This window comes from Aegilops tauschii, chromosome 5 (assembly GCF_002575655.3).
Source record: "Aegilops tauschii subsp. strangulata cultivar AL8/78 chromosome 5, Aet v6.0, whole genome shotgun sequence".
NCBI classification, from domain to species: Eukaryota; Viridiplantae; Streptophyta; class Magnoliopsida; order Poales; family Poaceae; genus Aegilops; species Aegilops tauschii.
This window is the reverse complement of record NC_053039.3, coordinates 422,632,063-422,703,423: the sequence shown is the minus strand read 5'-3', so window position 1 is coordinate 422,703,423 and position 71,361 is coordinate 422,632,063. Positions and strand designations below refer to the sequence as shown.

General features: G+C 47.2%; 1 protein-coding gene and 1 long non-coding RNA gene across 2 annotated transcripts; one reads left to right on the top strand and one right to left on the bottom strand.

The window, feature by feature from the left end:
• Positions 1-32,962: 32,962 nt before the first annotated feature.
• On the bottom strand, positions 32,963-34,798 carry LOC109764291 (UDP-glucosyltransferase UGT13248). The gene is made up of 2 exons (XM_020323134.4): positions 33,950-34,798; positions 32,963-33,860 (listed from the first exon to the last, which is right to left on the bottom strand). Exons 1-2 carry the CDS (start codon positions 34,622-34,624, stop codon positions 33,114-33,116), a joined length of 1,422 nt encoding a protein of 473 aa, XP_020178723.1. The 5' UTR covers positions 34,625-34,798; the 3' UTR covers positions 32,963-33,113.
• LOC120965234 (uncharacterized) lies at positions 33,006-35,347 on the top strand. The gene is made up of 2 exons (XR_005757766.2): positions 33,006-33,254; positions 34,958-35,347. It is a non-coding gene; the product is annotated as an uncharacterized lncRNA (long non-coding RNA).
• Positions 35,348-71,361: the final 36,014 nt, after the last annotated feature.

Below are 71,361 nucleotides of genomic sequence, written 5' to 3'. Positions count from 1 at the left end.
TATAGCAAGCTATGGAGTGGGGGCAGGGAATGCCAGTTAATTGCCACCTTCTGCATGTGCGTGCCTTGAACTGCAACTCCACAATGTACTGCCTACCATGTGAAGAAACTTGGAAGATTCCCTCTCCAGCATTAGTAGGGTAACAACTATTAGACCATTCTATGTGCTTCAGAAGCCTTTTCTTGATCTTTGGGCAGATTCGACCATTAAATTTCTTAGCCTCTTGCTGCTTGTTATAATGTCTGCTTGAAAGTTGTGACTTGATTCTATCAATCATGCTGATGATTGGCAAGTCTCTAGCCTCCAAAATGTATCTACAAGTATTTGAAGAGATAACACATACTTAATTCATTATGAAGAGAGAACACATAGCAAGTACATGAACAATTGAAGAACACATAGCAAGTACATGAACACATAAATGTACCACTTACTTATTGAAAACCTCACAATTGTTGTTTAGTAAAATATCACATTTGGGCAAATCAGTCTGGAATGCCCTAACCCAAGTGTTAGGCCTCTTCTCTGCAAGCCAAGCATGAGCCTCACTATCAAGAAGTCTCATCTCTTCCATATATTCTTCATACTGATCAGTTGTGGTGCACCTAGCTATCTTCCAGAGCTGGTTTTTCAGAACATCTCCTTTGTATTTCTCTCTGAAATTCTGCCAAAGGTGCCTGACATAGAATCTGTGTTCTGAGTCATGAAAATGCTGCTCTACAGCATTTGTTAGGCCCTGCAAGTTTTGTAAGTCAGTCAGTAAGTAAGTGAATATCAGACATGACAGTATGAAGAAAAGTAATTATGTACATATCTTTACCTTTTGCTTATCAGACATGACAGTCCATGCTGAGGTGTTCTGAATCCCAAGATCTTGTTTCAGTGTTCTCATAAACCAGCTCCAAGTGTTAGTATCTTCAACATCTACAATGCAGTGTGCCATAGGATAGATACAATCATTAGGATCCATGCCAACTGCAGACAGAAGCACACCTCCATACTTAGTTTTCAAATGACATCCATCAAAACAAATTATGGGCCTACACCATGCAAGGAATCCTCTTTTACATGCATCAAAACTGAAGTAGCATCTGTTGAACCTTGATTCATTGTCCAATTGAATGAAAAATGTCCTGCCAGGGTTGGATCTTCTAACTTCATTTGCATAATCCCAAAGCATGTTGTACTGTGCCTCCTCATCTCCATGGATTATCTTCAATGCATATCTCCTTGCTCTGCTTAGTTTACTACAAGAAGCTGCCATATTCCAGTCCTTTTGCACTAACCTCTCAAAATTTCTCAAATTTATTCCTTGATCTGCCCTGAAGTACTCCAAGTACTTTTCTGCAAGATATCTAGCAGTAAATGCCTTTACTTTCCACTTCTTACAACATTTGTGTTCATCATTGTAACTCTTGATGACCATGCAGTTTGTTCTGCTATCATAACTACATCAAATGTTCCAGGGGCAGTGGGACTGACATTTTGCTGAAAGTCTTTTCCTGTCATTTACTGGCAATTTGATGTCAAATCTATTTTTGCAAGCATATTCTCTCACTGCTTTTCTAAACAATTCTGGTGACTGGAAAACTTGTCCAATTTTGAATTGTGGATCATGCAAATCTTCCTTCCTAAAGCTTTTAAATTTGTACTTTGCACCTGCTTCATCATCAGAATCTGGGAGCTCAAGGTCTTCTTCATCTGATCCTTGTACAGGGTCTGGCTTTGCTCTAATATGAACATCAGTAGGCTCCTCCACTGTCTCCTCTTTAAGATCATCATCTAAATCACTGACATTATAATCACTATCTACAATCTCATCAGCATAGTCTGATTCTTGTTCACTCCCATTTACTTAAGCATCAGAAACTGACCCTTGACTGTCATATGCAATAGAGCCATCCTCTTCACCCTGCTCCACATCTTCCTCCTCATTTGCAACTGCTTCTTCTGCTGCTTGCTCTGCAACTGCTTCTTCTGCTGCTTGCTCTGCAACTGCTTCTTCTACTGCTTGCTCTGCAACTGCTTCTTTTGCAGAATTTGTTCCTTCTGGTTCTTGCTCTGCAAGTGCTTCTTCTGCAGCTTGTTCTGCAGCTTCTTCTTCTGCTAGGTCTGCATCATCTTCAATGGTTACATGAGTGACAAACGTACACTGCATTTTTTCCACTACTTCCTCCTTAATTTTCCTGTCCAATAAATCCTGCTGAATCTTCTTCTTATGCTTCTCTAGTGCTTCCTCCTTAATGATCTGAATTGGTTTGATAGGACTAACAACAGTAGGCAGGTCTGCTACAGGAAACTCTATCACATCATCCCAGTCAAACTGCCTGAAACTCTCATCATGATCTAGATACATTTGCAAAAACTTGTGCCCAAATATTACATGTGCCCTCATGTTAAGACAGTTGTCATTGCAAGTTATCTTCACGAGACCACCTTCAGTCATTGGTTTACCAGGCATGCAGTAATACATTTGCAATCTCCCCTTCACTTCATAGCCCAATTCTTCTACCAGATCTTCTAACTTCTCGACAGTAAGTGTATCCCCCTCCACATAATCATACCACATGTTTTCTCCATTGACATATGCACGATTTTTACCAACTCCAAGGAAATAACCACCAAAATTGATGCAAAGACTGAAGTTTGATAAGTAGTCAATTTCATCTGCAGATTTACATAAAACCCTAGATTAACTGCCTAAAATCCATAGCAGAACGGAAACCCTAGCAGTAACATCAAAATCTGAAGACAAATAAGAGCGTGCAACCACCTAATCGACCTCAAATCGATTAGATTTAGAGAGAAAAGGGGGGGTTTACAGAGGTTCAGGGGGAAAACAGGGGCTTACCATACACAGGTGGTGGGTCTCCTTCTGCTCGGCGACGAGGCGCCATGGTTCAAGTCGTCGACGAACCCTCTGGCCGCTGTCGCTCCGTCGGTGGATGCCTCCGCCGGCGGCGGCGAAACCCTAGCCGATCAGCACCCCGATCGCTTCCCCTTTCCTTTCTCTTCTCCTCTGCCGCGGAGGCGTCGATGAAAAGGTGAAGCGTCTCGACCGAACAGGGGGAGAAATGCAATATAGCTCGGTCGGTGCTTGCTTCTTTAAGTTTTGTCGACGTGTCATGTCCAGCTGGCGAGTCAAAGCGGGTTTCTGGTCAAATCGGGCCGATACGAGCCGAAACGGTATGGGTTACCGTATAGTGACCCGGTTCAGTGAGCCCGGTGACCGTAACTTGCGATTTCGTGAATACAGTGACCAAAGTGAACCCTAGAGTTAAGTTCAGTTACTGTAGATGTAATTTTCTCCCTGTCCAGCTATCATGAGAACTTAAGAGTGGCCGATCGAGTTCCCAGCATGAGTCGCTGATCACTGAGAGCAACAGCGCGTTGTGCACTGATTGCAGGCAGCAGGCACACCGCGGATGGAGTTCGTACCACGTTGGATGGCCAAAAGGAGAGGAGGACATGAGTTGGTCCACCCAGATCTGGTGCTTTGCTGATGCTCCATGTCCAAATCCAAAGCTGATTCTTTATGCAGAAAGACAGGCATAAATGGAGCCGCTCCTTTTGCTTAAAGCCAAACCCCCAATCATGAGACACAGGCCCCGGACGTGGAATTGCACGATTACGGCCAGGCACCATGATCCTGCTACATCATCACGTACGTACTAATCGAGCGCATGCACACCGGACGCGTGTTCACATCGACCAGACACCACTAGCTGCAACTGAGAGCGATCTAGCCGCCGGTCAGTTCAGCTCGATCGGCTTAAGAGCTCCTAGCGTAGTGGAGTGCACTGATGGAGTGGGTGGCTCGCCGTTTTCTCGCTCCCACTTCCGTTTCCTTTTGCGTGTCACAAGCGAAACGGTAGACTGTACCGCCAGTTTCCCTGTCCGGTCACCGATCAATCAATCAGTCGGAGTTTCCACCAGATATTTCAGCTGCGTACGGTTCCACCTCTACTGTACATCCATGCACACGGGGCACAGCGGGGGTAGCGGCCGATCTCATTTAGAATAATGCAGATTTCCAAAGTTCACATCATCACTTTCTAAAATTTGGTTCATTTGGTTGGGTTACTAAGAAGACCTGAGGATACCCAGAAGGTTTGAGATTAGCATCCCTGATCCCGTTCAATCATCGTAACTTTCTATGCAGCGTACGGAAACTTTTCTCCTGCAGGGCCGCTGTATATCTATCCATTGCAATCTGGGCTTTCTACTTGACCACAAGAGCGGCGTTTTGCTGACTGCAGCGCGAGCAAGTCCAGTCAACTCAAGCATCCTTTACTTCTAGAAGCGGGGAGCTGACAAGGGAGTTTAGAGGTCTGTACTTGGGTCATCTCCAACGCTGACCTATAAAACGGAGACGGATGCGGGAGCCGGCCATCCAATGCGATCCGCATATGTCCGGTTACATTTCAAATGAATTTTAATAAAATTGATCAAATTTTATGTATATTTGAACGTACCAAACAATATTCATTCATAGTCGAATGATTTTTACATAAAACCGGATGCTTTTCATCTAAACCGGAGCAAATTCATCATATCTAGACATATTTCAACTAGATCGGACTTTAAACCTGGACTAAAATGACCGCCGGCCATGAGCCTCGGAAAATGAAGTCCCACCTCCTCCGCAACCATCCACAGCCATGAGCCCCGGGAAGTGAAGCTATCCGCCTCCACGTTGCCGCCAAGCGGCTAATTGGCCGATGATGTTGAGCCCACCAAACTTGGCTTCAACGGGGGAGGAGAGGTGGCCTTCCAAGGACCCGAGCACCGCTAACCTCCCATACTCTACTCTTACTCATTGCCGATGGCACTCGCGGACAAGTCGGCTTCCTGGTCATGCCGGCGGGACTTGGTCGTGGTGGACCTGGCGATTTCCTCCTCGTCGCTCTTCCAGAACACCTCATATGCTGCCTCGTCCATCTCCTTGTAGGCGGCATGTAAATCCGCCTGATACTGAATGTATCGCCAGCGGTCGTGGCAGATTTCACGAGCGGTAGGAGTCGACCAACGCCTCCTGCTCGGTCACGTCCATGTCCGGCATTATGGCTGTGTCGGCGGCGAGTTGCTCCTCCGCACGTCGGTGCTAGTCAAGGTGAGAGAGGTTTTAGGCATGGTCGTCCTGCGCATGCTGGAACCTGGCCTTCTACTCATCCAGCACCATGTCCATGTAGTGGGCATGGGCCTCACGCATGGTGATGCCGGCATGCATAGGCGAGGAGGGTGGCGCTGGCTCATCGTCAACCGCATCCTCCATTGGGACGTCCACAACACCGACCTTCGTATGCCTGCTAACTGGCTACAATGGCGGCGATCTCCTTTTTTTTGCTCGAATGAGAGGCTGTCCCGGGCGGCTTTGGAGCTCGAGGAGGCCATGGCGGGTGCGGTGCGGAGAAGAGGAAGGGAGCGAAGGATGATGGATGCGGCTATGGCCGGATCTGCGGTTTATATAGTAGGGGATGGTAGAGCGAACGGGCGACGTAATTCATTTCGGGTGGCAGATGGACGGAGGGCTGGCACCGACTCGCTGTTCCTCGGCACACATGTTTAAGGTAAGGCAGGTGGACGGGCGCGTTGGAGTTGCTTTGAGTTCGTCCACACGGATCTGGTGCTTTGCCGATGCTCCTCCATGTCCATCATCGATATTACTCTCCACAAGCCCATCATCTTAGAAACTGATTGTTCTTTCGTGGCCTCCTTTCTTGAAAACGATTATTTGGACATGTCTCCCCTAGTTGATCTTAAGATGGAAGCATTGAGCATTTCTAGGTTGATGACAAGCTTCAAGATATCCAAGATTAACAGAAGGGTCAATAGGGTGGCGCATGAGATTGCTAAGTTCAGTTTTGTTAATAGATCTGATGGTGTGCTTCTTAATAGTGTTCCGGCTTGCGTGGCTGAAGTGTAACAGACGATTGTACGAACGTTTTTAATTAATCAATATATGGGAGGGGTTTTCAAAAAAAAAAAAGAAGCTAGCATCTTGGCCGAACTCCAAAGCTGCTTCTTTTTTGCAGATCAAAAAGGACAGAACAAATGGATGGAGCCGCTCCTTTTGCTGAAAGCCAACCCACCAACGCACCGATCATCAGATGCGGCCCCGGCCCGGACGTAGAAAAATTGCACGATCACGGCTGGGCATGATGGTAAGCCTCCAAGTCAAGTCCACTCGTCCTGATGGAACCGAATGCATGCACACCGCACGCGTGTTCACATCGACCAGACTCCACTGGTACTACAAAGTGGCGGCAGTAGTACCACGCCGTGGACGCCGCTGATAGAGATCCAGCCGCCGGTCAGTTGAGCTCGATCGATCGGCTTTGCTCCTGCTCTAGTGAACTGGAGACGAGTGCAACTGCTCAAGTGGCCGAGTGGGTGGCTCGCTCGCCGTTTTCTCGCTCCCCCTTCCCTCTCCCTTTGCGTGTCAAGCGAAACAGCTGACTAGTTTCCCTGTCCGGGCACATCTCATTTAGGAATGCAGCTTTTCAAAAATTCACGTCGCCCTTTTAAAATTTTGCTCGTTTGGTTGGGCTACTAAGAAGATTCGAAGGGTGCCCAGAAGGTTTGAAATCAGCATCCCTAATCTCCTTCATTCATGGTCTTCCTTAATTTATACGGCGGACGAAAACCTTTCTCCTTCAGAGCTGCCTACCTATTCATATCCATCTCGGCTTTGTCCTTGTCCTTGACCACAAGAAGGACGTTTTGCTCACTGCGGTGCGAGCAAGTCCAGTCAACTCAAGCATCATTGACTTTCTAGAAGCGGGAGCTGACAAGGGTTTAGAGGTCTACTACTACTTAGTATACTATTTCTTTCTTGTCTCTGTCAGCAATGCTCGGGAAACACTTAAATCCATCCGGCTGATTCCTGGAAAGAAATCAGCCGCCTCGTCTTCGTGCCACGCGTTCACCCACGTTGTGCATGGCTTGGTGAACTGCTCAGCACCACGTACTGACGATGACATATATCTAGGATAGAGCAATAGACCTGATCTAAGTACCCTACCCAAGGATTCTACTGACTGAAATCATACCCACTCGACTGAGAGTTCCACTCGGACAACCCAATTTCATTCGACAAGAGTATGCTCACTCGACCATATCAGAAACCACTCTGAGTATAAGAAGACCTAAAGTCACTCTGAATGGCAACGACCAGGCGTTCACTCCGTAGTTTTAATGATCATTTATATGACTTTAATGCTGGCGTTACCGGTAACGTCCTATCTTTATGTACATTGAACCATGTGTAACTGAGGGCTGGAGGGGTCTGGCGAACTCTATATAAGCCACCCCCTCCTCAGGCACAAGGGTTCGCACCCCCTGTAACTTCACGCATAATCCAATCGACCGAGCTCCCGAGCACCGAGACGTAGCACTACTAGGGAAAAGCCTAGCAGTAGCGCTGGTTTTTGGCCTATCAGTAGCGCGGGTAAGCGCGCTACTGATAAGGCGCTATAGCTAATGCTTAGCAGTAGCGCCTACTGGCACTCGCTACTGCTATATCTACTTAGTAGTAGCACTTTCCAAGCCAATCGCTACTGCTAATTACTAGTAGCGCTTTCCAAAACAACCGCTACTACTATTATTCCCTATTCCATTTCTTTTGAATTTTAGGTCGTATTCATATACCTGTATACAATTTTTCATACAGTAGCAATTTAGAGATTGTTTTTACATCATAATGAGTTATTAAATCACTAGGTGAAAGAACCTTGGATTAGTTTCAAGTGCATGGATCCAAAGTAACCAATCACTTTGGATCCATCCATTTGAAACTAATCGGCGGTTCTTTCACCCAATGACATAATAACTTATCATCATCATCATAATATCATTAACAACTTATCATCAATAATATATCATTGTCATATAACTCTTCATAATCATCATTTTCGTCCATGATGGGACATCATATAACAACTTCGTCACTAGTTATAATAACAACTCCTCCTGATCATCATCATAGTACTCATAATCACTACTCCTACTCAGCATCACCATCAAGTCTAAGACATTGTAGTCATATATAATCAACACTAACTAATTGTTCTTAATACTTAGGACCTACTCCTCTCCTAGCTAAAATACCATAAAACAGATAAACCGGTCCTTCACCATAATGGAGAATGGACATAAACCTATCTCCAACTTGTGGCTTGCGCACATTCATTGTGTCTCCAATTATTTGCGTGTGCGCATCCATCACTTTGCTCCATTCTTTGATTTTGAGCCTTCCATCATTTGAAGAAATCGAGTATGCAGTATGGTAAGCCTCCGAAGGAGTTGGTCGTAAGCTAACCATATGCATATCACCTTCGGTAAATAGCATGTCAGGCACAACCTGCTTCGGGAGCCTCTGTTCAAAAACGAAATAGTAACATATATAGTTAGCAATGTAGTTTACTTAAGGATAATGTATGCAATGAAGTTACCATCATTAACAAAATCTTACCAAGTTTTTGGCAATCAAGTTATCATCAAGCAATTTATGGACTAGTGGCACGTATCTAGTATAATTTGGGCTGATATAGTGACTGATTTTGAAGGCCTCAACATCTTCTATGAATGAGACAAGATAACCTTTCTCCTCACAATTAAGCTTGGAGTCATAGCTGTAGTATGTGCTGTCTACTACCTTCCGAGTATTTCTTGAAGATAAGAAATAAGCTGAAAAGTATAAATAAATAAGTTTAGTACGGACGAACACCAAATATTTTTAAATTAACAACATAAATTACTGAACTTAACAAATTAGTTTGATAAACTCACATCTAGGCAAAACTGGAGGCATATCCACATCCACCCAGATGTCGATATTATCATCATCATCATAATATTCGGGGCGAATATCAAATCTTATTCGCATTCCCTCCTCAAATCCATATGCCTTGCAGAGAGCTTCCCAATTAGAGAAACCGAAATGGGAGCGATCGAACGCATTGTAGAACTTAACCAGAAACTCATAACCATGTTTAGTTCTCAAGTGAGCCCTCCTCGTCTCCACATTCTCAAAGTCATCTAAACCAAAACCAAGCTTCTCCAATACATATGGTCTAGCATGGCACGGGATGTACTAATCGAATTGAAAAAAATCCATAAATTACACGTTGAACAAAAGAAGCACAAGTGATGATATTAATTACGATGAAATGCTTGTCGTTGCGTACCGTACAACCATCGAAGGTCTCTTCCAGCTTCACGGTGAAAAACCTATCATTTTGCAGGTGAGGAAACATGTCGCACACACCCCGATCATCGTAGCAGTACCCGCACTCCGGGATCCCATCGTCATCAGACATCTCCTGTGTTCAAAATTCAAAGATTATAACTTGACGGCAAAACCCAAAAATCCGGCATGACCTTTGCTAAAAAAGGACATATCGAGCGCCTAAAATTTGCCGGAACGGAAATTAATCAACACTCCGGCAAAACATAGGCCACTTATCGATGGTCATTGCATTTCAATGGTTCAAAATATGAAAAAAAACATTTGAAAATATCTTATATATAATCCTAACACTAAATAAACTAGTTTTATTAACTACTTACTAAATAAACTAGTCTATTAAGCACTTACTATAAATAAACTAGTTCTATTAAGCACTTACTAAATAAACTAGTTCTATTAAGCACTTAATATAAATAAACTAGTTATATTAATCACTTACTAAATAAACTATTTCTATTAAACACTTGCTAAAAATTCTACTACCCTAGTTCTAGCCTAAATTTTCTTACTTCTATTTTATTCAAAACACCTAAAATAGTCAAAAAAATATTATATTAAAAAACCTACAGTCAACGATGTCTACATTCTAAAATCTACATTTATATTACCTACGATTTGCAAGAACAGAGACAAGGGAGGGAGGGAGGAGAGAGGAGGGGGAGGGGGCGGCCGGAGGAGGAGGAGGAGGGGCCGACCGGAGGAGGAGGAGGAGGGAGGGGCGGTGGGAGGAGGGCTACCGGCGGAGGAGGGAGGAGGGGGCGGCCGCAGGCGGAGGGAGGAGGGCGCGGTGGGAGGAGGAGGGAGGAGGGCGCGGTGGGAGGAGGAGGGACGGAAGGAGGGAGTACCTCGGTGGCGGACGGACGATGGCGGCGGCGGCGACGAACGACAACGGTTATCGGCGCGGGCGAGAGTGACTGAGAGGGAGAGTGAGTGAGAGAGAGGGTCGGCCGCGTGGGGATAAGGTAGGGTTAGTAGTAGCGCGGGTACGAAAAAGTGCTACAGCTAAGGAGAATAGCAGTAGCGCTAGGCGGAGATGAGCGCTACTGCTAAGTTGGACTAGCAGTAGCGCTTTACAATTAAAAGCGCTACTGCTAAGTGTAAGCACGAAAAAATACATTGTTTGTCAATGCAAAAATACGTTGGCCATCAATGATCTTTTTATGTACAATCTGAATTGTCAATATGAGCTCCGGTAGGAACCGAAGAAGACTCATATTGCGGCCACAAATTCTACACATAGAGTTCAGTGAAGACCAAGTGGTTGTGATAGTTTGAGAAGTAACATATTTAAGGTGGTAAACAGCCTGTTCGCGGAGCGAGGTGGGACTAAACTTGTTCGCTGAACTTAGCAGTAGCGAGTTTTATAGACGTGCGCTACTGCTACGGCGAGGTCATGGCACGCCCTGCTGCTAAATAGCAGTAGCGTCGTATTTTGAAGAGCGCTGCTGGTAATATTCTGTGTATAAGGTTTTCCCTAGTAGTGTAGGGCTGTTACTTCCACCGAGAAGGGCCTGAACTCATAAACCTTGCACGCACAACTTCATCATAGCTAGGATCTTGCCTCCTCGTACCTACCCCTCATTCTACTGTCAGGTTTAGAACCACGACAGTTGGCGCCCACCATGGGGCAGGTGTCTTAGCAACTTTCTGGTGAAGTTGCAGTTTTTCCAATTCCCATCATCATGGTTTCGGGCGGTGGATTGGCGGAGGGCCGCGAGATCCGTCTCGGCGTGCTCGTCTTCGTCGCCGACGACTGTGCCTGGCTCCCGGATGCCCCCCTCGACGTCGAGACACTCCCCGTCCGCGGGGCGACGCACTTTCGCGCGTGCGCTCGCGGCGTCCTTCTGCGGCAGCCGTCGACTCAGTATCGGTCGGCTCCCGCAGTTTCTTCGCTTCCCGCTGTTCGCCCCGTAAGCGATCTGGTCGCTCACGGCTCCAGCAGTGGGTGAAACACGCGGTGGCACGCCAGTCGGCCACCCCCCAAGTCACGGAAATCGAGCCCGACGAATCACTCTACGGCTTGTTCGATCTGTCGACTGGCTCCGTCGAGACCTTATCCGAGTGCGACAGCAGCGATCCTGCGGCAAAAGTCCTGATGGTCGACACGCCGCGCAGCCCGCCTGGTTTCCGTCGCAATGGTAGCGGTGATGGCGGCAGCGATCCATCGCGCGTTCACAAAGAGTACCACCCCGAAACTCTCTCTTCTCAGCAGAGGGAGGAGCTTCACCGCCGCAACATGGAGGCGCTCCACACACCCATCATTGGAGAGACATCTAAGGCTCGGGCCTTGGAGGAGGCGCGCCTGGCCAATTTGGCTGAGCGCAACCGACTGGAGAACCTTCAACATGCACTCGACGAGTGTGCTCGGCAGCGGATCCCTGAGTCCAGTCGACGGCCGCGGCAACTTTTCCCGCCGCAACCTCAGGTATACCGCACTCCGATTCAGAATCTTACAGCTCCAGCCCGTATAGCAGAGTCCATTCTTCCCTCCCAGTCGGAGGCTAGAAGAGGTTTGATGCAGATCCGGGCTTTGCTCCGGGCAGCAGGAGAGCAGAACACAGTGCTGTCTCAGTTGCGGGACAGAATCCATAGCAGATCCGTGATGGCTGATACAGTCTAGTCGGCTCACAGCCCAAGATCGCCTCAGAGGCGTGAGGGAAGTGGGCATCGTCAAGGGCAATATTTGGGTCGGAATCATGAGCAGTTTGATAATCGTTTCAGTCACGATGACCACCGTCGAGTGCCTACGCCCCCTCCAAGGGGCGGGTCATATGTGCCCCGTCATCATGATGACAGGCGCCCGTACAACGATGAGCGGAGATTGCCAGTCGACCCAAGGGAGCCTTGGTTTGATGCTAGGTCAATTTTGGTGCAAGGTCAGGTCGACAGGAACCGGGCATACAGAGAAGGGCGAGACAGAGACCGCCCGAGTGGAAGCAGAGTTCATGTTTCAGGCCCCGAGTGCTTCATCAGAGCCATCAGAGCCACTGAGATCCCTCCCAACTTCAGGTTAGCGACTGGAGTTAGTAAGTTTACCGGTGAGTCGAAGCCTGGAACTTGGCTCGAAGATTACCGAGTGGTTGTACAGATCGGTGGTGGAAATGATGAAGTAGCTATGAAACATCTTCCTCTGATGTTAGAGGGTTCAGCCAGGGCATGGCTGAATCAGTTGGCTCCTAGCAGTATATTCAGCTGGGAAGAGCTGGCCCGAGTGTTTGTCAGAACTTTCGAGGGTACTTGCAAACGACCAGCGGGGTTGGCAGAGTTGCAACATTGTGTACAGAAGCCGAATGAGACCTTGAGAGATTACATTCAGAGGTGGACCACTTTGCATCACAACGTGGAAAATGTATCCCAGCATCAAGCGGTTTGCGCCTTCAAGGAGGGTGTTCGGTATTGAGAGCTTAATCTGAAATTCGGTCGGACAGGAGACATGACTCTGACCCGAATGATGGAGATAGCCACTCGGTATGCCAATGGAGAAGAAGAGGATCGACTCCGCAGTGGAAAGGGAAACCAGTCGCCCAAGACACCGGAGGAGGTCGGAAACAAAAACGCAAAGCCGAGCCAGCGGGGCCTGGTGAAACTGCAGCAGTTGTGGCCCAAGGAAAGTTTAAGGGGAAGCCCAAAGGGCCTTGGATCCCCAAAAAGGTGAAAGATCAAGCAGGAAATGATGTGTTGGATTTGCCATGTCACATTCACACCAAGAAGGATGAAGAGGGTAATCTGATTTATCCTAAACACACCACTCGACAGTGTCGGCTCCTGATCCAGCAGTTCCGAGAGAAACAACCCGGTGAGAAGGAAAAGGAGTCGGACAAAGATGAGGATAAGGAAGAAGACGATGATGGTTTCCCCAATGTCAACTCCACTTTGGTGATTTTTGCTGACGTTGAAAGCAAAAGCCGATTGAAGGTCATCAACAGATAAGTAAACATGGTTGCTCCGGCAACACCAACATATTTGAAGTGGTCCAAGACTCCCATCACATTCGACCAATCCGACCATCCTCCGCATGTTGCCACCCCCGGGAGGCAAGCGTTGGTGGTCGACCCGGTCGTTGGGGGCACCCGACTAACTTAAGTCTTGATGGATGGAGGCAGTGGCCTCAATATTCTGTACACTGAGACCCTCCGACGGATGGGCATTCCGACGTCCAAACTCAGCGAAAGCAACATGCGATTCCATGGAGTCATTCCTGGGAAGAAAGCCGATTCACTCGGCCAAATAACTCTTGACGTGGTTTTCGGTGATTCGACCAATTACCGTAAGGAAAAGTTGACATGTGAAGTTGTGGATTTTCATAGTGCCTATCATGCTATCCTGGGCAGGACCGCATATGCTCGTTTCATGGCTCGACCATGTTACGTGTACCTCAAGCTGAAGATGCCTAGCCCTAGGGGCGTGATCACAGTCACCGGCAATCGGCAGCAAGCAGAAGAGTGCCTCGAGAAGGGCTCAAAAATCGCTGATGAGCAAATGGCAACAGGTTAAATGGAAGAATACAAGAAGAACGCAGATCCGAGTGATTTGTTGAGAGCTAAGAAGTCTGCTTTAGATTCTGCATTTAAGTCGACTGGTGAAACAAAGGCAGTTCATATTCACCCGACTGACCCCAATGCTGCTCCGACTCACATCTCAACAATGCTCGACAGCAAATAGGAAGAAGCGCTTATCCAGTTCCTCCGTGAGAACTAAAACATCTTCGCATGGAAACCTTCTGACATGCTAGGTGTGCCCAGGGAATTGGCTGAGCACCGTTTGCGAGTTGACCCAAAGGTAAAACCAGTCAAAGAGCATCTTCAACTGTCCGCCGTACAGAAGAGAAAAGCAATTGGTGAAGAAGTGGCTCGACTTTTGGCGGCTGAGTTCATCCGAGAGATTTATCACTCCGAGTGGCTCGCCAATATCATCATGGTGCCTAAGAAAGATGATTCACTCCGCATGTGTATCGAGTTCAAGCATATCAATCGGGCCTGCCCGAAGGATCACTTCCCTCTTCCTCGCATCGATCAAATAGTCGACTCGACTGCGGGATGTGAGCGGTTGTCTTTTCTGGATGCATATTCCGGGTACCATCAGATCCGACTGTATGGACCCGATGAAATAAAAAACAGCTTTCATCATCCCATTCGGGTGCTTTTGTTATGTCACCATGCCCTTTGGACTCAAAAATGCTGGTGCCACATTCATGTGCATGATACAGAAGTGCCTGCTCACTCAAATCAATCGGAATGTGGAGGCATATATGGATGACATCGTGGTTAAGTCACGCAAAGGTTCCGACCTGCTGACTGATCTCGCTGAAACCTTTGCCAATCTAAGGAGATATGATATCAAGCTCAATCCGTCGAAGTGTACGTTTGGAGTTCCAGGTGGCAAGTTACTCGGTTTCCTCGTTTCCGAACGTGGGATCGATGCAAACCCAGAGAAGGTTGGTGCAATCCTTCGAATGAAATGCCCCGTGCGTGTACACGACATTCAGAAGCTTACTGGTTGTTTGGCTGCATTGAGTCGATTCATCTCTCGTCTCGGTGAAAAGGCATTACCTCTTTACCGACTGATGAAGAAATCTGACAAGTTCGAGTGGACTCCTGAAGCTGACGCAGCGTTTGCAGAGCTGAAAACCCTGCTTTCCACCTAGCCGGTGCTTGCTGCCCCAATCAGCAAAGAGCCTTTACTGCTTTATATTGCAGCCATTGGACATGTTGTCAGTACAGTACTCACGGTCGAGCGGGAAGAAGAAGGCAAGGCCTACAAGGTTCAGCGCCCATTATAATACATTTCTGAAGTTTTAACCCCATCCAAGCAAAGATACCCGCATTATCAGAAGCTTGTCTATGGGATTTACTTGACCACAAAGAAGGTTGCACATTACTTCTCAGTTCATTCAATTACAGTCGTTAGCGACGCTCCATTGTCAGAAATATTGAATAACAGGGATGCAACTGGTCGAGTGGCTAAATGGGCGATTGAACTCCTTCCGCTGGATATCAAGTTTGAGGCAAAGAAAGCAATCAAATCCCAGGAAATAGCAGATTTTCTCGTCGAATGGATTGAACAACAACTGCCGACTCAAATCCAATAGGAATATTGGACTATGTTCTTCGACGGGTCGAAGATGTTGAATGGTTCAGGTGCTGGGGTAGTCCTGGTATCTCCGCGAGGCGACAAGCTCAGTTATGTTCTCCAGATTCACTTTGACTCCTCTAACAATGAAGCTGAATATGAGGCACTTCTGTACGGGTTGCGTATGGCCATTTCACTCGGCGTCCGGCGCCTAATGGTTTACGGCGACTCAGATTTGGTAGTCAATCAAGTGATGAAGGAATGGGATGTTAGGAGTCTAGCTATGACTGGTTATTGCAATGCAGTGAGAAAATTGGAAAAGAAGTTTGAGGGGTTAGAGCTTCACCATATACCCTGACTGAAAAATCAAGCAGCCGATGACTTGGCAAAGATAGGTTCCAAGAGGGAGCCCATTCCCAGCAATGTGTTTTTGGAGCATATTCACACACCTTCAGTTCAAGAAGATCCTTTCACCGAAGAACCCCCACAGCCTAAGAGCTCCACTGATCCGACTGAAGTTGAAATCCCAGCCGTGGTCGACTTGGTCATTGAGGTTTTGGTCATCACTCCTGATTGGACGGTGCCATACATTGCATATATTCTTAGGAAAGAACTCCCAGAGGATGAAGAAGAGGCTCGTCAGATCGTCCGTCGATCCAAAGCCTTTACTGTGATGGGTGGACAACTTTACAGGGAGAGTGTCACTGGAGTCAGTCAGAAATGCACCACACCAGAAGAAGGCCGAATGATCCTCAATGATATCCACTCGGGGACCTGTGGTCACCATGCGTCCTCTCGGACCATCGTGGCCAAAGCATACCGAGCCAGGTTTTATTGGCCACATGCCAACGAGATGGCGAAAGAAATAGTCAACAAGTGTGAGGGATGCCAGTTCTACTCCAACATGTCCCACAAACCCGCTTCAGCTTTGAAGACCATTCCACTCGTCTGGCCATTTGCAGTTTGGGGATTAGATATGGTTGGACCTTTGAGGACTGGCAGGAGTGGTTTCACCCATGTGCTTGTAGCAGTCGACAAGTTCACCAAATGGATTGATTGAAGCTAAACCTATCAAGAACCTCGAATCAAGTACTGCTGTTAGCTTCATCGGAGAGTTAACATTCAGATATGGAGTTCCGCACAGCATCATTACAGATAATGGGTCAAACTTTGATTCTGATGAATTCAGGGCTTTCTGTGCTTCCCAAGGCACTCGGGTCGATTATGCTTCAGTCGCCCACCCACAGTTGAATGGGCAAGCGGAAAGAGCAAATGGTTTGATCCTCAAAGGGCTGAAGCCTCGATTGATGCGTGATCTCAAGCATGCGGCAGGCGCTTGGGTTGATGAGCTACCATCAGTACTTTGGGGATTGAGAACAACTCCAAATCGGTCGACTGGTCGCACTCCGTTCTTCCTAGTCTACGGGGCTGAAGCTGTGCTTCCGAGTGACTTGCTTCACAATGCACCCCGAGTGGAACTTTTCTCAGAAGCCGAAGCAGAGCAAGCTTGACAAGATGTTGTTGATCTTCTGGAAGAAGAAAGAGAGATGGCCTTGATCCGCTCGACCACTTATCAGCAAGACCTTCGTCGATTCCACGCTAGAAACATGAGAGGTCGAGCATTTCAAGAGGGAGACCTGGTTCTCCGAGTGGATCAGCAACAGCCGCACAAGCTTGCTCCCGCATGGGAAGGTCCCTTCATCATCACCAAGGTGCTCCACAATGGAGCGTATCAGCTCTATAATGTGGAGCACAATAAGGATGAACCACGCGCTTGGAACGCAGAGTTGCTCCGTCATTTTTATACTTAAGCATTCAGACTATTCAGATGTAATAAGAAATACCTTTTTAGTTTGTTTATCAAAGACACAGTTTTACAGTCTTCTAAATGATTGTTGTCAATTATACATGTGTTTCAAATCCCCCAGTGGGTGGCTTAGCTGCGAATCCGTTTCGCCTAAGTTTGAAAAAATTCCACCGAGTGAAGAGCAACCCTCTCACTCGGGGGCTTAGCTGTGAATCCGTTTCGCCTAAGTTTGAAAAAATTCCACCGAGTGAAGAGCAAGCCTCCCACTTGGGGGCTTAGCTGCAAATCCGTTTCACCTAAGATTGAAAAAATCCTACCGAGTGAAGAGCAAGCCTCTCACTCGGGGGCTTAGCTGCAGTCCAGTACTCGCCTAAGTTTAAAAAATCCCACCGAGTGAAGAGCACCCTCTCACTCGGGGGCTTAGCTGCAGTCCAGTACTCGCCTAAGCTTGAAAAAATCCTACCGAGTGAAGAGCAAGCCTCTCACTCAGGGGCTTAGCTGCAGTCCAGTACTCGCCTAAGTATGAAAAAATCCCACCGAGTGAAGAGCAAGACCCTCACTCGGGGGCTTAGCTGCAGTCCAGTACTCGCCTAAGTTTGAAAAAATCCCACCGAGTGAAGAGCAACCCTCTCACTCGGGGGCTTAGCTGCAGTCGAGTACTCGCCTAAGTTTGAAAAAATTCCACCGAGTGAAGAGCAAGCCTCTCACTCGTGGGCTTAGCTGCAGTCCAGTACTCGCCTACCTTTGAAAAAATCCCACCGAGTGAAGAGCAACCCTCTCACTCGGGGGCTTAGCTGCAGTCCAGTACTCACCTAAGTTTGAAAAAATCCCACCGAGTGAAGAGCAACCCTTTCACTCGGGGGCTTAGCTGCAGTCTAGTACTCGCCTAAGTTTGAAAAATATCCCACCGAGTGAAGAGCAACCCTCTCACTCGGGGGCTTAGCTGCAGTCCAGTACTCGCCTAAGTTTGAAAAAATCCCACCGAGTGAAGAGCAACCCTCTCACTCGGGGGCTTAGCTGCGAATCCAGTACTCGCCTAAGTTTGAAAAAATCCCACCGAGTGAAGAGCAACCCTCTCACTCGGGGGCTTAGCTGCAGTCCAGTACTCGCCTAAGTTCTAAAAATCCCACCGTGCAAAGAGTAAGCCTCTCACTCGGGGGCTTAGCTGCAGTCCAGTACTCGCCTAAGTTTGAAATACATTCCGAGTAAAGAACGATCTTCTCGCTCGGGGACTAGGCTACACGCTCCATCCTGATCTGCAAGGACGATGAGATGCAGGTCGACTGCGACCTTCTCCTCAGAGCTGCATCATAAATACAATATACGCTCCATCCTGATCCGCAAGGATGACGAGGTGCAGGTCGACTGCGACCTTCTCCTCAGAGCTGCATCACAAATACAAAGGTTGTTCCGAGTGAAGAAACAAGTTCCACTCGAAGGCAAACACAAGCGTATTCAGAGAAAGGCTAAGTTTAAGATAAATCCCACGATGTTCCAGATCACGGATTAAAGTACTCGGGCATCGGACCCGAAGGAGTTTAATGGTTACAAAAACCACTAGGCATACCGAGGCAAATTTAATTGGATCATAAGAGTTTGTTCACTCCGCAGGAGGAGGACTGGCAGGCTCGACGAATTCGTCCAAGTCGATTCCATCTGCAATTCGAGTGGCGGCAGCAATGAATGTCTCCATGAAGGACTGGAAGTCAAGCCTCTTGGTGTTAGCAACCTTGATCGCTGCCAGCTTCTCTTCTTTGGCTTCCTTGCAATGGACTCAAACCAGAGACAGAGCCACATCAGCACCACACCGAGCAGAAGACTTCTTCCATTCCTGCACTCGGTCGGGGACTTCATTGAGTCGAGTCATCAGAGACTCGAGGTCGTTCTGCAGTGTCGCCCTTGGCCAAAGTGCTGTGTCGATTCGTGACACCGCGACCTTCAGCCGAGCAAGGTAGTCGACAACACCAGCGACACGAGATTCCAGTCAGAGCACGTTCATGGCAGCTTCGTCCTTAACAGGAGAGAGGATGGGGTCCAAGCTTGTCTCAATTCGCCCAGTCTCTTCCTCGAAGTTCTGGCAGAATTCTGCACACGCAATACAACGATGAGTCAACAGCTATATATCGAGTCGACAGCAACAAGTCAGTCGGACAAAGAAAAGCGCCTTCGAGCATAACGAATAACTTCTTGGCAAGCCCTCCCAGATAATTCTCCAGCTCATCTCTCTTCTGGGCGATGTCTTCTACTTTGTCGGTCAGGGCCCTCTTGTCCTTCTTCAGACGAGTCGCCTCCTTGTTGGCTTCATCAAGGGCAGCCTTCAGCTTGGTGTTCTCTTCCTCCAGTTTACCGACTGAAGCCAGCTTCTGGTCGGCGAGTGCAGTTTTCTCTTCTGCTGCTTTCCGCACGGCTGCAAGGTCCAGATCCTTCTTCGCTAGAGCCTGATTCATTGTTTCTGAAGGAAATAACGCTCGGTTCAGAAGAAGGAGATAACACTCGGGTCAGGAACGAATTAGTCGACAAGTTTTTCATACCAACGGCTTCATCCTTTGCCTTCTGCAAGTTTGTCTTGGCCAGCTCCAGATTAAGATTGAGCCGAATCTGCTTCTGTTCCAAGTCAGCAAACCGAGCTCCAAGTTCACAAGATTTCTGTCGTCAGGAGTTAGTCAGTCGACAGACACGGAGATTGGCTGCTTCCGAGCAATAAAATAACAAATTCTAAGAGTTCTGAGACTGCTGCCGAATCAAACATTCAACAGTAGTCTCGGGGACTACACCCAGTGGGTGCACTCAGCGTGCCCCCACTGGTTCGACTTTTTCATTGACTTGGTCCGTCCAGTCGGGAAAAAAAGAAGAAGAAAGAAAGTTGTTCTCAGACCACAGTCGACTACGGTCTCGAGGACTACACCCAGTGGGTCACTAAGCGTGCCCCCACTGGCTCAGGTTCCACTCGACGTGATCCGTTCAGACCGAGTGAGAAAGTTCTGATTCTCAGACCATAGCCGACTGCCCGCAGTCAACTATGGTCTCGGGGACTACACCCAGTGGGTGCACTCAGCGTGCCCCCACTGGTTCAAAGACTCAATCGACACAACCTAGTCGACTCAAGAAGCAACATTATTCAGCAGAAATTTAAACACCCAGTGGGTGTACAGATGCAAAATGCAGACTGACAAAAAGATGCACAATAAAAGTTTTCAGCTAGCATATCCTAACAGAACAAGCGACAAGCTAAAGGATCAGTCGGAAATCAACCAACCTGGACGTTGCTCTGGAGAGATGAGTTGGCGTCATAAGCAGCTTGACTGGCCTCCCGAACTACTCTCATCTGCTCCATCATGATGCCTGCCTGGCGTATTGCTTCCTTGGCAGCACCCACTTGGTCCGCTGGGACGTGATGCGCAGTGAAGAGTGAAGACGGTGGATCGGCTGGAATCTGTGCAGTCGACGCTGAAGGCTGGGCACTCGATAATGGTACGGCAAAAGTCATAGAAGCCCGGTTGGCATCGCCGGTCACCTGGATCACCGGCTCCGTCACTGGCGTCGACTGAGGCGTCTTGCCAGTTGATGTTTTCGTGCTTATTCTTCCCATGGGCCTCAGTGGCACATCCTCGTCGTCATCTGGAATATCAATGACATTGGGGGGAGCTGCAAAAGAATCAATTGCCAGACTTCAGTCGACCAACAAAATGGCTGAGAATGCAAAGACAAAATTGCAAGAAACATACCCGGGTTAGAAGTGACTGCGTCTTCCATTTCCTCGTCACTATCTCTGTAAGCAGAAGTCCCAGAAGTAGCAGCACTGCAAATCTCAAATTTCAGTCAGTCAGATCTTCTGAAGTAAGTCGACCAAAGATCAATTCATGCCAAACTAAGAAATCGAGTCCAAATATTACCCGGAAGCAATGGGAACAACAACTTTGATCTTGGGCAAGGCCTTCCGAGGTTTTGACGGCGTAACTTTGGATTGCTTCGGGGCCTTCTCAGTCGGCACAGGAGAGGACGTACGAGGGCGCTTTGAAGTCTGACCAGTCCGCGCAGTCGCTTTGCCACGAATACTTGCTGGGTCATGGTCGTGCTTGGTTCGGCTTTCAATGCGAGGTGGTGAGTGGACTTCTTCACCGTTACCTAAGTCATCACTTTCATCGTCCTCTCCTCCGTCAGAGTGCCACTCGCCGCTTTCGCCTCCGCCCGCCTCCCCTTCTGGCTCCTGCTCCTGCTGTCCATTGGGCATTGAGTACATCTCAGTGAAGACCTGCAAGACAACAAGTTGAACAAATGACAGTCGGTTGACAGGAACAGTTACACGATAAATCAAGAAGACACTTGGAAATTTGGAGTCGGACCTTGTCTGGTTCATTAGAGTTTTCGAGTGGAGGAATCCTCCTAGACCCTCTGGGGTTATCCTTGTTTCCGGTGATGCCCTGTAGCCACTGCGCCACTGTATCCCCATCAACTTCCTCCGGGTGGATCCAAGTGGTGTCATCAATGCCCGAATACAGCCACATCGGATGATCACGAGCTTGAAGCGGCTGAATGCGTCGACTGAGAAAGACCTCTAACAGATCCATGCCAGTCACACCGTCGCGGACAAGCTGGACCACTCGCTCGACCAACGCCTTCACCTCCGCTTTCTCCGCCGAAGTCACTTTGAAGGTAGAGGGCTTCTCGACTCGAGCCATGGAAAAGAGGGGAAGACCAGTCGACTGGCCTGGAGTCGGCTGGTCTTTGCAGTAGAACCAGGTCGACTGCCACCCTCTGACGGACTCGGGCAGAATCATAGCTGGGAAGGTACTCTTACCCCTCATTTGGATCCCAAGACCCCCGCACATCTGGATCACGTGCATCCTCTCATCACTCGGGTTGGCCTTTTTGACCGACTGAGAACGACAGGTGAAAATGTGTTTGAAGAGACCCCAGTGCGGTCGACACCCCAGAAAATTATCACACATGGACACGAATGCGGCAAGGTACGTGATAGTGTTGGGGGAAAAGTGGTGAAGTTGGGCTCCAAAGAAGTTCAGAAAGCCTCGAAAGAAAGGATGGGGAGGCAAAGAAAAACCGCGGTCGACATGAGTGGCGAGAAGGACGCACTCACCCTCCTGCGGCCGTGGCTCGGTTTCGTCCTCCGAGAGCCGCCGAGATCTGTGGGGAATCAGTCCCCCCTCGGCTAAATCCTCCACGTCCTCCTGCTGGATTGTTGACCGAATCCAGTCGCCCTGGATCCAGCCGGGCGGCAGGCCGGATCTCGACGAGGACCCTCCCCGGCTCGTCTTCTTCCCCTTCGCCTTCGCCGTCGCCTTCTTCGCGCGCTCCAGAGCCACCATCTTCTCCTTCCCCATTGTGGAGGGTGGAGCTCGAGCAGAGCGATGGCGCCGAGGAAAGAGGTGGATGCGATAGAGAAACAGAGGAGGAAGGGAGAGTATGGGGTGCACTGTGCAGAAAACCCCAGCCGCAGCGCTTTATATAAGGCCTTCTCCCGAGTGGCTGACCCGTGGGCCCAGGTAATCCTGTCAAATCCCGCAACAGTCGCGCGCGCAGTACGTGGCGAAAAAGGTGGCGCGGAGATCTAGGACCCAGAACCATTCGGGGGCTAATGACGATTACATGTACCTAGGGTAGGGCAATAGACCTGATCTAAGTACCCTACCCAAGGACACTGCCCTACGGTCAAGAACATTCAAGAGACAATAGATTCTACCGACTGAAATCACTACATGGTCCTACCCACTCGACTGAGAGTTCCACTCGGACAACCCAATTCCATTCGATAAGAGTATGCTCACTCGACCATATCAGAAACCACTCGGAGTATAAGAAGACCTAAAGTCACTCTGAATGGCAACGACCAGGCGTTCACTCCGTAGTTTTAATGATCATTTATATGACTTTAATGCGGGCGTTACCGGTAATGTCCTATCTTTATGTACATTGAACCCTGTGTAACTGAGGGCCGGAGGGGTCTGCCGAACTCTATATAATCCACCCCCCTCCTCAGGCACAAGGGTTCGCACCCCCTATAACTTCACGCATAATCCAATCGACCGAGCTCCCGAGCACCGAGACGTAGGGTTGTTACTTCCACCGAGAAGGGCCTGAACTCGTAAACCTTGCGTGCACAACTTCATCATAGATAGGATCTTGCCTCCTCATACCTACCCCTCATTCTACTCTCAGGTTTAGAACCACGACACGTACCACATCTCTCCTCAGCAAACCTTATTCTTCTTCCTCCCGCTAATACTTTCTTTTCCACATGAACGCCATAGCTGCTGCTAGCTCTGTGTGATCCCCCTCCTGAAGACAACCTAAGGCTTTGCTGCAAGCCTATCATGGGTGAGCGCAGGGCTGCTGCGAAGGCCGTCGGGGCTGCGATGGTGGCGCTACCGCGTGCAAGGTGTACTACGGGGGGCGTCAACGGTGGTCGCCAGGTTGCATAGTATAATCCTTGCTGCAAGGAATCACAGGTGCTCCAATGGAGCGCCGTCGAGCTGCACGATGCGCGATGGAGTTGCAATGGAGCTTCGCCGGTGCTACGATGAAACACTCATCGGACTGCCGAAATATCTCCGGCAATGGAGCATCACCGGCGCTGCGATGGAGCATCGTCAAGCTGCCGGGACATCGCCGGTGCTGCAATGAAGCATTTGTCGGACTACGGGAACATCACTGGCGCTGCAACCGAGCATCACCGGTGTTGTGATGGAGCATTGTCGGGATGCCGGAACATCATCAGTGCTGCAATTATGCGTTTGTCAGACTGCCGGAACATCATCGGCGCTGCGACCGAGCAACACCGGCATTGCGATGGAGCATCGTCGGGCTGCCGGGACATCATCGGTGCTGCAATGAAGCATTTGTTGGACTGCCGGAACATCACAGGCGCTGCAACCCAGCATCACCATCATTGCGATGGAGTATCGTTAGGCTGCCGGGACATTGCCGGTACTGCAATGAAGCATTTGTCGGACTTCTGAAACATCACCGGTGCTGCAACGGAGCGTCGTCGGCGCTGTGATGGAGCATTGTCGGGCTGCCGGAACATCATCAGTGCTGCAATTATGCGTTTGTCAGACTACCGGAGCATCATCGGCGCTGCGACCGAGCAACACCGGCATTGCGACGGAGCATCATCGGGCTGCCGGGACATCATCGGTGCTGCAATGAAGCATTTGTTGGACTGACGGAACATCACCGACGCTGCAACTGAGCATCACCGTCACTACGATGGAGTATCGTCAGGCTGCCAGGACATTGCCGGTTCTGCAATGAAGCATTTGTCGGACTGCCGAAACATCACCGGTGCTGCAACGGAGCGTCGTCGGGCTGCCGAGACATCGCTGGTGCTGCAATGAAGCATTTGTCGGACTGTCGGAACATCACCGGCGCTGCAACCGAGCATCACCGGCGCTGCGATGGAGCATCGTCGGGCTGCCAGGGCATCACCGTGGGAACACCGCCGGTGCTGCATCGCCAAGCCGTCGGAGCATCACCGGTGCTGCAATAGAGCATATGCGGATGGCCGGAGCATCGCCGGGCAATAATGGAGCATCAATGGTGCTTGAAGGGGTGATCAGAGTAGAGGCGTTGCTGCAACCCCGGACGTGGATTTTTAGAACACCTGCACCCCGGCCCTAGTATCCTGGTTGTCCAATATTGCTTTAAGATCTGTGCAACACAACTAACTTTCTATATGAAATTTTCTCTTTTTTGTTTCTCTCACATAAAACATGTCTTGAAGTTCAAATCTTTGCAGTGTGGCAAAGCTTTCTAACTAGAATCTAGGATAAATCTTTCAGATTTTTTTGTCAAACATAAATATAAAAAAAATGATTTTGTAATCTAAAAAAATCATATTTTGTATATTTATGTTTGACAAATTTTTTTGAAAGATTTATCCTAGATTCTAGATAGAAAGCTTTGCCACATGTTAGATGATTCTACGTATCCCCAACCGGATCGACCACGTGTTGTAATTGATCATGTATAGTTGGTTACCATATAAGGTTAAAACCGACTTGATGAACTTGCGATACAAGTTTTGTAACCCTGTATATATACCAATCAATGAGATCAATCGAGGCACGCACTTTAGCAGCCCGATCATATTACATTACATGGTATCAGACACCAGCCGTATCCTCCCTCCTTTTGAAATCCTAATACACACAAGCCTCTCCAATCGAATCCCAACCTAGCCTTCTACCTGCACCATGACAGCCGACGATCTCAAGAAGCTCGAGGCCGAGTTGAAGGAACGCGAGTCTCTCCTGCAGACTCGCCAGGAAGAACTTGATCGTTGCGCCGCCGAGATGGGCAAAGCTCCCGCAACCTCCCCAGCAGCCTCCACGCCCAGCCCTTCCACTTATGCCACCTCCATCAAACTTCATGTACCCATCACCCTCGACCTGACCGCCTCCAACTACACCAACTGGCACGAGCTGTTCCTCGTCGCCCTTGGCCGCTATGGCCTTACAGCTCATGTCATCGGCGATGCCGGCACTACTCCCTCCGACACTTCGCCGGCTTCGGATTGGGGCCGCGACGACTACACGGTTCTCTCTTGGATCTATGGCTCTATCTCCATCGACCTCTTCGGCATCGTCATGCGCCCCGGCTCCACCGCGCGCACGATCTGGGACGCCATCGAGAATCTCTTCCACGACAATAAAAAGCACCGGGCAATCCAGCTGGAAGCGGAGTTCAGGAACACCCCGCAAGGCGATATGACCGTCGGTGACTACTGCACAAAGCTCAAGTCCCTTGCTGATTCTCTAGTGGATGTTGGCCAGACGATCAGCGACGAAACACTCGTCCTCACCCTCCTGCGTGGCCTCAACGACAGTTTCGCCCACCTCCGCTCGTTTCTTCCGTTCCAGGTGCCCTTCCCCTCGTTCCTGCAGACCCGCTCGGCGTTGATCCTTGAAGAGAGCCAGAAGAAAACTGATGCCAAGAACGCGGCATCCACTGCCCTTTGGGCTAGCGGGAATAGCATCACCCCGAGCGCTGGCGGTGAACATGCTCCTCTCCCTATCTCCGGGGGCGTCGGCTCTGGAGGGCGTGGAACGGGCTCCACCTTCAACCGCGGCAGTGGCCGTGGACGTGGTGGACGCGGTGGACGTGGCCGCGGCCGCGACAATCCATGGCAGTTCAACCCATGGACGGGTGCTCCGACGCGAGCATATCTTCAGCAACAACACACACAGGCTCCATGGCAGCAGCCCTCCTCTTCCTGGCAGTCACGTCTGTGGCAGGCTCCTGCTCCAGGTCTACTTGGTCCTCGCCCCAACACTGCTCCTCAAGCTTACACTGCGTACGGCCATGCCAACAACAACTCCAACATGCTGCAGCACCTTCATCAAGCTCGGTGGTCGACCCTGCGCTTCTAGCGGCTCTCAACAACATGCAGATTCCTGGCACACATGAGTGGTATATGGACTCTGGTGCATCCTCCCACATGGCATCAGATCATGGTAACTTCGACTCTCTAATACCATATGCTTCTCAATCTGTCACTGTTGGTAACGGTGCTACTCTACCCATTACACATATTGGTTCCTACTCTCTAACTAGCACATCTATTCCTCTTTATTTACGCAAAATTCTCATCGTTCCACAAATTATCAAAAATCTTGTCTCTGTTCGTCAATTCACCACTGTCAACTCTTATTCCGTCGAATTTGACCCTTATGGTTTCTCTGTGAAGGATCTTCTCACCGGGATCGTGATTCTTCGATGCAATAGCTCTGGTCCCCTCTATCCAGTCTGCCAAGCCAGCCATGAAGCCCATGTCACCACATCTCCTTCGGATATTTGGCATCGTCGCCTAGGTCACCCCGGCTTACACACCATGTCGCGTCTTCATCAACTTCAGCACATCCCCTACAATAAAGCTGGCTCTACTTTATGTCATGCTTGTCAATTAGGAAAACATGTTAGGTCACCGTTTTTTCCATCACAGTCCTATACTATTCGTCTGTTTGAGCGTCTACATTGTGATCTTTGGACATCCCCTGTACCCAGCTCGTCTGGCTATTGCTATTACTTAATAATTGTCGATGATTTCACTCAATATTTTTGGAGCTTTCCTCTTGGAAAAAAATCCGATGTTTATAACACATTTGTCGCCTTTCATGCTTATGCCTCTACACAATTTAATCTCACTATTCAATCCATCCAATGTGATAATGGCAGAGAATTTGACAATACTAAATTAGATGTTTTCTGCGGTAGCCATGGCATTCTATTCCATTTTTCCTGCCCCTACACATCTCAACAAAACGGCAAGGCCGAGCGAGCTATTCGTACAACCAATGATGTTGTTCGTACCTTACTATTTCAAGCCTCTCTTCCTTCTTCTTTTTGGGCTGAAGCCCTACACACTGCCACCTATCTTATTAACATTAGACCAACCAATTCATCTAACCTTACTACACCCTTCTTTCTCCTCCACGGTCATCATCCTTGGTATCATGATCTCCGTGTGTTTGGATGCCTTTGTTATCCCAACACCTCATCCACCACACCACATAAATTAGCTCCTTGTGCCACTCGTTGCTTATTTCTCGGCTATCCTTCTCGGCATCGCGGTTACCGATGTGTTGATCTTGAAAGCCGACGAATCATCATCTCCCGTCACGTTACATTTGATGAGAACACCTTCCCATATGCTCCAACACCTAGCCCTCCCAACCCACCTCACCATGACATATTCGATCCTCTAATCATTGACCCAATTCATACCACGACAACCAAAACCCCTCCATTCCCTACTGCAGCAGCCGACCCATCTGCCGTGGCAAAGAACACCTCCACTATTCCTGCCGCGGCAGCGCCCCCACCCGAACCATCCTCTCCTATTTCTCCTACCGCCTCCGTATTACACACTCCCAACAACTCACCAACCCCTTCTCCTACCCCTACCCCGCCACCACCACCTCCTATACATCGCACTCGTCGCACAACCGGTAAGCTACCCGGTCCCATCGATCGTCTTAATCTTTCCGTCACGGTTGGCTCCCCTCTTCCACATAATTATCTTGTTGCTCTTCGTGATCCTTCATGGCATCAAGCCATGCAAGACGAATATGATGCTCTCATGACAAATGGCGCTTGGACTCTTGTTCCTCCCCCTTTGGGTGCTAACATTGTTAGTGGCAAATGCATATTTCGCCACAAATATAACTCCGATGGATCTCTTGCTCGTCATAAGGCTCGTTGGGTAGTGCGCGGATTTACACAACAACCCGGCATCGATTACGACGAAACCTTCAGCCCTGTTGTCAAACCTGCCACCATACGTGTTGTTCTTTCTTTCGCGCTTTCTAAATCTTGGCCAATTCATCAACTAGATGTAAAAAATGCTTTCTTGCATGGAAATCTCAATGAAGAAGTCTATAGTCAGCAACCATCTGGATTTATCGATGCTCGCTTTCCTACACATGTCTGCCGTCTTCAAAAATCTCTCTATGGTCTCAAACAGGCTCCCCGCGCATGGTTCCAACGTTTTGCCACCTATGCTCATTCCATTGGATTTATTGAATCTAAGTCCGATGCATCTCTTTTTGTCTTACATCATGGCACAGCCACTGCCTATCTTCTCCTTTATGTAGATGATATTATTCTTACTGCTTCTTCTCAACCCACTCTTCATCAAATAATTGTTCAACTTAGCCGTGAATTCTCCATGAAAGACCTTGGTCCTCTTCATCATTTTCTTGGCATCTCCGTCACCCGCACTCCCTCCACTATTCATTTATCTCAACGTCAGTACATCATCGATGTTCTCCGTCGTGCCGGCATGATTGACTGTAATCCTTCTCCAACACCTATAGACACCAAATCCAAACTTTCTGCTTCTGCCGGTGCACCGGTCTCTGATCCTTCTCAGTATCGTAGTCTTGCTGGGGCACTCCAGTATATCACTCTTACCCGACCAGAAATTTCATATGCCGTCCATCAAGTATGTCTTCACATGCATGATCCTTGAGAACCACATCTTCTTCTAATCAAACATATTCTTCGTTATCTTAAAGGAACACTTGATCTTGGTCTCATTCTTCATTCCTCCTCTTCACACACTCTTGTTGCCTATTCGGATGCTGATTGGGCTGGATGCCCGGATACTCGCCACTCTACGTCCGGTTTCTGTGTATTTCTGGGAGACAATCTAGTCTCATGGTCTTCTCGCCGACAGCCGACAGTTTCTCGCAGCAGTGTTGAAGCTGAATATCGAGCAATTGCTACAGCCGTAGCCGAGACTTGTTGGCTGCGTCATTTGTTACTTGAGCTAAATTGCCCGCTTGACAGTGCCACCGTCGTCTACTGTGACAACATATCTACAGTATACATGTCCGCAAACCCAGTGCAACATCGCCGTACTAAACACATTGAGCTGGATATACATTTTGTTCGCGAGAAAGTTTCTATTGGAGCCCTGCGCGTACTACATGTTCCATCGTCATCACAGTTTGCGGACATATTTACTAAAGGATTGCCGACACCATTGTTCCTCGAGTTTCGGTCCAGTCTTCACATCGGCGATGGCATGTCTCCACGTTCAGACTGCGGGGGCGTGTTAGATGATTCTACGTATCCCCAACCGGATCGACCACGTCTTGTAATTGATCATGTATAGTTGGTTACCATATAAGGTTAAAACCGACTTGATGAACTTGCGATACAAGTTTTGTAACCCTGTATATATACCAATCAATGAGATCAATCAAGGAGCGCACTTTAGCAACCCGATCATATTACATTACACCACGCTGCAAAGGTTTGAAGCATTGCCGGTTCTGCATTGAAGCATTTGTCGGACTGCCGAAACATCACCGGTGCTGCAACGGAGCGTCGTCGGGCTGCCGAGACATCGCTGGTGCTGCAATGAAGCATTTGTCGGACCGTCGGAACATCACCGGCGCTGCGATGGAGCATCGTCGGGCTGCCAGGGCATCACCGTGGGAACACCGCCGGTGCTGCATCGCCAAGCCGTCGGAGCATCACCGGTGCTGCAATAGAGCATATGCGGATGGCCGGAGCATCGCCGGGCAATAATGGAGCATCAATGGTGCTTGAAGGGGTGATCAGAGTAGAGGCGTTGCTGCAACCCCGGATGTGGATTTTTAGAACACCTGCACCCCAGCCCTAGTATCCTGGTTGTCCAATATTGCTTTAAGATCTGTGCAACACAACTAACTTTCTGTATGAAATTTTCTCTTTTTTGTTTCTCTCACATAAAACATGTCTTGAAGTTCAAATCTTTGCAGTGTGGCAAAGCTTTCTAACTAGAATCTAGGATAAATCTTTCAGATCTTTTTGTCGAACATAAATATACAAAAAATGATTTTGTAATCTAAAAAATCATATTTTGTATATTTATGTTTGACAAATTTTTTTGAAAGATTTATCCTAGATTCTAGATAGAAAGCTTTGCCACGCTGCAAAGGTTTAAACTTCAAAACATATTTATGTAAGAGAAACAAAAAAGATAAATCTATTGGCACCAATCGTGATGCGGGGGCTGGGGGCAGGTATTCTATTATATATATTTTCGCTGCAACCCCGGAGCTCGTCGGCACTGCAGCCGTGACCAATGTATGGCAAGCTCCTCGGCCGTTTTGTTGTGAGGTGACAAGCGACGTGGCCGCTGCAGCCAGAGGGTTGCAGCAGGTGCTCGCCGGCTAAGTGATGCTCTGGCTAGAGTTACGTGTGCGGCGGTGCGTTGCTGGCTGGAGGCTGCGGGGAGACGTGCAAGTTGCGATTGAAGTCATGGCGTGGTCCAGTCTCAGCGAATCCAGCGGTCCAAATCACATCGTATTGATGCAAATCAACGATGGGTGAGGCGGCTTATTTCCCACTTGCATCATCAGGATGACGCCTAGCAGGCGCCGCAATGCTCACGACTTTGACACGTGGGGATCGAACTGTTTCTCGTCAAAATACCTGCTCCGGACATGTCATAACAACATACGTACTAGTAATTCTCTTAATGATCCATTGACATCGTCCTCTGTCAATAAAAAAATAATCATCCAATGGCATCATCCTACACTAGTTGATGAGAAACAAAGCTTGCAGTGAAGGCCCTTCTGTTCCTCCTCTGAGCAATTGGACCAGTGCTTTTCTTCTTGCGAGCTCACGCTCTAAAACTTCATTAGGTTCAGTTCTTTTCTTTCTTGTAAGGGATTCAGTTGGTTCAAACAAATTGTAATGGATTTAGTTGGTTATTTTCTGACCATTGATTCTTTCGTCAAGATTCGTGGTATCTTTTCTCACCTTTTTTTTTGAGAATGTATTTCTCACCTTGTGTTGTTTCATGGATTTTTAAGCTGAATTTTTGACTTGGTCCTGTGGTTAGTAGATTGTCTTATTGGGCTTCAAGCCCGTAGCCAGTCACCGCCCCTTTTATATGTTTTCTTTTATTTTTACATCAAATTTTCTTTTTATAGGTATTATTAGGATTTTGGGTGACTGCAAATGCACACACGCATGTAATATATAATACTCCATCCGTTCGGAATTACTTGTCACAAAAATAGATGTATCTACAACTAAAATACATCTAGATACATTCATTTCTGGGACGAGTAATTCCGAACGGAGGGAGTATGTGTGTAAATCATACTAGAGTGCAAAACTGGCACTAATATATGTTTATTCTTTGTATATTACAAAAGGTGCAATTTCGGTGTAAAATTGTGTGCAAGTTCTTTTTTTTCATTTTATATCTTATAAGAAGATAATAACAATGTCACCAATTCATTCCTCCATAGAAAACTTTTTTTTGGGTTTTTCTTTAGTTTTTACTTGATTTTATTTCTTATTTAATGGTAATGCCAATGTCACAAATCCATTCAGTCTTAGAAAAGTTGTTTTTGCAGAACAAAATCACTATTGTATGTTTATTTTTGCATATAAAAAAGCACAATTTATGTGGAAATTATGTGCAAGTTTATTCATCATTTTTTATTTTTATTTTTAATTTATTTCATCTTCAAGGGTATACCAATGCAAGTAACTTTTTACTTCTTTAGAGATTTTTTTTATGTGTAGGTATACACACAAGTACTATAGAATATGTATGTAAATTAGACTAGAGTGCGCAAATTACACTACTATGCTTACTCTTTGCGTATTACAAAAAGTGTAATTTCTCAATGCAAAGTTGTGTGCAAGTTTCTTTTAGTTTTTTTTATTTCTACTCTTCTTAAAGGGTAATACTAATACCAATGACACTAATACATTCTTCCTTATACTAATTCATTATTTTGATTTGTTTTAGTTTTATTTTATTTTATTTTCTCGTTAAAGGGTAACACCAATGCTAGTTATTTATTTATCCTTAGATTTTATTTTCGAATTCCATTAATATATGCTTATTGTTTTATATTGTAAAAAATACATTTTTAGTGTAAATTGTGTGCAATTGTTTTCATTATTTGTTTCATTTTTAAGTTTTTCTTTCTTCTTTAAGGTTAAAACTAATGACACTAATTCATGCTTTTTAGAAAACTTTGTTTTTTGTTTTGTTTTTGTCTTATGTCTTACCAGGTATCGGGTCAGTTCCTGTTCCGTTTCAAACCAAGCACAAGTATCCGGCGAGCTTCTGTTTTGTGGTTGCTAAGGACCTAGTGACCCTAAAAAAATTGACTGGCCAAATTGGTGCAAGTTGATTTTGATTCAGAATGGACTCAAAATCGACTCCAAATTGCTTCTCAGGGAAGTGTGACTAAACCGTGGTCACATTTGCGTCCAGCCCACTCGCATCGTTGGCCCATCTGCGCCCAGCCACACCAGAAAGTTTCTCCACGCATCGCTCGACACTCAAGGTGACTGGGTTTTATACCCTCAAAAAAAGAAGGTGACTGGGTTTTATTGAGAGAAATTCAACAGGAAGCTCTCGCTAATACTCACGCGTACTTGTGAGAGAAAAATGACACGAGACATCAAACGACGGACAGCTGATTTTCCACAAGAAACAGCACGAGACTACAGATCTTCCGCCGCTCCCGACCGCTCGGATTTCCTCGACCGGAGTCCACGGAGAAACTCCAAGATGTTGCGGTCGGAGCTCCCGCCTTCGCTCATGGCCGCCTTCGTCTTCCCACTCCACTCCGCCGCCCTCGTCCGGTACTGCTCGCTCCCCATCACCTCCCTCACGCACCGCTCCACCTCCTCCCGCCTCACCACCCCACCCGCGTCCGGCCGCGCACGCACGCCGACGCGCCACACGTCCTCGATGTACTTGGCGTTGGTCGGCTGGTCCGACCAGTGCGGCACCGCCACCATCGGCACCCCGGCGCTCAGCGCCTCCGTCGTCGAGTTCCACCCGCAGTGCGTCACGAAGCACCCCACGGCGCCGTGCGCCAGCACCTCCAGCTGCGCCGTCCACGGCACGATCAGCCCGTTCTCGCCCACCTTGTCGGCGAAGCCGTCCGGGATCTTGGACGTCTCCAAGGCCCTGACAACCCACAGGAAGGGCGCGCCGCTGTTGAAAAGGCCCTCTGCCACCTCCGCCATCTGCTCCGGCCCCAGCGCCGCGATGCTGCCGAAGGAGACGTACGCCACGGAGCGCGCCGGCCGGGCGTCCAGCCACGCCTTGGTCGCGGCCGTCGTCGGCGTGTGCAGGTGGAAGCCGTAGGAGGCGTCGTCCGGCAGGCGGTTGTCCAGGTACGCCGACGGCACCGTCGGGCCTACCGTCTTGGCTCCCCACATCGACGCCATGTATGCCGATTCCTTTCAAGATAGATTGTCGACGTCTCAGTAATTAATTGGTAGTGAGTGAGAGTGAGTGCCAGTGAAAGATGAGCTCAAGTAACACATACCAGTGGCTGCAGCTCGTGGAAGGAGTTGACGAGCACGTGGTCGGCGGCGTCGAGGCCTACGAACTGGCTCACCAGCAGGTCTAGGTACGCGGGGCACTCGTCGAGCTTGGCCAAGAACGACGGCACGTCGTCCGGTCCGAGCCCGGCAGGCAGCCCGGGAAGCTCCGGCGGCACCGTGCCCGCGAGGACCGGAACGGTCAGCCGCCCAGCACCGGCGTGCGCGTACGCCACGTTCACCGCGGGCGCCTGCGTGAAGAGGGACGCGCACGCGGCGCCGTGCTGCCGGGCCACGCGGGGCGCCCACGGCTGCAGGAACGCGTCGTACACCACGGCGCGCACGGGCCGGCCCTTCTCCGCCTCGGACCGCAGCAGCTCGTCGACAGTGCGTGACCCGACGGACTCCAGCCGGGCGAGGTACGCCGCGACGTCGCCGTCGGCCTCGGCGAAGCCGCCGCGGTCGAAGCCGTCGGAGATCTCGGCGAGGTGCACGGCGCCCGGGCACGGGTCCCGGCCCTGGCCGAGGAGGTAGCGCGTGACGGCGAGCGTGCAGCGGACGCCGGCGTGGGAGGCGAGGCGCTTGCCGAACTGGAGGATGGGGTTGATGTGGCCCTGGCTCGGGTACGGGAGCAGGAGGACGTGGACGGCGCCGCCGAGGTCCGAGTCGTGAGCTGCCATGGCTAGTTAATCCGCGTGCACTGTAGGGCAGCTGAGCTAGCTAGTGATAGAGTGTGATTGCAGTGAGTGATGCTAGATGGCATGTGAAATGTTGCATTTATAGAATGGCCGATGATGGTTCATATTTTATAGTATTCCCTCACGACTCTGAGGGATTGGGCTAAAACTTTTGAAAAGGAGGAAAGGGGTTTAGTTTGGATAGGTATTTCAGCTATTTGTTGGACTATCTGGAAATTGAGAAACAGTGTTGTTTTTGATAATAACAGGGTAAATGATCCCTGCGTGCCTGTCAACTTGTTACTTAAAAACTTACATGATTGGAATTTTTTGCAGAAAAACCCCGTAAGAAATAAAATGATGGAGGCTGGACTAAAGCAGATCGGTGTAGTGGCTAAAGAAGTGTTTCGAGCAGCACATGGGTGGCGACTGGAGACTAGAAGGATCATGGGGTGAAAACTTCAGAAGTCTCTCTGGACCGGTGACGCTGCGAAGAACTCTACTGCTTCAAGCCCCCCCACTGTTTTTCTGCTTTTGTTTTTGTTTTGGTCCTTCGGAGAAGACCTGTGTATGAGACTGCTCTGTTATCGTTTCTTAGTTTCTGTTCTAAGGCTCTTAAAAACCTGTAATGCTAGTGCTGGGACCGGATTTGAGGCCAGGCCTTAGGTTTCCCCCTTGGGAAGTTCTGCACTGTTTTGAGGACCTGTGGGCAGGGCAAGGGATGGCTTCCCTCCTACCTCAATACAGTGCTGACAGGGAACCAAGGGGGAGACAGCTTCGTTTCCTTGCTTTAATTTTCTGCTAGTTGTATGACTTGGTGATTTCTATTAATGGAAATCGGAGAGGGGAGCTCTCTTTTATCAAAAAATTCCCTCACGACCTTTTTAGTCTGCATATAAATTTGTTCGAAATCAAATTATCTCTATTTTAACCAAATTTATAGAAAAAAGTATCAATATTCACAATGCGAAATCAATATTTTTAGATTCATTATGAAATGTAGTTTTATAGCATATATATTTGGTATTATAGATGTTGAATATTTTTTATATAATCGAACATTGCATAATTTGACCTGACACAAATCTAACACGCGAAGTAAAAAAGACCGAAGGGGGTACATTACTCTATAAATAGTCCCTCTGTCTTATAATATAAGACGTTTTCTAAGGTATCAAAAAATGTACATTAGAAGACGGAGAGAGTAGTTTTTTCTATGAACTCGATCAAAGCTTACAAAGTTTGATTTTTTTTAATCTATATGCATCACAATCGCATTATGAAACGGAGGGAGTATTGTTTAGCATTGATGAAACGAAGATCTCAAGCGAAAGTAGTCTTTGTTTCTACACTGAATTTGACTCTGGCTGCTACGAGGTAGAGTAAGCGGCAAGTGCCGGAGAGAAACGCACGTGATCGAATATCTTCCTAGTTGGTCCTTGAGAGAGCCACTGCCGATCGACTTATCGAGGCTGGTCAAGAGCTCACGGGTAGGCTCCTCCTATCCTATGCATGCACGCACGATGCATGGTCCCATGAATTTGTTGCTCAATCGTCATCGCCCACGTACGCGGTGCCGGAAACAAACAAACACAAACAACAAATCTGCACCGCCGGTCCACGGTCCCAATCCTATCGCTCCATGAAGCAGCTGCACTGGGAATGATGTTCTTGTGACGAACCGGTAGCTGTCAGCCAGGGTCTCAGCCGGAGGCCGGAGTCGTCAGGGATGACGTCGAGGTATGGAACTGGCGTGACAACTTTCTTCTCGTGCATGCACGGTGGCCATGCAAATTGCAAATTGTTCATCGTCATTTTCGTCAGTCATCACCTTGTTGCGCATGAAACGGAAAAACTGAATAAGCACAAGATCGACCGCCGCGTGTGCAAACATGCATTTCAACAGTCCATCTGAGTCACTATCTAGTACGATAGCCAGGCCCGGCAAGATTCACACCTTCGCTCCCAATCTCCTGTGTCATACCCGCCATGACCTCAACCTCCAAAGCACCGTGGGACAACCTCTTCACCGGACAATACAGGAGTTGTCCGGCATTGCGACCGGCTCACCGAGGCCAGTCGGATTCAGGCTGACGTGCCAGCGAGCTCTCTAGAGGGCAGCGGCGCTGCAAGCCATTGTACGAGGCAGCCGACAATGAGCCGAAGCCACGCCCTTGTCGGTCCACGCCGGTATCACCTTGCTCAAACGCAGGCGCACTTCGCCGACATGATGGCAGAAGAGTAGGAGGCGGCGTTTTGGCAAGCGCAGGACAACCAACGACACAACATCCGGCTCCTCGACGAGCACCGGCTCGCGGAGGAACAAATTGCCGACGGCCAGGCAGACAATAATGTCGTCACGGCCAATGTGGCGGATGGTCCGGGCTTCCTGGATGAGCAGGAGGCCCTGCTGCTGTCCTACGGGAGCGCCCGTGATATCCGCCGCGAGTGATGGCAGATGTGCGTCCTACAGGCGGAGAAAGACGCCCTGTTCGCGGACATCGACGCGACGAAGGAGGAAAGGGAGGAGGACGAGACCAAGGATGTTGACAACATCGTGTCGGCCGCGCCGCCTCGACGATGAGCCTGGACGTCCATGTCCACCGCCGTCGAAAGCGAGGAAAAGTAGAACATGGGAGGCCGCCGACGCTTGGGTCCCAGAAAGGCCACCACCGACGTCTTGTCGGGCCTCACAACCGTTGAGCTAGCCCGGAGCCTCGTAGAGGCCACTACTCTTCCTTCCCCGCCGAAGCTTCACTTTCCTGGCCTCTCGGCCGGCCGATGAGCTCGTTGCCGGACGTAGGAAAGATATGTCTTGGGAAATGGGGCGGCCGCGGCCGGCGATTATTTAGACTAGGTTAGAATAGTCTAGTCCGCCATAGTTTACTCAAAATATGTCGAAATTGTAAAGTTTTTTCATCTGTATTAGATAAAAATCATCCGGATTGCATGTAATTCTTCCCATTTGTTCAAATCCGGTTCAAAACATATGTGGGCATGGTTGGATAGCCGGCTCCCATATAACTGCCCGCGGACGCGACCGTACGCGTCCGCGGGCGGATACCGGGTCTGTTTTGAGGGCCAGCGTTGGAGAAGCCCTAAGTATCACAACACAATTCACGCAAAGAATCCACAACAATATATATAAAACAACTTTGGAGAGTCAAAATGAATGAACACATTACTAGGGTCTTACGAGCAAGATAGAACTCATAATGAAAGCGAAATAAACCTGAACAAGTAAAGTTTAATAAATGCCTTAAGAAAGCTTTAAAGAAAAGCAAATGACGTCCATGTATCTGCATATACCACTGTGTGTGATAACCAGCTAATGTCGTCCTTCAACAAACCTCTTCCGTAATGATATCATCTAATTTGCGGCAATCTAGATAAAAAGAATAATAAAGCAAGTGTGATCCTGGGTTATTACTATTTTGGCATCAATTGCTAGATTTTATTTTTGTTGTTGCCCTTTTTAGGGGCATGTATATTTTTCCTCCTTGAATGTTTTCCTGTTTGTTCACATGATATGTTGCTTGGGCATCATGAACTGCCAGATTTCAAGTATGAAAAATAGAAGAAACCCATATTTGTGGGGTTCAAGAACCAAGGACCTAAGAATTCATTGTCCGACCGCTCCCATTAGACTAGTTTGTGTTTTGTGTAGATATATGGCAAAGTCTTATCTGCATTTTGTGTGTGCTATTACACCTTTTCTTGTGTATCCCCTGTTGTAGTTTTTTAAAGGGCCCGTAACTTTATTCAAACTTGACACTTACATATACACTGCATCGGATCATAGATTAGCAAATTAAAAGTAATCAATATAACTATGAACTATATTGATTATTTTTAGAAATATATTATCTACGGTATTAAAATTTGCAACACGAAATATTTTCAAGGCTTCAGCAAATAGATAACATTTGTTTGAATCAACGACTTCACCACTAGTACACCTCCATAAAGTTGACCGCCTTTCTATATTTCAGAAATCCTTTTGAGTTGCCCATCTAAAATAATGAAAAGTCGTGTACGTTGAACATAATTGGGCTAGGGATGATTCCCTAGAGGCACATGTAGTCGAATCATAGGATGTTCACCCAAACCCCAAAGCAGGACTACAAAGTCACAATGGATCACACTAACAAAAGCATTAGAAAACATAAAACAAAACTCATCGGCTAAATATTAACGAACTTGCTAGTGCATAAATCTAAAATCTGTGTGGTCAGACACACCAAGCCTGCAGAGACTCAAATATCCGACTTCATGGTACCTTTTGATAAGACAAAGCAATTGTATACAAAAACAAATCAGAGTACCAATATTCCTGGAAAAAACATAGCCAGGACGTCGCCGATGAAGACCAACCATGCTAATAAAACCTCTGAATATGCCTAAGCGGCTAAGACGATAGATGCCCCTTTATCATCTTGCAACACGACAAGAGGCAACGGGGCGAGGAAAACCTGTGGCAGATGGCCTCTGGAACCCTAACTTTTCGTTCCTGTCCAATAAGATATTCAATTACGTAGTTGGTCTTGTGTATCCCAAGTCAATACTGCTACCTGCAACGCAATCTTCTCCGCGAAGATTATATTTGCTTATAGCGAGTATAGCTGCTATTCGCAAAAAAAGAGTATAGTTTTTTTCGATAAATGGTGGATTTTATTAACTCAAATAGAGTATCAAGAGGATACAATATGAGCACTCACCCGGCCTCTGCATAATTAGGATGCACACAGCCAACCCAACACACGCGAAAACACACCAACTAGCAAAGTCATAAGACCAAAAGCTATGTCAAGGTGTGGAGAAAAGAAAAAAAAAACAAAAAAAACAAAGTGATCAGATCAGCGATCGACAAACTACAACTGAGACCATATCCGCACCAACCATTGACATCACATGAGGACGAGGATCTTCAATAGCAACGCCTTCAGGAAGGAAGCGACACTCAAGTGCCGCCGTCGCCGGATCCAACCATAAAGGCCGGAATCAAAGTTTTCACCGTGAAGAAACAGTCTGAACATATCCGAACAATGCCTCCAACAAGGTAACGACATAAAAAATATCGCCATTGCCAGGTATGACCACTCGGGTCTGACCTAGGCTTTCGCCCCGGAGCTCGAGACCAGGTGCTCGCAGCACCACCATCAAAGCCACACATGTGTTGTCGCCACCACATATCCGCAATCCCAGCAGCTATAATTTGACCGCCGCCACTCCATAAAACATCCCTGTGCGTCAAGTCGTTGTCCATAATTCATAACACACCACAGAAAGTCATCCGCCGGAACAAGAGATAAAACCTCTCGAAGTCTTTTCGATAACCTCGCTGTCGTGGATCCGAAAGAAGTCGTTGCAGAGCAGTCTACAACCACCACCATCTGGCCAAACTGATCTATATCACCACGACCAAATGGGGATCGCATCGTCGGCGGCCCGCACCGCACACACAAAAGGCCAGCTCATCGCCGCAACCCTACTTGTCCAGAGACAGCCGTGGCCAAAGCAGTGCCAGTAAAGATGCACCGCCATGCTGACATGCGACGAGAAGATCTGCATATCCACCACTACGCAACACAGATTGCAGACTAGTGGTGGGAGAGCAAGTCAACGCTGGCGGCCAAAACTCCAAACAAGAAGTCCTATGGCAGCCGCGGATCTTCCTCGTTCGAGCAGCCAATGATGGATCTGGCTCACCACTGTGATTTGGCCAGATCGAGCTACCGGCTGCCCATGCAGATTGCTCCATCCGCCAATTTCCCCGACCACTGCCTAGCCTCTTGTGTGCACAGCCGCTACTGCTACATCCAAGACCGCAGTTGCCAAGATCGGATGCCAGTTTGATCGCCATCGATGTGCCCCAAGGCCGCGCAGCCGCTAACTAGATCCAGTCGCCCGAGGGCCACACCATCTTGGGTAGGAAAGGAACGGGGTGCGCAGCGTGCGAGGAGGGATGATCTGCCCGCCGCCACCATCCCAGGGACCGGCGCGACTTTGTCGGCCGGTCCTCCGGCGGCGGCGACGCGGGGTTGAGCGGGAGGGGGGATTCCTGCGGCGGCGGCTAGGGTTCCCCCCGTGTCGCCAGCAGTGGTAGATAATTTGATGCGTGAGGTCCGCTCCAAATTTTAACTCATTTGGACATCCGAGCAACTCTCGGCAAAAAAGACAAATCGGATCAGAACAGTACGTGAACAGTAAACTTTTGTACAGACCCTGAATTTGTCTTTTCTGCCGAGTCTTTTTGTTCTTTTTCTTTCGGTTTTCTTTGGTTTCACTGGGTTACTTAGTTTTTCTCAGTTTTCATTGATTTTTAGTTTTTCTAAGTTTCTATTGATTTTTTCAAATATTTCTTGGGTTTCTTTTTTTCTTTGTTTGTTTTCACTGGTTTTTATTTTCTACCTTTTTTCTTTATTTTCTATATTTTTTACTTCTTTCTCGATTTAATTTATTTTTCTTTGTTTCTTTCCAGTTTTCACTATTTTCCTTCTATTTTCTTCCGTACGTTGTTTCTTTTTTATTTCTATTGGTATTATCCAATTTTTCTCTGTTCCTTTTTCGGTTTTCTCAGATTCCACTTTTTTACACTCATCTTTGTTTTTATATTTTTGTTCCTCTTTCTTTTCATTATTTCTTCGCTTTCGTTGTTTATTTGGTGGTTTTAGTTGGTTTTTGCTCTTTTCATATATAACACGAACATTTTTATGCATGTTTACTTTCTTTAAAAAATACATGAATATTTTTTCATATGTATCTGAAACATTTCTTTTGCACATGTTGAACATGTTTTAAATATGTGATTAAGATTTTAGAAAAAAAATTGGTTTTGATGTTTACATATGGAATATTCTTGTACGCACATTTAACATTTTTGAAGTACATGATTAACATTTATTTCATACACATTTTTTTTGCAAGATCAATAGTGGTTTATTCCAAAATGGTAGCGCTACAATCCTTTGGTACACATTCTACATATATTATTTCCTTAGCATGTATCTTGATGTCAAATTTCTCTGTATACACATTTTACATCTTTTGTATACATCAGAAACATTTTTTATATACACGTTTTTCTTGTGAACTATATACAAGTTTAACATTTTTCAAATACATGATCTATATTTTATAAAAACTTATTTTTATATCTACTTTCTTCCATAAACAATATACATTTTTTGAGTACAACAGGAACATTTTTATATACAGGTTTAATATTTTCCAAATACATTATTAACATTTTCTTAAAACTTAGTTTTTTATATCTACTTTCTAACATACACAATATAATTTTTTTATAAATCAGGAACATTTTTTGTATACAGGTTTATTTTTTTCAAATACATGATTACTATTTTTTGAAACCTATATTTTTATGTCTATTTTTTCCATACACACTGTACTTTTTTGTATATACCAGGAATTGTTTTCATATACTTATTTACCATTTATTTCAAATACTTGATTAACATGTTTTCGTATATATGTTTTGATGTCTATTTGTTTTGGCACACATTGTAAAAAAATTGTATACATTAGAAACATTACTTCTATATATGTTTCACATTTACCAAATGCATGATTAACATTTTGCAAATTTCTATATCAAGTGATTTTAGTAGATAATTTAAAATATTTTGAAATGTATGCAAAAGCAAAGAAATAAAGCAAAACATGAATGCAAAAATGTGAAAAAAGGGAAGAGAAAAAGCGTTGAAGGCTAGAAGGAGATAGGCACGGTCTATCATGTTGCTGGGCCTGGCTAGCACCAGCTCGTAGGCATAGGAGGCGACCGGTCGCTCGGACTCGCTACCCGATCTTCTCTTCTTCCAGCCTTTCCATATTGCCACGGCCCCTAGCTCGGTGGCCAGCGCACTTCCACCTCATAAGTTGAGAGAACCAATCGCAAACAACGCGATGGTTTCTCATGCCACGGTCGCCGCCGCCATCTGGGAAATTTAGATCCCCTCGCCTCCTGCTGTCATCTTGGCGCTGAGAGGTGGGGGGCCTTGGATTTTCAAGACCTCTATTTCCTCGTCAACGTCTAGTGATTATCATAGTTTTGTGTTAATAAATTTACTCTCGCTCTTTTGGTGGTGCCATGAGATTATAGAGTTTTCTATCTTCGCAGATCCGATTATTCGGATTTGATGAGTTTATGTTGCTGTGTCAAGCTTTTTTCTTGGTTCGATTGTTTGTGGAGGTGAATTTTTCATCGACGCCGTGGTGAAGGTATCGCGATTCAGCGGCCTGCACTTCTACGGGATCATCACCGGCCCAAATACGCTCATCGATCAAGGCTTCCCCTTTTTTTGGATTGGCGACTCAAGGCGCTTTCAAAACTATTATTGGTAATGTTTGTGCGGGTGAAAAATTGACAACATCGTTGCTCCAGTTCAATTGCAGCATTTTTTTTATCGAAGTCCTTGGAGTATTTTTCAAGCAAAGATTGATACCGCGAAGAAGATATTTTCAAGAGATTTTATTGTAAGTTTTAGTATAAGAAATTATAAGTGTTTCATAAAAAAAACCAATCGTCGTTGAGCAGCAACCGCGCGCGGACAAAAGAAAACTCCAGCACGCGTGCAGCGCCGACGACCGTCGATGCGACGTGTGAGCAATCAGGGGCCTCGCGCGCAGTCCGGCAGCTCGCCCCGGCCCGTCGTGCAGCACGGGGCTTCACCAAAAAGGCAAACTCAAGTAGTGTCGTCACATTTGTGAATACATCCCGTAGCTCTCGATCCATATACCTCCGGCGTCGTGCTTGTGTGGACCAACACGGCAGCGGCTACAGTGTCATACATATACTCCCACCATTCTATAATGATACACTGTATATTTTTTTTTGAAAAATCAAACCTCACAAACTTTGATCAAGTTTGTGGAGAAAAATATCTACATAAAAAATGTCAAACATATATCATTAGATTCATCATAAGATGTAGTTTTATATTTTGTAGATATAAACATTTTTCTCTGTAAACTTGATCAAAGTTATAAAGTTTGACATTTCAAACAATCTATATGCACTATAATATGAAACAAAAGGGAGTATATAGCTACTCCTGTGCCCTGAGCCTCTGATATGGTACAGACAGCTACGTGCAGCGCTCGGCTAGATTAGCTAGGTAAGTAGCCATGGCTTCTCACGGCAAGGACACGTAGACCTGTGCATGGACAGCCCGGCCTGAAGGCCCGAGCCCGAAAGCCCGACATTCGGGCCGGGCTCGAGCTCCATTTTTGTCGGTGTTCTGGGAACGGGGGTATTCAGACTTGCTTGCCTGCGGCCCACGGCGTGGCTCCATCGACGGCCTGGTACAACCCATCTTCAGCATCAACAACTCAAGACCCTCCCGAGGTGGACGACGCCAAGACCTCCTGAAGGAGCGGCCTCCTCAGGCTGGCTCCTGAGGAGCGGAAATCTCAATGCAAGCCTCCACCTCGTGAGGTTCGGATGACGCAAGCCATGACGATCAAGGCCAGGAGGGCGCCAGCAGGCGCAGTGCAACAGTTTCCTCTTTGGTACTAAGGAGGCAAGCGCAGGCGCGGAGTCCCGAGGAATCATCCAAAGGTTTCCATTTCCATGCAACAAGACTAAGACCAACAGGACGTCAGGATGGAGGTCATCGCCGAGCCCACCACGGCGTCACGACCAGAAGCTTTGCAGGCGAAGACCAACTTTTGCCAGGATAAGATCTACTAGTTGTCTTCCTTCGAATTTGGCCGTTGTGGGATCCCTTCCTGCCTCCATTTTGGGGGAAGAGGACCAAATCCACTATAAATAGGACCTAGTCACCACTGTAGGCGGGGACATTCAGATCATCCTCTCCCTCACCAGCTCAAGAACACACCTCCTGAGGTTGTTCTTCGACGGTACTAGTTCATCCTCAGCCCACCTCGAGGCCAATCCACCACAAAGCAGAAGTAGGGTTTTACACCGCAAGGTGGCCTGAACCTGGGTAAACTGCCTTGTCCCGTTTCCTTCCAGTTCATCAAGCTAAGCCGTGGGATCGACGAGTAGGCAGACTGGGAAGGTTGAGTTCTTCGCACGCACCCCAGAGTTCGAATCTATCCAGGGTCTGCGGAGCCCGGAATCTGACATTTGGCGCACCAGGTAGGGGCGCTACAAAGATCCGCCCCTCCGTCCGCTGCGCTCCGCTGTTTGCCTCTCATGGCGAGCGCCGCACCATCGGCCGGATCGACGGGAGCCTTTGGGGGAGCTGTGGGCCTCCGAGCTTTCACCCCTGCCCTGCGACAGGTGCAGTGGCCACCCAAGTTCAGGCCGGAGCTGCCGCCCGAATATGACGGCGCGGCGGACCCGACAGGTTTTCTCCAGGCGTATGCAGAGGCTGTTTTGTCGGCCGGCGGCGACGACAAGGTCATGACAAACTGGCTTCCCATGGCCCTCGCGGGCGCGTTGCGCACCTGGCTCCTTGGCTTGCCAGAGTCTTCGGTGGCCTCCTGGGAGGAGCTGCGCGGCCTCTTCGTCGCGCGCTTCGCAGCGCCGACACCCCACGCCGTCACGGCCCTCCTCGGCGGCTCGCAGGCGCCTCCCTCGGACCGCCACGCCAAGCAGTTCTTTCGCCAGGTAGGTGCCGCCCACGTACAGCGAGGGGCACCACCAGGCTGGGTGGCGCCTAAAGCCGGCCTCACCTTCGACTCCAGCGACCACCCCGCGACCATGGCTGGTGCCGGCGCACTCCCGATGCTTTGCACTCCCACCATCTGATACGTAGCATTCACCAGGACCCTCATCAACGGCGACGCCGGCCTCAGCGTCCTCTCCGTGGAGGCATTCGGCCTGCTACACGTGCCCCATGGCCGGCTCCGCCCCACCAAGCCTTTCTATGGAATCGTCGATGACTCCACCTGTCCCCTCGGGCAGATTCGCCTCCCTGTCACCTTTGGCACCTGCGACAACTACCGCACCGAGCTCATTGACTTCGACATCGCCCGCATCGGCCTGCCGTACAACGCCATTCTCGGGTACCCGGCCTTGGCCAAGTTCATGGTGGCAACCCACCCAGGCTACAATCTCATGAAGATGTCGGGAAGCAGCAGCGTCCTCACCGTAGTGGGGGACACCAAGGACGCGCTCTCAGCCCTCAGGCATGCTTTCAGGGCCGCGGCAGCCATGCAGCCAAGCAAGGAGGGAGCCCCGGAAGCTCTGGGGGCTGCACCAGCGAAGAAGAAGCAATTGTTCTCTCAGGATCGTGCCGGGACGAAGCAGATGTCGGTCGATGAAGACGGGGCATCGGGCTCCACCTTCACCATAGGCGCCGGCCTCCCTCCAGACGAAGAAGAGGCATTGGTCAGCTTCTTACGCACAAACAAGAATGTGTTCGCATGGGAGCCCAAGGATCTGGTCGGGATCCCGAGGGGGATAATTGAGCACCACCTGAGGGTGTGCCCTAACGCGCGCCCGGTGAAACAGAAGGCGAGGCGGCAGTCCACAAAGAAGCAGACGTTCATCGTCCAAGAGACCCGCAAACTGCAAGAGGCCGGCGTCATTCGGGAGATATGGTATCCAGAATGGCTGGCGAACTTGGTTATCGTCCCCAATAAAGGCGGGAAGGAGCGCATGTGCGTCGATTTCACCAACCTCAACAAGGCCTGTCCTCAAGACCCCTTTCCGCTTCCATGCATCGATCAGATCGTCGACTACACGCCGAGTGCGACTTGCTATGCTTTCTGGACGCCTTCTCAGGCTATCACCAAATCAAGTTGGCGGTGCAGGATGCTGCGAAGACGGCCTTCTTGACCCCATGCGGGGTATACTACTACACCTGCAGGCCGTTCGGGCTGCGTAACATCGGAGCAACCTCTTCCAGCGGCTGATGCACATCGCTCTGGGCCGGCAGCTCGGGAGGAACGCCGAGGCATACGTCGATGACATAGTGGTGAAATCTCGGGAGGCAAGGACCCTTATTAAAGACCTGGAGGAGATGTTTGCCAGCCTGTGCAAAGTGGACCTGCGACTCAACCCGGAGAAATGTGTGTTTGGCGTCCCCTCCGGAAGCTACTGGGTTTCCTGGTGTCACACAGGGGGATCGAGGCCAACCTGGAGAAGGTCAAGGCCATAGAAAGGATGAGCCCGCCACAAACTCTCAACGAGATGCAGAAGCTGGCGGGCTGTGTAACCTCGCTCGGGCGCTTCATCTCCAAGCTGGTGGAGCGCGCCCTCCCATTCTTCAAGCTGTTGAAAAAGAAAGGACCATTCGAGTGGACTCCGGAGGCTGACGCGGCCTTCCAAGACCTCAAGAGGTACCTCACCAGCCCATCGGTGATGGTAGCGCTACCTCCCCTTGAGCCTTTGGTGCTCTACCTGGCCGCCATGCCTCACTCCGCCAGCGCAGCGATGGTGGCGGTGCGGGAGGAGCGCCCGACCAAGGGCTCACGGCGAAGCACCTCATCCCCAGCTGAGGCGTTGCGGCCTCAGGATGGCGCTCCTGAGGCCCCGGTCGACCTTCCAGTCAATGACGCTCCTGGGAGCTCGGCCAATCCTCCGACGGCAAGGCTCCTGAGGACAATGGTCCAGAGGCCACGACTGCCCTAAGGGATGACAAGGCTCCTGAGGACCCTCAGCCTCAGAAGGTACAAGACCCCGCTGACGCTTCCACCCTCATCGAGCACCCGGTGTACTTCTCAGCACGGTGCTACGCGATGCGTGGGCACGCTACCCCATGCCGCAAAAGCTCTTGCTCGCGCTCCTCGTCGCCTCCCGAAAGTTGTGCCACTACTTCCAAGGCCACCCCGTCAAGGTTGTCTCAGCTTCCCCTCTGGAGAGAGTGCTCCGGAGCCCCAATGCTGCGGGGAGGGTCGCTGAATGGAACATCGAACTGCAGGCGTTCCAGTTGGAGTTCAGCACCACCAGAGTCATAAAGGGTGCGGCCCTCGCCGACTTCGTGGCAGAATGGACTGACGTTCCCAACCCAGAAGTGGGTGAGGACTATTCCCTCTCGCCAGGAAGTGAAGCACCAGATGGTTGGGTCATGTACTTTGACGGCGCATTCGCGCGTCAGGGCGCGGGAGCTGGAGCCGTGCTCATCTCGCCTACCCAGGACAAGCTCTACTATGTTGTGCAGCTCCGCTTCCAGCAGGGCGAGAAGGTCTCCAACAACATCGCAGAGTACGAAGGCCTGATCGCCTGTCTCAAGACTGCGGTAGCTTTGGGAGTGAGGCGCCTCACCATCAGGGGCTACACCCAGCTCCTCGTCAACTTCTCCAACAAAGCATACAAGCCGAAGGACGAGCACATGGAGGCATACCTCGAGGAGGTACGCAAAATTGAGAAACAATGCTTGGGCCTGGAATTGCAGCACGTGCCACGTGGCACGAACAAGGAGGTGGACGACATCGCCAAGAAGGCGTCTTGGCGCCTGTCTCAGGAGCCTGGCATCTTTGAGGAGGGGCTCTTCAAGCCGCCGGTAGCCCCCTCCACCGCGGGACCAGCATCGCCTCAGGAGGAGCTCCCTGTAGCACCCCTCTCGGGCGCCCCGGCTTGCGGCCCGACCTAGGGAGCCCGCCTGCTCCTTGTGCTTGAGCCTCAAGAGGGGTGCTGGACCGAGGAATTCAAGGCGTACCTACTCCAAGGCACCTTGCCGGAGAAGGAGGAAGACGCAGAGCGGGTAGCCCGCTAGGCCACCGCGTACTGCATCGGGGACGGTGAGCTCTATCGAAAACAGCCGAACGACGTCTGTCTGCGATGCATCTCCAAGGAGCAGGGATGCGAGCTGCTGGCCGACATACATGGCGGGGACTGAGGGCATCACTCTTCATCGCGCACCCTCATGGGCAAGGCGTTCCGCAGTGGATTCTAATGGCCCACGACGCTCAATGATTCCACCGAGCTGGTAAGATCATGTGAAGCCTGCCAATTCCATGCCAAGCAGATCCACCAACCCGCTCAGGGTCTCCAGACCATCCCGCTTTCATGGCCATTCGTGGTATGGGGGTTGGAAATCTTGGGCCCGTTCCCTCGAGCGCCCAGGGGCTACCGCTACCTCTACGTCGCCATCGACAAGTTCACCAAGTGGGCGGAGGTGGAGGCCGTCTGCGCCATCCCGGCTGGTTCGGCCGTCAAGTTCATCAAGGGCCTCGTGAGCCGGTTCGGGGTTCCTAACCGCATCATCACCGACAATGGCTCGCAGTTCACCAACAACCTTTTCAAAACATATTGTGCTAACCTTGGAACGCAGATATGCTACGCCTTGGTGGCACACCCCAGGAGCAATGGCCAGGCTAAGCGCGCCAACACAGAGGTCCTGAGAGGCCACGCCAGAACCTTCAAGAATAAGCTCGAGGCCTGCGGCAGGGGCTGGCTCGACGAGCTCCAGTCCGTGCTGTGGTCCATCCGCATGCTACCTCTTGAGCTTGCGTTGGTTTTTCCCTTGAAGAGGAAAGGGTGATGCAGCAAAGTAGCGTAAGTATTTCCCTCAGTTTTGAGAACCAAGGTATCAATCCAGTAGGAGACTACACAGCAAGCCACCGAATACCTGCACAAACAAACACCAACTTGCAACCAAACGCGACAAAGGGGTTGTCAATCCCTTCACGGTTATTCGCAAAGTGAGATCTGATAGAGATGGATAAACGGTAAAGTAATATTTTTGGTATTTTTGGTTTATGGAACGGAAAGTAAAGATTGCAAAGAAAGTAAATAGGAAACTAGAGATTGTGATCGGAAACTTATATGATGGAAAATAGACCTGGGGGCCATAGGTTTTACTAGAGGCTTCTCTCAAGATAGAAATTATTACGGTGGGTGAACAAATTACTGCCAAGAAATTGATAGAAAAGCAAAAAGTTATGAAGATATCTAAGGCAATGATCATGAATATAGGCATCACGTCCATGTCAAGTAGACCGAAACAATTTTGCATCTACTACTATTACTCCACACATCGACCGACTCCTGCCTACATCTAGAGTATTAAGTTCATAAGAACAGAGTAACACATTAAGCAAGATGACATGATGTAGCAGGATTAACTCAAGCAATATGATGAAAACCCCATCTTGTTATCCTCGATGGCAACAATACAATACATGCCTTGCTGCCCCTACTGTCACTGGGAAAGGACACGACAAGATTGAACCCAAAGCTAAGCACTTCTCCCGTTGCAAGAAAAACCAATCTAGTTGGCCAAACCAAATCGATAGTTCGAAGAGACTTGCAAAGATATCAAATCATGCATATAAGAATTCGTAGGAGATTCAAACAATATTCATAGATAAACTTGATCATAAATCCACAATTCATCGGATCTCGGCAAACACACCGCAAAAGAGTACTACATCGAATAGATCTCCAAGAACATCGAGGAGAACTTTGTATTGAGAATCAAAGAGAGAGAAGAAGCCATCTAGCTACTAGCTATGGACCCGTAGGTCTGAAGTAAACTACTCACGCTTCATCGGCGAGGCAATGGTGTTGATGTAGAAGCCCTCCGTGATCGATTCCCCCTCCAGCATGATGCCGGAAAAAGCCCCAAGATGGGATCTCACGGGTACAGAAGGTTGCGGCGGTGGAAAAGTGGTTTCGTGGCTCCCCTGGATGTTTTTGGGGTATAAGAGTATATATAGGAGCAAGAATTAGGTCCGGAGACCCTTGAGGGGTCCACAAGGTCGGGGGGCGCGCCCCACCCCCCGGGCGCGCCCTCCACCCTTGTGGCCGCCTCGAGGCTCCTCTGACTTGCACTCCCATTCTCCTGGGTGTCTTCTGGTCCAAGAAAAATCATGGCGAAAGTTTTAATCCGTTTGGACTCTGTTTGGTATTCCTTTTCTGCGAAACTCTAAAACAATGAATTACAGAAACATGCACTGGGCTCTAGGTTAATAGGTTAGTCCCAAAAATCATATAAAATAGCATATTAATGCATATAAAACATCCAAAGCAGATAATATAATAGCATGGAACAATAATAAATTATAGATACGTTGGAGACGTATCAAGCATCCCCAAGCTTAATTCCTGCTCGTCCTCGAGTAGGTAAATGATAAAAATAGAATTTTTGATGTGGAATGCTACCTATCATATTTATCCATGTAATTCTCTTTATTGTGGCATGAATGTTCAGATCCGTAAGATTCAAAACAAAAGTTTAATATTGACATAAAAACAATAATACTTCAAGCATACTAACAAAATAATTATGTCTTCTCAAAATAACATTGCCAAAGAAAGCTTATCCCTACAAAATCATATAGTCTAGCTATGCTCCATCTTCATCACACAAAATATTCAAATCATGCACAACCCCGATGACAAGCCAAGCAATTGTTTCATACTTTTTACGTTCTTAAACCTTTTCAACTTTCACTCAATACATGAGCGTGAGCCATGGACATAGCACTATAGGTGGAATAGACGGTGGTTGTGGAGAATACAAAAAGAAGGAGATAGTCTCACATCAACTAGGCGTATCAACAGGCTATGGAGATGCCCATTAATAGATATCAATGTGAGTGAGTAGGGATTGCCATGCAACAGATGCACTAGAGCCATAAGTTTATGAAAGCTCAAAAAAGAAAACTAAGTGGGTGTGCTTTCAAGTTGCTTGCTCATGAAGACCTAGGGCATTTTGAGGAAGCCCATCGTTGGAATATACAAGCCAAGTTCTATAATGAAAAATTCCCACTAGCATATGAAAGTGATATTATAGGAGACTCTCTATCATGAAGATCATGGTGCTACTTTGAAGCACAAGTGTGGCAAAAAGGATAGTAACATTGTCCCTTCTATCTTTTTCTCCCATTTTTTATTTTTTTCTTTTCTCTTCTTTTGGGCTTTCTCTTTTTTTATTTGGTATTTCTCTCTTTTTTTATTTCCTCACATGGGACAATGCTCTAATAATGAAGACCATCACACTTCTATTTACTTATAACTCAAAAATTACAACTCGATACTAGAACAAAAATATGACTCTATGTGAATGCCTCCGGCAGTGTACCAGGATGTGCAATGAATCAAGAGCGACATGTATAAAAAAATGATGAACGGTGGCTTTGCCACAAATACGATGGCAACTACATGATCATGCAAAGGAATATGACAATGATGATACATGTCATAATAAACGGAACGGTGGAAAGTTGCATGGAAATATATCTTGGAATGGCTATGGAAATGCCATAATAGGTTGATATGGTGGCTGTTTTGAGAAAGGATATGTGGTGGGTTTATGGTACCGGCGAAAGTTGCGCGGCACTAGAGAGGCTAGCAATGGTGGAAAGGTGAGAGTGCGTATAATCCATGGACTCAACATTAGTCATAAAAAACTCACAGACTTATTGCAAAAATCTATTAGTCATCGAAACAAAGTACTACGCGCATGCCCCTAGAGGGATAGATTGGTAGGAAAAGACCATCGCTCGTCCCCGACCGCCACTCATAAGGAAGACAATCAATAAATAAATCATGCTCCGACTTCATCACATAACGGTTCACCATACGTGCATGCTACGGGACTCACAAACCTTAACACACGTATTTCTCAAATTTACAACTACTTACTAGCATGACTCTAATATCACCATCTTCATATCTCAAAACAATCATGAGGAATCAAACTTCTCATAGTATTCAATGCACTCTATATGAAAGTTTTGTGACAGCCTGGTTTTTGCCCTCTTCTCTTTGCCTGGTTTTCAGTTGGTTTGGATTTGAATTTGAAATTTTTGAATCACTTCAGATGGACTTAAACACTTGGGTACCCCCTTGACTTTCACCCAAGTGACTTATTTCTCTCCCTAAGCCATCATTTCTTCTCTGATCCATCTCAAAGTAATTTTATGAATATTTTTCTCTAATGAAAAATATTCATTTTCTCTCTAAAACCCTAACTAGCCCCTTGTGTTCCAAAGCAACCCCAATTTTTCTTGCCCACAAAAATCTGAGAAAATTCCCAAATATTCCTTGAACCTTAGGACACCTTCCTGAGCAAAAATATCTCATCACTTTTTGGAATATTTTTGCTATAGAAAATATTTTCTGTTCTGGACAGAAATGGTAGTTTCTACAGCAACTACCATTTTACTTGCTCAATTGTGGCTGAATTTTCTTGTGCATCATCAGCTTAGTAGATGATTGCTAACCTCCAAAGCCCAGCTCCCAACTCTCAGTATTTTGACCACAGTAAGCTCTCAAAGTTACTGTCCAGAAACTTACCAGGAAGTTGAAATCCATGTTACTGCACCTGAGCTCAAACCAAAGTGTGGTAACCTCTCAATCTACCACGGACTACACGCCAGACATGAAGTTTAGGCTTAGCTCAGCCTGAGGTCAGAGTTCACGCGGTGACCGCGTTCGTCCAGGCATGCTGGCATACGGCCGACGCGCTCTGCGTCGCGCCCGCGCCTCTGTTGCTCGCGTGATCGCTTCCCCGCCTGCCAAACCTTGCCAAACTTCGCCCCGATCATCGTCCCGACCCTCATAACTCTCTCCTGGCGCTCGCCGATGCCGGAGCTCGTCGCAGCGAGCACGGGCGTGGTCCGGCCAACCCAACAATGCATTGCGCACTGTGTTCGTCGCCACCCCCTCGCTCCTGTGCTCGTCTCCGCTCGCCCATAGTGCCCGCGTGAGCTGTGTCGCCTTCCCCCTTGCTCACTGACGCCGTTCGTCACCGGGAGCTGTGTCCAGGTGTCCTCCGACGGAGCCCGAGCCCCTCTCATCGCTCGACTATAAATAGAGCCCTCCCCAGCCTCCTCGAGCATCATCCACTCCTCTCGCACACTCCACAAACTCGTAGAAAGCCGTAGCCCAGCCGGGCAGGCCGCGGGCCGCCGTCCCCGAGCTCGAGCTCGCCGGCGATTCCCTCGGGTCGTCTCCGCAGCTCCAGCCCCTCCCAGGCTCGGGCCACCCTTCCAGGGCCTCCGCCGTGCCTCGGTGGTGCCGTTCCGCCCGGTTGGAGCCCCGGGTGCTGCCTCTAGTCGCCGTCGTCTCCAACTTCGGCGACCTCTGCTTTCTGTCGCCGCTGAAGAGGCCGTTTCCGTCGCCGTCCGACCACCCCTAGCTAACCTACGGGTACGGGCAGGTGCGCCTCCGTCTCCTCTTTTGATCCCTCCCTCCAGTTCTGGCCAAGGAGCCCTCCTCGCCGGCGTGTGCTCCGGCGGAGCCTCGCCGCCCTCTGTTTCCCTCTTCCCCTCCCTCTCACCTGACCAGCGGGGCCCGCTAGTCAGCCACTCTGTACGCGCCTGAAGCGGTACGAGTGGTGGCGCCCGCGAGGTTTACACCTTTGACGTCACCCCCCAGTTCTGTTTATTTAAATTCAAAATTCAATTTTATCCAGAGAACTTCAAACAACCAAATTTTTTTAACCATACGTCCAAATGAATTGATTCTTTTTGCATTGTGTTCTTTATGCAGAAATCTAGCAGCTCACCAAAAATGAGATTTTTCCCTGCTGTCTAGATTTTCTGGTGAATTTCAGAAGGGTTCTTGATGTTTTCTTTTTGTGTTTATAATTGTTTTCAGAAAGTGAAGCTTGTCTTGAGGATCACCAGGAGGATTGTGAACCTCATCTGCACTAAGGCAAGCCACAACAACATTTTCATGGTGCCATTACAATATTTGTGATTTTCTTCAACTTCAATTAATGTTTTAATCCATGCATTTAAATCACTAGAATAATATTTATATTCTGTTGGTTGCTTGTTTGAGTTGATATGCTTAGTTTACAGAAGTTTGAAGCTAATTTAGTTGGTTAAGTAACTAGAAGTAATATTTGTTATGAAGAAGTAATATGGTTATGGATATAAGTAATTATTTTTGAGTTATTTTCTTAAATGAGATAAATGATAAATTTGCTACATAAAGATTCTGTTTAAAGTGATGATAAATCATAACCAGAGAGGTGTTATGAGCTGTTGATGTCTATGCTTAGTGTGGATATGGTTGACCCAGTTATTTCCGTTGATATATGCTGCATATGTTTGTGATGCATTTTCATGGCATATCATGACACCGGTTACTTTCACCTTAAGTTGAACCTGATAATAACTCAACTTGAACATATCGTTGATCGGGTCATGGTGCCACTGAATCGAGTTTTCCCAGTGCAACCACATTTGCCTTTATGGGAAGGCCTTTATTCGGTCCGTTGTCATGCCTCTGGTCGGTGCCTCCAACGAGGGAAGGTTATGGGCGTGCGGTACCCTGGCCTGGTAAGCAGACATAACCTTGTGTGCCCGTTGTTGTTGTTATGGTACCTTGTCCCCGTTTGGGACCGTTTATGTTTTGCCACGATGGTGGCCGTTGGTGTCTTTGGTAGACACGGGGCCACCCAGGACTAGCCCAGTGGGGAGTGAGTCGGAGTGGCCGGGAGTGTCATGGCAATGGAGGGGTTTCGTCGGAACGCCGTTGGTCCACCCGAATGGGAGTGTGAGGCCATGGGTTCCGTGGTGTGGGTACAGTGCGCTACCTCTGCAGAGTGTATTAAATCTATCGATAGCCGAGTCCACGGTTATGGACACGCTCGAAAGTAGGTCACACCATGGGTCAACGTTTAATTAATTTTGCACACTAAGATATGAACTTGGCACCGTTGAGAAGATGATGTTTGGGAAAACATTGTGTTGATGGAGACCAAGTTGTTGGCCCGTTTGTGATCTCGGTAAGATCACTGTTTGGTTACGAGGTAACCCGAACAAAGACCACGAGGTTGGTCCGTTTGTGATCCGAGAGTGATCACCGTTTGGTAAGCAAGTCCGAGGGACTTATATCACAAGATCATGATCACTGCATGTATGATATGATGTTGCATTAGTAAAGCAATTGGTTAAATATCATCACATTGCTTGTCATTATGTTTATGTTTGTTGTGAGCTTGCAAGTACATTCAATGTACTGACCTGGCGTGTCATGCCAGCTTTCAGGAAAGTCTCGTTGGAAAGGAATGTTGTCCGAGTCTAGATCGTGTCCACATCGGTGTCCCTGTGCTATGGAGTATTTCCCTCAGTTTTGAGGACCAAGGTATCAATCCAGTAGGAGACTACACAGCAAGCCACCGAATACCTACACAAACAAACACCAACTTGCAACCAACGTGACAAAGGGATTGTCAATCCCTTCATGGTTATTCGCAAAGTGAGATCTGGTAGAGATGGATAAACGGTAAAGTAATATTTTTGGTATTTTTGGTTTATGGAACGGAAAGTAAAGATTGCAAACAAAGTAAATAGGAAACTAGAGATTGTAGATCGGAAACTTATATGATGGAAAGTAGACCCGGGGGGAATAGGTTTCACTAGAGGCTTCTCTCAAGATAGAAATTATTACGGTGGGTGAACAAATTACTGCCGAGCAATTGATAGAAAAGCGAAAAGTTATGACGATATGTAAGGCAATGATCATGAATATTGTTGGGGAACGTAGTAATTTCAAAAAATTTCCTACGCACACGCAAGATCATGGTGATGCATAGCAACGAGAGGGAAGAGTGTTGTCCACGTACCCTCGTAGACCGATAGCGGAAGCGTTATCACAACGCGGTTGATGTAGTCGTACGTCTTCACGATCCGACCGATCAAGTACCGAACGCACGGCACCTCCGAGTTCTACACACGTTCAGCTCGATGACGTCCCTCGAACTCCGATCCAGCCGAGTGTTGAGGGAGAGTTTCGTCAGCACGACGGCGTGGTGACGATGATGATGTTCCACCGACGCAGGGCTTCGCCTAAGCTCCGCAACGGTATTATCGAGGTGTAATTTGGTGGAGGGGGGCACCGCACACGGCTAAGAGATCAATAGATCAATTGTTGTCTCTGGGGTGCCCCCTGCCCCCGTATATAAAGGAGCAAGGGGGAGGCAGCCGGTCAAGGGGAGAGGCGCGCCATAGGGGGGAGTCCTACTCCCACCGGGAGTAGGACTCCTCCTTTCCTTGTGGGAGTAGGAGAAGGGAAGGGGGAAGGAGAAAGAAGGAAGAGTGCGCCCCCCTTCCCTAGTCCAATTCGGACCAGACCATGGGGAGGGGTGCGGCCACCTTTTGAGGCCTTTCTCTCCTTTCCCGCATGGCCCATTAAGGCCCAATACGAATTCCCGTAACTCTCCGATACTCCGAAAAATACCCGAATCACTCGGAACCTTTCCGAAGTCCGAATATAGTCGTCCAATATATCGATTTTTACGTCTCGACCATTTCGAGACTCCTCGTCATATCCCCGATCTCATCCGGGACTCCGAACTCCTTCGGTACATCAAAACTCAATAAAACTGTCATCGTAACGTTAAGCGTGCGGACTCTACGGGTTCGAGAACTATGTAGACATGACCGAGACACGTCTCCGGTCAATAACCAATAGCGGGACCTGGATGCCCATATTGGCTCCCACATATTCTACGAAGATCTTTATCGGTCAGACCGCATAACAACATACGTTGTTCCCTTTGTCACCGGTATGTTACTTGCCCGAGATTTGATCGTCGGTATCTCGATACCTAGTTCAATCTCGTTACCGGCAAGTCTCTTTACTCGTTCCGTAACACATCATCCCGCAACTAACTCATTAGTCACAATGCTTGCAAGGCTTATAGTGATGTGCATTACCGAGTGGGCCCAGAGATACCTCTCCGACAATCGGAGTGACAAATCCTAATCTCGAAATACGCCAACCCAACAAGTACCTTTGGAGACACCTGTAGAGCACCTTTATAATCACCCATTTACGTTGTGACGTTTGGTAGCACACAAAGTGTTCCTCCGGTAAACGGGAGTTGCATAATCTCATAGTCATAGGAACATGTATAAGTCATGAAGAAAGCAATAGCAACATACTAAACGATCGAGTGCTAAGCTAACGGAATGGGTCAAGTCAATCACGTCATTCTCCTAATGAGGTGATCTTGTTAATCAAATGACAACTTATGTCTATGGCTAGGAAACATAACCATCTTTGATTAACGAGCTAGTCAAGTAGAGGCATACTAGTGACACTCTGTTTGTCTATGTATTCACACATGTATTATGTTTCCGGTTAATAGAATTCTAGCATGAATAATAAACATTTATCATGATATAAGGAAATAAATAATAACTTTATTATTGCCTCTAGGGCATATTTTCTTCAATTATAGGCATCACGTCCGTCTCAAGTAGACCGAAACGATTCTGCATCTACTACTATTACTCCACACATTGACCGACTCCTGCCTGCATCTATAGTATTAAGTTCATAAGAATAGAGTAACACATTAAGCAAGATGACATGATGTAGCGGGATTAACTCAAGCAATATGATGAAAACCCCATCTTGTTATCTTTGATGGCAACAATACAATACGTGCCTTGCTGCCCCTACTGTCACTGGGAAAGGACACGACAAGATTGAACCCAAAGCTAATCACTTCTCCCATTGCAAGAAAAACCAATCTAGTTGGCCAAACCAAATCGATAGTTCGAAGAGACTTGCAAAGATATCAAATCATGCATATAAGAATTCAAAGGAGACTCAAATAGTTTTCATAGATAAACTTGATCATAAATTCACAATTCATCGGATCTCGTCAAACACACCACAAAAAAGTATTACATCGAATAGATCTCCAAGAACATCGAGGAGAACTTTGTATTGAGAATCAAAGTGAGAGAAGAAGCCATCTAGCTACTAGCTATGGACCCGTAGGTCTGAAGTAAACTACTCACGCTTCTTCGGAGAGGCAATGGTGTTGATGTAGAAGCCCTCCGTGATCGACCCCCTCCGGCAGGATGCCGGAAAAGGCCCCAAGATGGGATCTCACGGGTACAGAAGCTTGCGGCGGTGGAAAAGTGGTTTCGTGGCTCCCCTAGATGTTTTTGGGGTATAAGAGTATATATAGGCGGGAGAATTAGGTCAGGAGACCCTCGAGGGGCCCACAACATCGGGGGGCGCGCCCTCCACCCTTCTGGCCGCCTCGAGGCTCCTCTGACTTGCACTCCAAGTCTCCTGGGTGTCTTCTGGTCCAAGAAAAATCATGGCGAAAGTTTTATTCCTTTTGGACTCAGTTTGTTAATCCTTTTCTGCGAAACTCTAAAACAATGAAAAAACAGAAACTGGCACTGGGCGCTAGGTTAATAGGTTAGTCCCAAAAATCATATAAAATAGCATATTAATGCATATAAAACATCCAAAACAGATAATATAATAGCATGGAACAATAAAAAATTATAGATACGTTGGAGACGTATCACCGCATCACCACGACCAAGCCGACGGGCGAGACTCCGTTCTTCCTCGTCTACGGAGCAGAAGCAGTTCTCCCTCACGAGGTCAGGCATCGCTGCGCGCGGGTCTTGGTGTTTGACGAGGCACGCCAGGATGCCACGCAGGGGATGTACCTTGTGCTAGGGGAGGAACGCCGCCGTCAAGCCTCGCTCCGAGCGGCAAGGTACTAGCAGGAGGTGCGGTGGTACCACTACCGCAACGTCCGCTCCAGGACGCTCGAGGTGGGTGATCTCATCCTAAGGCAGGTGCTCTCCAGGGAGGGGCTGCATAAGCTCTCGCCCATGTGAGAGGGCCCGTTCAGGATCGCCCGTGTCTCCAGTCCTGGCGCCGCGCGCCTTGAGACGCAGGACAGGATACCCATCCAGAACGCCTGGAACATCTAGCACCTCTGGAAGTTCTACCCATGTGGCAAAGCCCCACGCCTGTGAAGGTCTCCGCTCGTGATACTCTCACATAATAATGAGTTGGGGATGTACACGCCCCGGAGTCTCCTGAGGTCGCCCTTGGGCCTCACGGGGGCTCCCACCCACATCCTAGTGGAGGCCCCATGCTCCGCGCAGGTGGGAAGACAAGAAGACTAGTCTAGGTGCCAGACGCGGCTTTTCTTTTTCTTGCTTTTTGTACCTGGTTTTCGACCTCTTGAATGAAATTTGGAATTTCCGCGTCTTTCGTTCGCCAGAGTTGGAATTTTCTCCCTTGCTCGTTCGCCTTTCCAATCTTATCCCAGGAAGAGCGGCAGTTGCCCGTCGCTCCTCCTTGCGTGTCCCGCACGCGTGGGCTAGGTAGGTGTGTACGCCTGGGCTTGCCCACAACCACACCTCGCCGAAGCCTCGTTGCCCAGAGCTCTGACGTCCTTAATCTTTGCAAGACACTCTCGAATGAGCTCGTGGGCATGCGCACCCTCTTAGGTCCGTGCCTCCGGGCAGTGCGACGCGGTGTAGCAGCCACAACTAACCCACGCTCGGGGGCTCGCGTGAGGAAGGATGAGACGCCTCATGAGGCCTTCTAAAAACTCTGCAGCTATACAACGTCTCCTGAGCATTGACGGATCCTAAGTCGTCTGGAAGGAAGCCCTGAGGAGATAACTCAGGAAAGGCGCACCCTCGCGACATGGGAGACTACTACAAGCACACCGAGCTAAGTTACCCCAACCGCACCTAGTAAAAACGCGGGTATCATGGCACAATATCAATATAACAAACATAGCATAGTGGCGCAAGCGCCATAGTTCATTACACACCCCAGCGGGGCCTTCTACTTTTTTCAAATGCAGGAGAAAGGAAAGGTAAAAAAAAGCGGGCCCCATGGCTGCAGCAGCTCCCGAGGCCCAGCTCCAGCGGCGCCCGACTCAACCCGAGTCTTCTTCCCGCTTCACTGGAGCACGTCGCTGAGACGACTCGTCGCCTTCCCCGATCCGAGCCCGGCGGCGTGGTGTTTCGTTGTAGTCGCCGCTACTGGTGCTCTCACTAGAGGAGGAGCCGCCGCTGGTGGTAGCGCAGCCATCGCAAAGGGCAAGCTCACCCTTGTCATCGTTGCGGCCGTCGCCAAGGGCAAGCTCATCGTCGCTGCTGCCAGCTTCCGGGCAGCACCTCACACGACGGCCGTCCACCCTGAACACCCGCACGTAGAGGGTCGCGAGGCCGTCGTACCTGAAATGGAGGGTGCACCTCCCGCTCAGGCCTCGTGCGCGGCCAAACGCCTGCCAACCGCGGGTCAAGGACACGCTACCCGCGGCGGTGACTTCGACCCCAGCCCACGAGGCTCTGCTGCAACAGCCGTCAGCCTGCAGCCAGAGGCCATCAAGCCCCACGGTCGGCAGCTCACCCATGAAGAAGCGCATGAGCGGGAGCCAGGTGCCTGCGGGCCTCTCCGACCACACGACAAACTCCGGGAACGCGTCCGCCAAGTGGAAGCGCGGCCGAGGAGGACGGGTGACCACGACGCGCCTCCCCTCATCACAGGGGCTGCTCCGTTCCCGACGACTCCCACCGCGAGAGGAAGCGCCGCCGCGGCTGATACGTCTCCAACGTATCTACTTTTCCTAACGCTTTTCCTCTTGTTTTGGACTCTAATTTGCATGATTTGAATGAAACTAACCCCGGACTAACGTTGTTTTCAGCAGAACTACCATGGTGTTGTTTTTGTGCAGAAATAAAAGTTCTCGGAATGGAACGAAACTTTGCAAGGATTTTTTATACAATAAATAAGAATTTCTGGAGCCAAGATCCACCGGAGGGGGCACCTGGGTGAGCACAACCCACCAGGGCGCGCCCCCCTCCTAGCGCGCCCAGGTGGGTTGTCCCCACCTGGTGGCCCCATAGACCCTGAAACTGACGCTATAAAATCCTGTATTTCCAGAAAAAAACCAGGGAGAAAGAATTATCACGATCCATGAGATAGAGCCACCGTCACCTCCTGTTCTTCATCGGGAGGCCAGATCTGGAGTCCGTTTGGGGCTCCGGAGAGGGGGATCTTCGTTCTTCATCATCACCAACCCTTCTCTGTTGCCAATTCCATGATGCTCCCCACCGGAAGTGAGTAATTCCTTCGTAGGCTCGCTGGTCGGTGAGGAGTTGGATGAGATTCATCATGTAATCGAGTTAGTTTTGTTAGGGCTTGATCCCTAGTATCCACTATGTTCTGAGATTGATGTTGCTATGAATTTGCCATGCTTAATGCTTGTCACTTTGGGCCCGGGTGCCATGAATTCAGATCTGAACTGTTTATGTTATCACCACTATATCCATGTTCTAGATCCGATCTTGCAAGTTATAGTCACCTACTACGTGTTATGATCCAGCAACCCCGGAGTGACAATAGTCAGGACCACTCCCGGTGATGACCATAGTTTGAGGAGTTCATGTATTCACCGTATGTTAATGCTTTGTTCCGTTTCTCTATTAAAATGAGGCCTTAATATCCCTTAGTTTCCAATAGGACCTGATATGTCTCCAACGTATCTATAATTTTTGATTGTTCCATGCTGTTTTATTATCAATCTTGGATGTTTTATAATCATTTTATATCATTTTTTGGTACTAACCTATAGACATAGTGCCAAGTGCCAGTTGCTGTTTTTTCCATGTTTTTTTACATCGCAGGAAATCAATATCAAACGGAGTACAAATGCCACGAAACTTCATGAAGATTTTTTATGGACCAGAAGGAAGCTATTGGGCCCTGGTTTGCACCTCGGGGGAGTCCCGAGGAGGGGACAACCACCAGGGCATGCCAGGAGGCCCAGGCGCGCCCTGGTGGGTTGTGCCCACCTCGAGTGCCCCCCGGACCGCCTCTTTGCTCTATCAATACATCAATATTCCAGAAACCCTAGGGGAGTCAATGAAATATTCCAGAAACCCTGGTCTTCCTCTTTGGGGAAATACCGACGTAGCTTCATGCGACATCAAAAGGAATTTCTGGCGCCGTTGCCGGGGAGGATCTTCAACATATACCTGGTTCTCCTACTGGTTCGATAACCTTGGTTTCATATCTGAGGGAAATACCTACCGCCGCTGTGCTGCATCATCCCTTCCTCTTTGGGGAAATACCGACGTAGCTTCATGCGACATCAAAAGGAATTTCTGGCGCCGTTGCCGGGGAGGATCTTCAACATATACCTGGTTCCTAATCACAAATCTCATCTCCTCGCAATTTACATTATTTTCCATTTGCCTCTCATTTTCCTCTCCCCCATTTCACAATTTTTTTTCCGTTTTATTCGCCCTCTTTTCCTTTTACCTTTTTCTCGTCAGATCTCTTGTTTGCTTGTGTTGTTATGTGTCTTCTATTTGCTTGCATCTTTGCTTGCTAAAAATCTATTGATATGGATCCTCATCCACTTGCTAATCTTTTTTAAAAGATCCAATCATAATGAACCAATTGCTAGTGATTCGAGTGCACTAGATTATCTTTATAAAGTTTTGCTTGAGATTCGTGAATCTGAAAATTGTGATGAAGAAATTTACAAAGAGATTTATGATAGTTCCTTGAATGAAAAGCATGATTGCAATGATTTTACTATAAATAATACTAATGTTAATTGTGCTAATAATATGCAAAACCCCAAGCTTGGGGATGCTAATTTTGATATGTCTACTACTTATTGCAATGATCATGATTGGGGGGATTCTTCTTGTGATCTCCAAAATTTATTTAAGCCTCATGATGAATATGTTTGCGATAATATTGAAAGTGGGTTTGGAAGAGTGTCAACTTTAGCTAAAAATAATCCCACATATTTGGAGAGTGTTCAATCTTATGAAATTTTTGATAAAAGTGGGCTTGGAGAGGTCATGACTTTATTTGATGATAATCCCACTATTTTGGAAGAGTGTCAACTTCGCATGCATGTGGATTATGAAGAGAATATTTTATGTGATAGTTATATTGTTGAATTTTATTATGATCCTACATGTAACTATTATGAGAGAGGAAAATATTGTTGTGGAAATTTTCATGTTACTAAATTAAGTCTCGTTATGTTGAGATTGTCAATGTTTTATTCCTCTCCTTTCCTTATGCTAGATATTTCTTGTCTTGATAATTTATTTGCTTATAAAATTCCTATGCATAGGAATTACGTTAAACTTAAATGTGTTTTTCATATGTTTTATTATGCTCTCTTTGTTTTTCAATTATTATCTTTCTTGTGAGCATCAATGAATTTTATGCCTAGCTAAGGGCGTGAAACAATAGCGCTTGTTGGGAGGCAACCCAATGAATAAAATATATTTTTGCTTTTTGCTTTATGTTCTTGAGTGTTAACACAATTATGCTACTGTTATGATTGTTTTTGTGTGTTTTAATTAGTGTTGGTGCCAAGTAAAGCCTTTAGGATCTTCTTGGGTGATCATTGTTTGATCTTGACGAAAAAGACAGAAACTTTGCGCTCACAAAAATAATTTCATAAATCACAGAAAACTGCTTTTGCCCTGATTCTTCTTGCAGAAGATGGTAATAATTTGGTATAATTTTTGGAGTTACAGAAGTATTCGCAAAAGTCATATTGCTACAGACTGTTCTGTTTTGACAGATTCTGTTTTCTTTGTGTTGTGTGCTTATTTTGATGGCTCTATGGTTTTCTTTGATGAGTTTTTGCCATATAAAAGTTGGAATACAGTAGATATAATACAAAAACAAAATATGAATTGGTTTGATACAGTACTTATAGTAGTGGTTTGCTTTCTTATACTAACGGATCTCACGAAGGTTTTGTTGAGTTTTGTGTGATTGAAGTTTTCAAGTTTTGGGTTATCTTACGATGGATGAAAGAAGGATAGAAGAGCCTAAGCTTGGGGATGCCCCGGCATCCCAAGCTATTATCCAAGAATGAGCAACCAACTAAGCTTGGGGATGCCCCCGAGTGGCATCCCCTCTTTCTTCTAACAACTATCAGTATTTTACTCAAAGCTATATTTTTATTCGTCACATGTTATGTGTTTTGCTTGGAGCGTCTTGTATGTTATGAGTCTTTGCTTGCTTTATTTTGTGTTTTAAGTCACCAATCCTTGCTGGACACACCTATTTGAGAGAGCCAAAATTATTTCATGACTTGTTAGAATTGCTCTCTGTGCTTCACTTAAATCTTTTATGAGCTAGGACTTTCTCTAGTGCTTCGCTTATATGTTTTTGAGCACGGTGTGCTTAGTATTTTTTGAAGAAATTCTCTCTTGCTTCACTGAGATTTATTTGAGAGTTAGTAAATTTTTTGAAGAAACTCTCTCTTGTTTCACTTAAATCATTTTGAGAGAAATAAAAAAATTATGCTCTTGATCTTCACTTATATTTGTTTGAGCTTATGAAAAGCAACACATGAAAATTAGTCCCAAAGTGATAAATATCCAAGAAGGATAAGTAAAAAAAAATTCATGAAGATCATTGGATAAAATAAACTTGATTCTTAGTAATAGTTTTGAGATATGATGATGTGATATGTGAGTTATGTTGATGAGTAATTATGCTTTAGTAAGAATGTTGGTGTTAAGGTTTGTGATTCCCTATGCATGCACGAAAGTCAATAGTCATGCAATGAAATTATATCCTACTTGTGGTGCATTATTCGGTGTTAATTATGCTTAATGCTTGCTTATGATATTATCTGTTTCTTGGTTGGTCGCTTCTCAATCTTTAGCTAGCCTTCATTTTGCACCAAGTATGATCTCTACTTGTGCATCCAAAATCCTTTAAACCAGTTTTGCCACATGAGTCCACTATATCTACCTATATGCGGTATTCTTTTGCTGTTCTAAGCAAATTTGCATGTGCCATCTCTAATTTTCAAAATAAACTTCTCTTTTGTGTGTTTGTTTCGCTCGCAGAACGGTAACGGGTGGCTAATATTTTCTATGCTGGATGTGTTATTCTCACGATGAGTGTTTATTCATTTGTCATAAAACGAGAGTAAGGCAAAGGTTTTATGGATGCCCAGTCCCGAATTGCAAAAATGAATTTACTTTATGTTGTCAAATAATAAATTCCTTGGAAAGTGTTGGTATGGAGGGCAACCGTGGATACGGCTAGCCATGTAAAGTGAAAGAATGGTGGAAAAAGGAATAGACTTTAGACTTTATTTTCTGTTTGGGAACCGCCTATGGCATATCTAGCACGGAAAGTGTTCGGAACTCTAAGTCGTTTTCGTTGGTGGGATGGGTATACCTCCCAAAATGTTTTTATCTCTAATTTTTTCCGCTTTGAGCTCTGGCACCTCTATAAATCCCTACTTCCCTCTGCGAAGTGCCTTTGTTTTACTTTATGCAATTTTTATTTTGAATTTGAGTCTCCATCTTCTCTTACAAAAAGCACCAACTAAGAGGCAATATGATCGTACTTAAGTATTGGGTGTAGCTAATATTTGAGTGTGCTTCATGAATGGATCATTGGTTGATCATGATGGGCTAGGGATAACTTATTTTAGCATTGATATTTTGAAAGACATGGTTCCTTGTTAATATGCTTGAGTATCTAAATTATTATGTCAAAACTAGACTATTGCTTTGAATCACATAAAAGTCCAAATGTCCATGCTACAAAGAAAAGAATATGATATGACATGAGAAACAACACTCCACATCAAAAATTCTATTTTTATCACTTACCTACTCGAGGACGAGCAGGAGTTAAGCTTGGGGATGCTGATACGTCTCCAATGTATCTATAATTTTTGATTGTTCCATGTTGTTTTATTATCAATCTTGGATGTTTTATAATCATTTTATAGTCATTTTATGTCATTTTTTGGTACTAACCTATTGACATAGTGCCAAGTGCCAGTTGTTGTTTTTCCATGTTTTTTACATCGCAGGAAATCAATATCAAACGGAGTGCAAATGCCACGAAACTTCACGGAGATTTTTTATGGAGCAGAAGGAAGCTATTGGGCCCTGGTTGCACCTGGGGGAGTCCCGAGGAGGGGACAACCCACCAGGGCGCGCCAGGAGGCCCAGGCACGCCCTGGTGGGTTGTGCCCACCTCGGGTGCCCCCCAGACCGCCTCTTTGCACTATAAATACCCCAATATTCCGGAAACACTAGGGGAGTCAACAAAATATTCATCCAGCCGCCGCAGAGTCCAGAACCACCAGCTCCAGTCTAGACACCATCTCGGATGGGGTTCACCACCTCCATTGGTGCCTCTCCGATGATGCGTGAGTAGTTCTTGGTAGACCTTCGGGTCCGTAGTTAGTAGCTAGATGGCTTCGTCTCTCTCGTTGAATTCTCAATACAATGGTCTCTTGGAGATCCATATGATGTAACTCTTTTTGCGGTGTGTTTGTTGGGATCTGATGAACTTTGAGTTTATGATCAGTCATATCTTTTTATATCCATGAAAGTTATTTGAGTTTCTTTGATCTCTTATATGCATGATCTCTTATAGCCTCGTATTTCTTCTCCGATATCTGGGTTTTGTTTGACCAACTTGATCTATTTATCTTGCAATGGGAAGAGGTGCCCGGTAGTGGGTTCGATCTTACGGTGCTTGATCCCAGTGACAGAAAGGGAAACGACACGTATGTATCGTTGCTACTAAGGTTAAAACGATAGGGTCTATCTCTACATAGATAGATCTTGTCTACATCATGTCATCGTTCTTATTGCATTACTCCATTTTCCATGAACTTAATACACTAGATGCATGCTAGATAGCGGTCGATGTGTTGAGTAATAGTAGTAGATGCAGGCAGGAGTCGGTCTACTAATCTTAGACGTGATGCCTATGTAATGATCATTGCCTGGATATCGCCATAATTATTTGAGGTTCTATCAATTTCCCAACAGTAATTTGTTTACCCACCGTTTGCTATCTTTCTCGAGAGAAGCCACTAGTAAAATCTACGGCCCCCGGGTATTCTTTCTCATATATTTGCTTTGCGATCTATTTTATTTGCACTTTTTATTAAGATCTATTAAACGAAAAATACAAAAAAAATTACTTTGTTGCACTTTATTTTATTTGCGATCTATTTATTCAATCTATTACAACTTTCTCCCATCAACACACAATTTCTGGCGCCGTACCCCGAAAGGGATTGACACCCCCTTTAACACGTCGGGTTGCGAGGTGTTGTTATTTGTGTGCAGGGGCTGTTTACGTTGTGTTGCTTGGTTCTCCTACTGGTTCGATAACCTTGGTTTCATATCTGAGGGAAATACCTACCACCGCTGTGCTGCATCATCCCTTCCTCTTTGGGGAAATACCGATGTAGCTTCAAGCAACATCAGGACCCCGCTGCCACGGGAGGGTAGGACAAAATATGTCATGCATGTTCTTTCCATAAGCACGTATGACTATTTACGGAATACATGCCTTCATTGTATTGATGAACTGGAGCTAGTGCCATATCGCCCTAGGTTATAACTGTCTCATGATGAATATCAGCCAACAAGTCACCGATCCAATGCCTACAAATTTATCTTATATTGTTCTGCTATGTTACTACTGCTATCGTTACTGTTGCACTTGCTACAAGACTACTGCTATCACTGTTACCATTACTGTTACTGCTGACACTATTATCAAAACTATCATATTACTTTGCTACTGATCACTTTGTTGCAGATAATTAATCTCCAGGTGTGGTTGAATTGACAACTCAGCTGCTAATACCTTCAAATATTCTTTGGCTCCCCTTGTGTCGAATCTATAAATTTGGGTTGAATACTCTACCCTAAAAAACTGTTGTGATCCCCTATACTTGTGGGTTATCAAGACCTTTTTCTGGCGCTGTTGCCGGGGAGCATAGCTATATTTGTTGAGTCACTTGGGATTATTATCAATTTATCACTATAAAGAATCTGAAGGATGCTAAGACTAAGTTTTTCCCTCTAAGACGAGGGGAGGTAAGGAACTGTCATCCGGTTCTGCTTTAGATTCACCTTCTGTTATAAGTAAACTTGCAACACCACCACATGCTATCAATTCCGATATGTCGCAAGTTATTGATGATGCTACTTCTGCTATGGATAATGCTTATGATGATGCTAGTACCTTGCTTGATAAAGATGATGTGCCACTTGGTGACTTTCTTGATGAACACATTTCTAGAGTAATACAACATGATGTTGTTGGATCTGATGATGAGCTTGAAACTGAAACTCCTGAAACACCTGCTAGAACTAGCCTTCCTAGATATGAATTTCCTAAGGTATCGGAAGGTTATGTTATGAATGAGGAGACAACTAGAGATATTCTTGCTTGTAGGGATAGAGATGATCTAGAGAAATTATTATGCAAGTATAAAGAAAAATATCTGAATGCTAGAATGAAATATGATCCCAAGTTTGCTACTTCACTGATCTTTATTGATGATAAGGATTATGAATTCTCTGTCGACCCAGAGTTAAATACTTTGGTTGAATCTGATCCTTTCCATGGTTATGGAACTGAAACTGTTGTGGCACAACTTACTAAGTTGAATGACATAGCCACCCTTTTTACTCATAATGAGAAGACTCGCTATTACTTTATTCTCAAATTATTTCCTTTCTCATTAAAGGGTGATGCTAAAGCTTGGTACAATACTCTTGCTCCTGGTTGTGTGCGTAGTCCCCAGGATATGATTTATTACTTCTCTGAAAAATATTTTCCTGCTCATAAGAAACAAGCTGCCTTACAGGAAATATATAACTTTGTGCAAATTAAAGAAGAGAGTCTCCCACAAGCTTGGGGGAGGCTTTGCCAGTTACTTAATGCTTTGCCTGATCATCCTCTTAAGAAAAATGAAATACTTGATATCTTCTATAATGGACTAACAAACGCTTCTAGGGATTTCCTAGATAGTTGTGCTGGTTGTGTTTTGAGGGAACGAACTGTTGGGCAAGCTAAAGAATTATTGATAATATATTCAAAAAATATTATGATTGGACTATTCCTGAACCACCGCTTAAACCCACTCTGGAGTAGAGGGGTATATTATGTCTCAGTCCTGAAGATATGCAAGAGGCAAAGAAATCTATGAAGGAAAAAGGTATTAAAGTTGAGGATGTCAAAAATTTACCCCCTATTGAAGAAATAAATGGGCTTAATACACCACCACTGCCTAAGGTGGTAGAGGTAAATTCTTTAATGAAGTTCAATGATAATGACAATCCTCACAATATGCATCCTAGCCAATGCCTTTATAAGTTTGAACACTACATTAGAAAACAAGATTACTTCAATGCAAATGTTATGAAACAATTGAAATACAATTCTGATATGATTGCTTGCTTGAGTGACTTGTTATTTAGAATCTCAAATGATGTTAGAGGTGTTGGAAATCATGCTTTTATGGTTCAAACTCAGTTAGAACAAGTTGCTAAATCTCAAAGAGAGTTGCTTGATGAAATGCATAATAATAAACATGACATTGCTGTTAGAGTAGCAACTAGAGGAGGTAAAATGACTCAGGAACCACTTTATCCTGAGGGACACCCAAAAAGATTTGAACAAGATTCACAAAGAGTTAACACTGATGTACCTAGTCCTTCTAGAAAGAAAAAGAAGAACAAAAATGATAGGACTTTGCATGCTTCTAGTGAACCTGAAATAGAAAAACCTCCTGATAATGATAAAGAAACTTCTATCTCTGATGCTGAAACTCAGTCTGGTAATGAACACTCACCTTCTGATAATGAAAAATATAATGATGAGGTTCATGAAGAAGCTCAACCAAATAATAAAGAACCAGACAATGATGTTGAGATAGAACCACCTGTTGATCTTGATAACCCACAACCTAAGAAGAAAAGGTATGATAAAAGTGACTTTGTGGCTAGAAAACACGGTAAAGAAAGAGAAATGTGGGTTAAAAAGCCTATGCCTTTTCCACCTAAGTGAACTAAAAAGAAAGATGATGAAGAATTTGAACGCTTTGCTGAAATGCTGAGGCCAATCTTTTTGCGTACTCGCTTGACTGATATCTTGAAAATGCCTCCTTATGTGAAAGATATCATCACAAATAAGAGAAAAATACCGGAAGCTGAAATCTCCACTATGCTTGTTAATTATACTTTTAAGGATGGAGTACCTAAAAAACTTGGAGATCCGGGAATACCAACTATACCTTGCTCCATTAAAAAGAATTATGTGAAAACTACTTTGTGTGATTTAGGAGCTGGTGTTAGTGTTATGCCTTTCTCTTTATATAAAAGACTTGACTTGAATAAGCTCACACCTACTGAAATATCTTTGCAAATGGCTGACAAATCAACTACCATACCTATCGGTATCTATGAGGATGTGCCCGTTGTTGTTGCTAATGTTACTATTTTGACTGACTTGTTGGGAAACGTAGTAATTTCAAAAAAAATCTACGCACACGCAAGATCATGGTGATGCACAACAACGAGAGGGGAGAGTGTTGTCCACGTACCCTCGTAGACCGAAAGCGGAAGCGTTATAACAACGCGGTTGATGTAGTCGTACGTCTTCACGATCCGACCGATCCAAGTACCGAACGCACGGCACCTCCGAGTTCAGCACATGTTCTGCTCGATGACGTCCCATGAACTCCGATCCAGTAGAGCTTCGCGGGAGAGTTCCGTCAGCACGATGGCGTGATGACAGTGATGATGTTGCTACCGACGCAGGGCTTCGCCTAAGCACCGCTACGATATGACCGAGGTGGATTATGGTGGAGGGGGCACCGCACACGGCTTGGAACAATCAACTTGTGTGTCTTTGGGTGCCTCCCGCCCCCGTATATAAAGGAGCAAGGGGGAGGCTGGCCGGCCCTAGGAGGGCGCGCCAAGAGGAGGAGTCCTCCTCCTAGTGGGAGTAGGACTCCCCTTTCCTAGTCCCACTAGGAGGGGGAAGGAAGGAGTGGGAGAGGGGAAAGGCAAGGGGGGCGCCCCCCTTCCTTGTCCTATTTGGAATCAAGGGGAGGGGACGCGCGGCCTGCCTTGGCCGGCCCCTCTGTCTCTCTCCACTAGGGCCCATCAAGGCCCATTAGCCCCCCGGGGGGGGGGTCCCGTAACCTCCCCACACTCTGATTTTCTCCGAGATCACCCGAAACTCTTCCGGTGTCCGAATATAGCCATCCAATATATCAATCTTT

Excerpts from the sequence above, each read along its gene's own strand:
- LOC109764291 (XM_020323134.4), bottom strand. The coding sequence starts at position 34,624 with ATGGCAGCTCACGACTCGGACCTCGGCGGCGCCGTCCACGTCCTCCTG. Across the intron at positions 33,861-33,949 it reads TCCACGAGCTGCAGCCACTG|GAATCGGCATACATGGCGTC; the intron begins GTATGTGTTACT and ends CTATCTTGAAAG.